This window comes from Panthera tigris, chromosome B1, assembly GCF_018350195.1.
Source record: "Panthera tigris isolate Pti1 chromosome B1, P.tigris_Pti1_mat1.1, whole genome shotgun sequence".
NCBI lineage: Eukaryota > Metazoa > Chordata > Mammalia > Carnivora > Felidae > Panthera > Panthera tigris.
The window spans coordinates 89,939,567-90,011,655 of NC_056663.1; the positions used below are offsets into that span (position 1 = coordinate 89,939,567).

The 72,089-nt window shown below is 34.3% G+C and overlaps 1 long non-coding RNA gene across 1 annotated transcript; it reads right to left on the bottom strand.

Moving 5' to 3' along the window:
• Positions 1 to 12,728: 12,728 nt before the first annotated feature.
• LOC122237671 lies at positions 12,729 to 36,563 on the bottom strand. The gene is made up of 2 exons (XR_006216269.1): positions 36,315 to 36,563; positions 12,729 to 12,905 (listed from the first exon to the last, which is right to left on the bottom strand). It is a non-coding gene; the product is annotated as an uncharacterized LOC122237671 (long non-coding RNA).
• Between the last annotated feature and the right edge of the window lie 35,526 nt (positions 36,564 to 72,089).

Here is a 72,089-nt window from a genome sequence, read left to right on the forward strand (position 1 = left end):
AATTACAAACACAACTATTCTAGTGGGCTGTAAAAAAATCTCTAGAAAAACTTTATTTTGTTTCTTCCTTGTGTGTAGTTGATGTATTTCTAATCATTTTTTGTTTACCTTCTTGGAACCAAAGAATACTACTTTATACTAAAAATATGTATGTAAGATAGTCAGAGAGAGGAGGGAAGGAGGATTGTTCTCAGTTCTCCAACAGATCACTGAGACTATTTTGTACCAAAGTTTTCTCTATTGATTTTTGTTTGTTTGTTCAGTGGAGTGGTAAATATAAGCGATTTTGTTTTTTTTTAAATGTTTATTAAATTTAAATACATATAATTTTATCAGTAATTCCCCTTTATAGAATATCAACACTAAATGATATGAATGTTCATCAATAGCAGAATACTTAAGCAAATTATATTTTTTAACCATGGAATGTCCAGCAGGTATAAAAAATAAAATCATTATTGATGTCATTGATTGCTATTGGTGTTGTTTCTGTATCATTTATTTCTGCTCTAATCTTTATTATTTCCCTTTTTCTGCTGACTTATGCTTTATTTATTGGGTTTTTTTTCTGGCTCCTTTAGGGGACAAGTTAGGTTGTGTATTTAAGACTTTTCTTGCTTCATGAAGTAGGCCTGTATTACTATATACTTTCTTCTTATGATTGTTTTTGCTGAATCCCAAAGGTTTTGGATGGTCATGCATTCATTTTCATTTGTTTCCATGTATATTTTTATATTTTATTTAATTTCCCAGTTGATCCCTTCACTCTTTAGTAGGATATTCTTTAGCTTCCATGTATTTTTGTCTCTCCAAATTGTTTCCTCTGATTGACTTTCAAGTTTCATAGCATTGTGATTGGAAAATATGCATGGTATGATCTCAATCTTTTTGTATTTATTAAAGGCTGACGTGTGATTTAGTACGTGATCTATTCTGGAGAACGTCTCATGTGCACTCAAAAGTAATGTGTATTCTGCTGTTCTAGGATAAAATGTTCTGAATGTATCTGTTAAATCTACCTAGTCATGTGTATCATTCAAAAGCACTGTATCCTTTGTTGGTTTTCTGCTCAGTTGATTTGTCCATTGATGTAAATTGGTTGTTTAAGTCACCTACTATTATTGTAGGACCCAGCAATTGTAGACCTTATGTCTACATAGGTAGGACCCATTGTAGACCTTATGTCCCCCACATCAATTGGTTTCAGAAACTATTCCACCTTCTTTGCTGCACCTCCTCCTTAATATCCAGACCTAGCTCACCTATTTGTTTTTTATTTATTTTGAGAGAGAGAGAGAGAGAGAGAGAATGAATGAGGAAGAAGCACAGAGAGAGGGAGAAAGACAATCTTAAGCAGGTTCCACACCATTACTGCAGACACCAATGTGGGACTCAAATTCATGAACCATGAGATCATGACCTGACCCAAGGTCAGATGCCCAATCGATTGAGCCACCCAGGTGCCCCAAGACCTGGCTCACCTTTATTATCAATAATCTCCTTTAAGTTTGCTATTGTTTTATATATTTGGGTGCCTCCAAGATGAAAACATAAATATTTGCAATTGTTAGACGTTCCTGTTGCATCAACCCATTTATTGTGATGTAGTGCCCTTCTTTGTCTCTTATTTCAGTCTTTAGCTTAAAATCTAGTTTTTTTGATATAAGTATTGCTATTCAGGCTTTCTTTGGACATCCATTTGTATGGTAAATGTTTCTCTATCCCCTCACTTTCAACCTTCTGGTTTCTTTAGATCTAAAAGTAGTCTTTTGTAGCCAGCATACAGATGGGTCTGTTATTGTTTATGTTTTTTTTTGTTTTTGTTTTTGTTTTCTGTCTATTTTGACGCCTTATGTCCTTTAATTGGAGTCTTTAGTCCATTTACATTCAAAGTAATTATTGGTAGATATCAATTTAGTGTCATTTTGTTACTTATTTTTTCATCCTTTCTGTAGATGTTCTCTGTTCTTTCTAGTCTTAGTCACTATTGGTCTTTCCTTCTCACTCAAAGAGTCCCCTTAAAATTTCTTGCAGGGCTGGTTTAGTGGTCATAAACTCCTTTAGTTTTTGTTTGTTTGGGTAATTCTTTATCTCCCCTTCTATTGTGAATTATAATCTTTCTGGGCAGGGTATATTCGACTGCAGATTTTTCCTGTTTGGCATGTTGAATATATCATGCCACTCCTTTCTTGCCTGCCAAGTTTCTGCGGAGAGATCTGCTGCTAATATTATTCATCTTCCCTTGTATGTTAGGGACTTTTTTTTTTTTTGACTTGCTACTTTTAGGATTTTTTCTTTATCTCTATATTTCCAAATTTAACTACAATATGTCTTGGTGTTGGTCTGCTTCTGTTGATTTTGATGGGAGTTCTCTGTGACTCCTGGATTTAGATGTCTGTTTCCTTCCCCCAGATTAGGGAAATTTTCAGCTGTAATTTCCTTGAGTAAACCTTCTGCCCTCTTTTCCCTCTCTTCTTCTGGGACTCCTATGATATGAATGTTGTAATGCTTTATAGAGTCCCCGAGTTCCCTAAGTCTACTTTCATGATGCAGGATTTTTCTTCACTTTTGTGCATCTTCATTATTTTTCATAATTTTGTTTTCTATATCACTTATTTGTTCCTCTGATTCTTCCATCCTTGTGATCATTACAGGCAGTTGGTTTCAAATCTCGGTTACTGCATTTTGCATTTAGCCTGATTAGTTTTTAGCTCTTTTATCTCTGTGGTAAGGGACTCCCTGGTGTCTTCTATGATTTTTTTAAGACCAGCTAGTATTCTTATGATTGTTGCTTTAAATTCTGGATCAGGCATATAACTTATATCTGTTTTGGATAGATCTCTGGCCATGACCTTTTCTTATTCTTTCTTTTGGGATGAATTCCTTTGTCTTAGCATTTTGTCCAGGTCTCTATCTCCTTTTGTGTGTCAGAAAAGCTTGTTATGTTTCCTGTTCCTGAGAATAATAGCTTTATGAAGAAGAGGTCATATATTGTTCCGAGCCTAGTTCTTCAGGAAGTGTCTCTGGTGTATGCTGTATGAACTCTGCTGCTGTGTTTTGGCTGCTCTATCCTTCAGGTCAGTCCTCTGCAGAGTTTCTCTTTGCCTGCAGGGGGGAGTGTGTGGACCTTGGCCAGAGTGTGATGAGTTTTAACTAGGTGTGCTTTGGTCAACTTGTTAAAAGAAACCTGATGCCACTTCCCCTAGAGCTGACTTTCCAGAGCTCCATGGTCAGTAGATGCAGTACATGCAGGGGGTTTGTGCTGGTCTTCTGGGAGAGGAGTCTGCTGTGCTGAATTTCAGGCATACTTGCCTAAGAAAAGCAGGACCTGCAGGGTGCAGAAGGATGGGGCTTGGTGTAAGCAAGTTTAGGCCACCAGTGTTGGCATTGTGCTGTCACTGAAGTTAGTTTATGCTGAGGGTTGGGAGAGACGAATGGCACCAGCCAGCTCCTTCATCTCCCAAGAGAGGAGTCACACTTGCTGCCATCTGAGACCCCTCCATAAGAGCAAACAATTTTCCCTCTGTGTCATAGGTGTCTTTGAGATTGCTGTCTTCACACTGTGTCCAGGTTGCTTGCCTGCCTGGAGAAGTGTCCTGCACTTTGGCCTCTATCCCAGCCAGACCAGCCAGGCCAGATGAGTTTAGGGACCTGGTGTGGAAGGGACCCACATTGGTCTTCTGGGGGCTGGTCTCACCATGCTGGAACTGATGCAGGTTTGACCCAGAAGAACTGTCACACCAAACCATTGGAGCATGAGATTTGGAGCAAAGCACAGTAAACAACCAGCTTCTGGGTTAGCCACCCTCAGTAGGGTCTCTTCACTTATGCTGAGGGACAGGGGAGGAAAATGGTGCCCACCACCTCCTTTGTCACAGGAGAGGTAATGCTACCTCTTTCAGATGCACTCTAAGAAGGGGGAACCATCTCTCCTAGTGCATCCCAGGGCATCCTCAGTTTGTGCCTTCTACCCCTGGGCTCTGCCTGCCTTCTCTATAGGAGTACTGTAGCTCCCTCAGAGCTCTCTATACCATCCACACCTTGAAACTCTAAACCTCCAGTGTTTGAGCCCCACTGTTTGCAAAACTTCATGAAAATCAGCCCCTCTTGTTTTCTTAGTCAATTGCTTTCAGGAAGTGTTTTCCTTGGCCAAGCCCTCTCTCTTCTCTCTCTCTCCCCCCCACCCTTCCTCTCTCCCTGTTCCTCTTTCTCTGTTGCCTCTTTCTGTAATCAGGGCTCCTATCCTTCTGCAGCACCCTCAATCCTTTTTCCCCCCAAACCAGATCTCTGCACTTCCCACATTCCACAGTGCGGTCTCTTCTCTCCCTCTAGCTGTGCCATTTGTTCTGTCAGTACTCAGATCGATTCCTTGGGTATTCAGGAGATTTGACAATTATCTAGCTGTGTTTGAGAGATGAGGGAAAGCCTAGGGTCCTCCTACTACTCCACCATCTTAGCTTCTCCCCTCCAATATTTGTTATAATTTTTAAGTATCTTTATGAGTCATTGAAAGACGAGTAGTTTACAACACTAATAGCATTTGTGGAATACAAAACTAAAGCAAAAAGATGTATAGAAAATTATTAAAATGTGGGATTTAATCCTATATAGAGCAAAGTGAATTTTATTCTTTCATAAAAAATGATTCATGGGAAAAAGACAATACATAGTAAACTGTATGAAACTGTATGAATACAGAGTAAACTGTAGAAATTTTATGTTTTATATTTGAATCCTAAATCTCCCTATTTTTATATTTTTGTCTGTGCTGCAAATGGATATCATCCACCAGCCATCTTCTTTTAATAAAATAATTGCTTTTAATTTTAGGACTTTTATCCTAAAACTATAGTTATTTAAATTTTTCCCCTTTAAAGGAGAACTTTGTGGTAAAACATTCCATGTATTCAAATATGCAACTGATGTCTTAGGACATAGTTTAAACTATCATTGCAGTAAATATTTTTTATTATAATTTTCTGTCAAAAAGGTGCTAAGACATTCTTTCTATGCCGGATTTAATTTGATTAATTTGCTTATCAGTCAATCAAACAATACATACAAAAATATATTCTTTTAAATCTTTGCCATATTCATTTACTTATTAATTATCATAAATTGAGTTATAGGTTAGAATATGGGGTCAAATAAAAAGGAAACTGCCAGTTGATCTTTCACATGCTTCTCCATCTTAACTTTTTTACTTTTCTTTTCCAGGAATGGGTAGGCAATGAACTAAAATTAAACATACAGAAGAAGCTTTGAAGAAAAAGAATGGAGAACTTGAACTGGGAACTGAAGAAAGGGTGTCCCATAGAATCCTGCAAGCCCTTCTCTAGACCATCACGTTGGTCTATTGCACCTTTGGCTATTCTGCTCATTTTTAAGCTTGAAGAACTGCCCTCAAATGAGGGAACCTATTTAAACCAAGTAAAAAATGATTTTCTTATTAGTGGCTAAAGGCAACTGGTATACTTTACAACCCACTCAACTGTAGGTGCAGTGGTTTTGAAATTCTTTGACGTTTTGTAAGTCTTCTGCATTATGCATTAGTACTTGTGCAACAGAAGACAATTTAAAGATCTCTTGGAGCACAGAATTTAAAGTTCAACCATTCTAAAACACTGCAGGGAGTCTAGAGAAGTGGGGGAAATGGCAAGTGAGAAATGTGCAAATTTAGACAGATATAAATTTTAAAAATAAGCAGAATTTACATTTTATATTTTTAAGTCTCTAAAAGCACTTTCTTAGTTTGTGGTACAACTTTGTGAAGTAAGTAAATGCCTGAATCATAATACTCATTTAGTATTTATATTTGAAAATTGATTATTCACACTAGGAAAATAAGTAACACTGATTCAAATACTTATATCTATTTCAAAGAGCAAACTTGTATTTTCCACTCAGACCTTTATAAAGACCTAATTACAGAAGTTTTTTACAGGGTCTCTCTTTTTTTTTTTTTTTGAAGAGGAGATAATATTTTAATACAGTGACATATTCAGATCAAACAAATTCAATAATGATGGCAACAACACAGCTTATGAGATGAAATTATCTTGTTTAAACTTGGTACAGGGTCTCTCTTTATAGAAAGTTGAAAAAAAAAACTTTGCATAGTGCTTTTCAATTATATAAACTTTGATCTCAGCAAATTAGATAAAGTTAAAAATGCGATTAATGACATGATGTCTTAATGTTTTTCACGTGTTGGAAAACTACCCAAATAAGCATATTTCGTCTATTTACAGAAAATGTATTGTAAATCATCCTATAGGAGAAGATTGTCTACTAACTTTAAAATATAATAGTTTGATTCTAACATATGGAAGTTATGGGTAGGTAGAGAATATTAGCTGATAGTATACAAGCTTGGTATGATTACTGTTTCTCATCAATAACAACTACTGCTTAACTGAGTTTAACCCAGCTCTTCTTAATTTACAGAGAGAATGGGAAATTCTCAGGTTAGCTAATTACTAAAAACAGAATGAGATAGTCATGGGATTGTGGACCTTCAAGGTAGAGATAGTCTCATAAAACCAGTAGTTTCAGGATTACATTACAGATAATTATAAATTAATCATTTTTAGAGTTACTTATAAAATCATTCCTTCTCACAGCTAATGTTTACTTTCAGATCTGCCAATATTTTTCAAAAGAAAAAAATCTATGGGGTTATGGAATAGTCATCATTTTGGTGGTGTAAATTCAACAATCAATTTTATTCAGTTTAAGTAATCCATTGTGTCTAGCTCAGAACTATTTTAATAAACCTCAAAAATTCATTGTAGCAAGAATAAAATTAACAAATAAAATGAAATATAAAACAAATTAATTACTAACTTACTAAACTTTTCACACATTATAGCCAACGATTTTTCTGCTAATTCATTACAGAGATATGTAAAAATCCTCAAGAATTCATTTATACCGGAAAGGATAAGGACTCAAATTATTCTCATCTTACTTTAAAATATTTAAGTAAGCAAGCATCTTGATTACTTTTAAATCCTCAAATTTGTAAAATAAATATAAGAAAACCTGATTCTCTAGTCAACTGTATTCGATCCTAATATTTTTTATTTAATATCATCTAGAAAATATAAAACAACATAAAACTATACTTTAAAATTGACATGAACTGAAATTGCCTTCTTATATAATAACCACTAGGAAGGTACCTTTTTCTTTTTCTTTTTTAAAATGTTTATTTATTTATTTTGAGAGAGGAAGAGAGAGAGAGAGAGAACAAGCAGGGGAGGGACAGAAAGAGAGGGAGAGAGAGAATCCTAAGCATCCTCCATGCTGAGAGCCCCTCTATATTTTTTAATAGGAATGAAGAGTGAATGTGTATTATAGAATATGAATGGATTATTTGACGGGCGCCTGAGGAGCTCAGTTGGCTAAGCATCCATCTCCTGATGGCTCAGGTCAGGGTCTGACAGTTGTGGATTGAGCCCTGTGTTGGGCTCTGCATTGAGCATGGAGCCTACTTGGGATTTTCTCTCCCTCTCTCTCTCTGTGCCTCCCCCACTTGCACTTGCACTCTTTCTCTCTCTCAAAATAAATAAACTTTACAAAAAAAAAAAGAATGTGTTATTGGACAAAGTTATTTATATTAAAATAGAACAATCAAATATATATTTTAATATGACTAACATCAATATATTATAGTCTTAGAATATACATAGAAAATGATGGCAGGTATTTCATAATAATTTTTGAAAACATAATTTTTTCTTCATACTTGTAGGCATGTAACGAAAAAAATAAATGAACAATCACATACAGTTTTAGAGACTTGTTTTTCCTCCTAAATTATTTGTTGAATGAAATCTCAATATGGCTAGCTTGATAGCTCTAAATCAATAACCTAATAATTATCCACTGTTACCATAAATATTTCCTGAAGTCAAATAATTTTAAAGGAATTTTAAAGATAAAAAGGAAAAAAAATTTGTAGGCGTGTATAATTGCATCCATAAAAGATAAATAAATCATTAAGTTCATAAATTTCAATGACCATTTATTTCTACAGGTCACTGCCTGACTTCATCACTATTCTATCTCTAGGATCACACCTTTCTCATCATCCATTTCCTTCTCTTATTCAATTCAGAGAACTAAGATTAGAAGATGAAACTAGATATAACAGTTATGAACCACTAGAATAGTTTAAAAGTAGAATATATATATATATATATATATATATATATGTGTGTGTGTGTGTGTGTGTGTGTATAGCGTTTTGTAAATCCACCTTTGTAGCACCTAGCATTAATCCCTATAAACTAAGTTAGAAAGTTCTTTCTCTGTCTGCAAACAATAATGATAGCTTTCCTAAAATATTTTATTCAGCTAGTGTTGCTCTTAAGAATAAATGGGAAGGAAAAATAGGATTAAAACAGAGAGGAAGGCAAACCAAAAGAGACTCTTAAATACAGAGAACAGACTGAGGGCTGCTGGAGGGGAGGTGAATGGGAGGATGGGCATAAAGGAAGGCACTTTTCAGGATGCCCACTGGGTGTCATATGTAAGAGATGAATCACTGGGTTCTACTCTTGAAGCCAAACTACACTGTATGTTAACTAACTTGAATTTAAATTTAAAAATGAATAAAAATTAAAAGAAAAGAATCGTTAATGCCAATTTAGCCTATTATCACATGGAATGCACCATTGCTTTTGCTTTGGTATGTTGCTCATGATCATGCACTCCCATGTGACGTTTTGAACTTCCAAAGAACTATATTACATTTATTACTAGAGACTATGCAACAGAATCATTCTATACATCAGAGTTTCAATTTGTGTTGCATTCAACAGAGCAAGTCCTGGAATTGGTGGTACATGAAGGAGCACACAACATCATGCACATCCTACATGGAATATCTAGCTCTACTTGGTATATGGTAGACATTAGCTCTTATTTTGCCAACATGTTAAACTACAAATATCATTCCAGATTTGTGGGCCCCAACAGTGTACTTGACATTTTTTTTCTTCTAGGTTTTATAAGGTTGCCTTATTAGCATTAGATATTGAAAGAAATTCCTTGCCTGCTTAAGTGGAATGACAGAAACTAAAAAACAATTAACCTAATGTTTTGAATGATCATTTGTAAAGCAGACATCAAGCACAATGGGTATCAATCACCCTCTGTAAATCATCTCTGAGGTTCAATTCTAAACATATACTTATTCTAGATATGTTCAATGAGAAAAAGCTATATAAAGACATTTCAATTTAGTTCCAAGCATGTTGAGCAAGTGTGTAATAAACGATCCAACTGTAAAAAGAATGAGATCAACAAAGAACTGATAATTTAATGGTAAAAAGTTAAATATCAGTGTGTAATAGTGGAAATTAAGAGTAAAAATTTCCCAGTTTGTCTAAATACATGAATAAATAAGAAAAAATCAAAATGTAGCTAAATATTTTTATATTTTTTCATAAGTTATAAATTATCAGAAGTCAGATTTTTTCCCTAATAAAAATATTTCATTTAAATATATAGATTCTAATTTCCTTTTCTCACCATCTGTTCCATGGCAAGCTACTTGGATAACACAGAATTCTTATCTTTCATGGAACAGAAATCATGCCATGACCCGACCACTTTTTACAGATTGAGAAACAGTAAGTTGTATCACTGCTTTAATGAAAAGTGTATTCTTAGAAAGTCTTGCATTCTTAATGATTCTATTTAGTAATCTGATCTTTTTTTTTAATTTTTTTTAACGTTTATTTATTTTTGAGATAGAGAGAGACAGAGCATGAACAGGGGAGGAGCAGAGAGAGAGGGAGACACAGAATCTGAAACAGGCTCCAGGCTCTGAGCTGTCAGCACAGAGCCCGACGCGGGGCTCGAACTCATGGACTGTGAGATCATGACCTGAGCCGAAGTCGGACGCCCAACCGACCAAGCCACCCAGGCGCCCCTATCTGATCCTCTTTAACAATGATATGGATTTTTAGAATCACTATTGTCACGGTCACATATGTTGTAAAATCAGATATGAGAAGGTCCTTTTTTTTTTTTTTTTTTTTTTTTTGTCCAGCCCAACAATATAGTACATAGGTTTGGCATACATAACTAATTAAAACAAGGTTTTCTCATTACATCAGCAAAATTATGTTGACGATAACTGTAAAACAATGTTTTAGTGTTTGAAATAATTTCCTACAATGAACACTAAAGAAAAACATACTTTTGAATAGCCTATAAAATAAGGTGTCTGTTTGTTTTATAATCTCTAAACCTCTTTACAATATGGAGGCCAAAACAGAACTGCTGTTTCTCATACTGGATTTGTCATTGTATAGATGTCTACAGATGGTATAGATGTTTTTACAAACATTATTTTTTTAAAAGTGTACCAAAACATAGAACATAACCACAAAAGAGTTTTGTGAGTAAAGAACTAGATTGTTTCTGGGTTGAAAAAGTTATATATTATCCTCTTCTGTCTATTCACCATGTTGACTGTTTTACAACAACATTTGTGCAATTTATTTGACCATAGATGTCTTTTTGAATTATAATGCATTGATAGAAAACCCACAGGAGCTCACATGATATAATGCTTCTTTCCAGTAAAGTAGGTAGCCTAATGTCATCTCACAGATGGATTATAATTACTGCAAGAAATTATCACAGTTGGAATTTATCAGTTAAATATTGTGGACCACATATATCCTAGATCTATACTCCACCTGCTCCCTGCAGCTCTCATCCTTGGGAGCCTGAATTTTATGAACTATGACGATGGGCTGTCTTGCTCTCTTTGATTCTTCTGACTTCTTTCCTTTAAGAGGCCAAGTTTGAACTAACATGAGCAAAACTTTTAACTACAAAATACTATGTAAATATTGTATTAAGTAATCACATTGAATTGCAATGCTGTTTAGCTGTTTCATAAATGCCTGTCTCCTGCTCCCCTTCTGCCACTAATTTACAATTTACTCAAGGAATTAGTTTTTGTATGCCTTTAATATTCATGATATTTGATCTTTGAGGATGGCATTTATAAATCCAGAAATATTGTCTTTATTGGTAGGCTTAACTGAAGAAAGAAAAGAGAAATGGACGGCATTTTCCACTAAAGACATCAGTACTCTAGTGAACGTAGCAACTAGTTGATGTGGCCTTCTCCATGAAACAACTGGCATAAAGCATTTCTTCAAAACCTTTCTCTTCCATATAATTTTATTCTATAGTAGTTTTTTAATGGATAACAAAGTTATTTAACTAGATTAATTTTCTTTTAGAGACTGTGTTGTAATGCAGAGAGCTCTTACAAATGGTAGGAGTCCAAGTCCAGACTCTGCCACTTGCTAACTCTAAACTTACCATCTAGTTCTTCTGAGACTCTGTTTCCTATCTTGACAAATTAAGACAGGCTAGATCTTGATTCATCAATTAAAATTTTGAATTTGGATAAATAAACATTATATATCTTCCTTAGAAGAGATCATGTGTTCCCTTGTTACTTAGTCAGATGAAAAGTAATACCTAAAAGCTCTCAAAATCTGAGCATGTTAGATGTTTAGCACCAGCTAAATAGGAGCCCAGAGTCCTTACTGAAGGTCATAGGAAATTTATTTAGATTTCATGTAAAATATTTCATTATAAATATATTAAGATTCAAAACTATATTCCCCTATATATATGAAATTATATAAAATGCTTACATAGATACAGATAAGAAAATATGGAGTGGAAATAGTTAAGGCATTAAGGTTATGCATGTTCTATTTTAAGGTTACTTTACTATATGCAATTTTTTATAATTTTTACTTTAAAAGTTGTATCATCCAATTCTAAACCTATAACTTACTAAACAATGAAATTAGTTTAATTAGAAGAAAAATATAATTCAGGTTAAATAATTTTAGATAGTGTCTTTTATATGTAATGTTTATTAACTGTGATTGAATTACAATAAAAAGTAAATCCTTCACAATATCCACAGTGTTGAAATAATTTTACACGCAAATATACTAAATTAAAAACACATAAACCATGTATCCTCAGTGCCAGAAAGTTATTTTAATAACAGAAGTTGATGTTTTGGTTTAGCAGTTAGCATTTCCACATTATTCCTCTATGATAATTCTAAATTCTTTATCCTTCTCCTGGCTGCATTCCAAGCTGGATAATCCTGTTCACCTAAATTTTTAATGTGGTTTCAATTGGATGTTGCATGCTTCTTTACTTTCTGTCATGTACAGTTGTGTAGTGGTGAGCATTTCTATTTCTGAGTGTGTTGCAGTAATCCCTTTGTTTGGTTTGTCTTTTAGAACATGCTTAAAAAATGTTACCAAGCTTGTTAGAATCTTCAAGATGAGAGGTTATGAAACCATGAATGTCAATGTCAAAAGCTATTATTGAGCAACTTAAGAGGATTATGTTTATTGTTGATAGGTTTAGTTTTTATTGAACCATACAGCCATTACTGCTTATATAAATATCCATACTTCATCATCAGTTTGTCAATAAGCAAACATACCTTTTATTGTGTATCAGAACATACTGAATTTTCATTTTGGTTATTTTTTCATTGTCAGGCTAATAATGATTTTCTCCCTACCTGGATTTAATGTTTAGGGATAAATGATAAGGATGTTTGAGTCAGCAAATCCTATTCAGATGATTCAGAGAATGCTGACTACAGCCTCCATGAAGTTGGAGGCTGTAGTCTTATGCAGAAGAGGAAACCATTCTCAAAGGAGGGCCATCAGAGTTTATTTGGCAGAAGGTACAGGTGGGACTTCTTTTGGCTAAGATACATTTCCCCACATTTTTTGTTGTTATTGTTTTGTTTTGTTTCCTGCACAAGGCTCTTCTATCAGAGGAACAAAATAAAATCTCAATCTTAGGAATCTGTACTGAAGAATCACCTGCAACACATGAAATAACATATTTTCAAGTTATTTATGTTGTCATCACTGGAAATGACAAGCAACTGGAAATCTCTTAACCATCTATCAATGGTTTGAATAAACATAACTACAAGCTGTATGTAAACAAATATAAATAAGGGCACATTTAAAAGGAGGTAAATGAAGGCATAAAAATTGAAGGTCTTTGTGAACTAATGTGCTTTGATTTACAGAATATACTTATATTTTGTACATTACTAAGTATAAAAGCATATATATATATATATATATACACACATTTGATATGTGTGTGTGAAAGAAAAAAAGTGATACACACACACACACACACACACACACACACACCCCTAAACCAAGTCCAAATCCTAGCTCTAGCACATAGTTTTAATATGTCTGGTAAGTTTATGGTATTCTCTTCCATAAATTGAAGTACATAATACTTCAAAAATGGCTGAAATACAAAATACTCGAAAATTATTCATGCTTTAAAATTCTGTCCTTTAATTAGATTACAAAGAGTTTCCTGGTTAATATAACCGGGATCTAAGAAAAAGTAGAGGTAAGATTTTCTTAGGATTCCTAGGAGATCACAAAGATTATAGGAGAAACTAAGTTCATTTTAATGCTATGCAAAACAAAGTATTCCAATGCCACTCTTTATTTGTGTCAAAAAGTAAATGTAAGTGATTGATTTTTTATTGTGGAATATCAGAAATCATCATAAGACCTATGGTTTTATTTTATTTTCCTCCCAAAACATCATTTTTAGAATGATCATAAGTCTGAAAGTTTAAGTAAAGCGTCACATGCGTAGTACATCTTTAAAATCTCTTTTCTTCCTTTATAAGATAATGCAAAGCCTATGAAATTTAGGGGCAAAAAAATCACACTCCTTAGAAAGAATTCTTCGGTGATTAGAAATGTTACCCAAACTTCACTCCAGTTTAAAAGAAGCTTAAGATCTATCAGGAATAAGACAAATCTACAACTTCAAAGGATGGCTTGCAAGCCTGAATACCAAGTAGAATGCACAACTGGAAGGAATGACCTTGGGAGAGTAAAGGAGTAGCTGATTTACCTGTCAGTGTGGGTCAAGCCAATACCTGTAACAACACTCTCCTTTCAAAGTCCCAGAATAGTTCCTTCTTCAAATAATTTATATCATGCAACAAAATATGTATTGTTATAATTACTGCAAAATAATATGTCTAAATAAAAAAGGAACACGTGAGTCTTAATTTTAGCAATTTTTGTATATAATCATTACCTTATTCAAATATTATAACAAGTTAGTTAGATAGGAGATATTATTATCCTTATTTTCCAGATGAGAAAATCACGTTTCAGGGATTTAAGTCATTTTCAAAGGTCAATCAAGTAGTGAAGAGCACAGCCAAGATTCAAACAGAGTTCTTCATTACTACAAAATCCAAGTTCTTCAATAAGATTCAATAAGAACGCTTGTATACCATAACACATCATGGTGTTCCACAATGCAATAGCCATTTTGTAAAGAGAAAAAGAAAAGGATTCGGGTTTCCTTTTCAAAAAGGAAAATTTTTATTTTTAATGGTCAAATATAGCTCGGTCCCCCTAGTTGTCTGGGAAGGAAATGTGTCTTGCATAAAGCAATGTGTCAACTCATTTTCTAAAATAAACAAAACAGGTTATTGGGAATAACTAATTAAAAGAATCTTAACAAAATCACCTAGATGCAAATTATGCATTAACCCACAGCTTCTACATACAAAGACTTAAAATAATGTAACAGATTTATTAAACTTTTTTTGTATAAACCTCTAGTTTTTCCCATTAAGGGTCAGATAATAATGGCCAGTGTATTTTCTGTATAAATTCCTCTTCGCTTGGCTCTTTTTAAATTCGGTTCCATTTTCTATGTGCTATCTGGCATCCTCTGTAAATAGTTACATTTTTCCCTCAGATGCCAATGTCTTTTAGAGTCTTGTTATATAGATGTGAATAGCTCGTAATCTTTGCATTTGTAAACGGCAAGCATGGACTTTTGCTCCCTTGAAACACGGTCTTTACAAAGCTGGTGGCGTATTATTCTCATTAACACTTGGAGAAAATTGTGTTTGTCCAGCTGTTCTCTGTGACCTAAATGTTTGTTACATCTATACTTTCTTTGCTGTGATCTGCATTTTCTATCATCCTTCATCAAAGAGAATGATATTCTGTTTCATAGAAAGGAAAGGCCATTTGTGTTTTGGGGCATAGGCTGAAATCAAAATTCATTATGTCATGATACCCTGAGAAAACTTACACATCTTCTTAAATTCTACATACCTTCAGAGCAGCACTGCATGATGCATGATGGCTACCATGCCTCATTATCTTAGAACTAATATAGCATATGCTTTCTAAAGTGACAACCCCCACTAGAGTCTGAGTTCCATTAGGTGTGGTATTGTAAGAAAAGGATGCTGAAATAACTCTGACATTTATGAGTAACCTATTTATTAGAAATCATTTAAAGAATTAATATTCAATTAAATCCATAGACTATTTAGAGTTCAAGGAAGTACAGCCCAATAAAGCTTTCTGTGATGATGAACTGTCTTACAAACTATTCTGTTCGTTGATGGATATTAACAACATGTGGCTTTATACATGGCTAGAGTGACTAAGGAAATAATTTTTTAAATATTTTTAATACATTTTAATTTAAATAACCACATGTAGCTATTGGCTATGTTGCTGGACAGTGCAACACTAAGGGATTTTAGAAACTACTTCAACTGGCTCTCAATTTACACAAGGTTATGCATTTATCCACCTTAAGTACTCTAAAGAATTCTTAATTGTTGATTTACGTATACATATATACATATAAATGGTAGTATTAAAAATCTTTATGAAATATATCATTTATTTTTGCAATTGTCACAGAAGTAGACATTGAATTTTCCAACAGTACATGAAATGACAGATAATTTTTTCAGATTATATTTTATCAAATGTATGCCCCATGAGATATTAACATCAATTTTGAAGAATTAAATGTCAGTGAAATTTCTCCTCTAAATTGCATGATAATCTGTAGATTACAAAAGCAATAAAAAACATTTTGTGTTTTTATTAAAGGCATATAAAAGCAGAAAATAAGGGCGCCTGGGTGGTTCAGTCAGTTAAGCGTCCGACTTTGACTCAGGTCATAATCTCACAGTTAGTGAGTTAGAGTCCCATGTTCGGCTCTGTGCTGACAGCTTAGGGCCTGGAGCCTGCTTCAGAGTCTGTTTCTCCCTCTCTCTGCCCCTCCCCCGCTCTTTTTCTGTGTCTCAAAAATAATAAATATTTTTTTAAAAATTAAAAAATAAATAAAAGCAGAAAATAGGTCATAAAATAAAGCAATTAAAATTACTACTGATATATGCATTAATGCATTTTTCTATTAACCATGCTATAGTTGCAAATAATTGTTATTACTGAAATATAATGTCTCTTGTCTTATAAACTCAGAATTTATAATAGTCCAAATTATTGTACATAGATCACATATGGCATGCAGACTAATTTTTCACGAATTGATGAATAAAAGAAGGGGAGCTGCAAATGAATGAGACAAATGTTTGGATCTTGAACTGCATTTTCAAAGGAAATATCAGAATGAATTAAACTATAGGGTCTGACCAAGAGCAATGTTTTTCTCTGCAGAAATGTGATTCTAATTAATAGATACATGCCAGGCATAGGAAAGCCAAATACAACTGCTGTTTTTATAAAATTATTTTAAAACAATGGCTTAGGAGGGGCTAATGGGCCTGTTACTATTCTCTACCTGTTATTCTCTCTCTGAGCAGGCTTGGAAGCTGCCATCTGCTGGAAGTTGGAACATGCAGTTTCTTTCTCCTAGCCCAAGGGTAAGAAGGAATCAAATAAATAAAGAAATAAATAAAATCACAAGATGTGTGGCTTTTAAGTGGAAGAGATCCAATGACAGACATGGGTCCAAGTCTATTGCTCACCAAGCTGGTATCTCATTCCTCCTTTATGGGGAAAAATTATTGAGTTGTGGACCCAAGGTGAGGAGCACTTATACTAGAGACATTCTTGTACGTGGAAATAAGAGGATGTTATGCATTGAACTGGTTTCCAACCAAGAGCTCTGACGGAGATGTACAACAAGATTAATGCTGTTTTCATGCCTGCTAACACAACATCCATTCTGCAGCCCATGGATCAAGAGGTAATTTCAACTTTCAAGACTTCTCATTAAAGAAATACATTTTGTAAGGCTGCCATAGACAGTGATTCCTCTGATGGATCTGGTCAAAGTACATTAAAAATATCCTGGAAAGGATTCACCAATCTAGATGACAAGAAAAACATTCATGATTCATGGAAAGAGGTCAAGATATCAACATTAACAGGAGTTTGTGAGAAGCTGACTCCAACCCTCTTCCCGATTTAGATATGGTGGAAATAGCAAGAGAAGTAGAATTAGAAGTAGGGCCTGAAAATGTAACTGAATTGCTACAACTTCATGATAAAACCTTAATGGAAAAAGAGGTTGCCTCTCATGGAAATGATTAAAGAATGTAGTTTCTTGAGATGGAATCTACTACCAGTGAAGATGCTGTGAAGATTATTGAAATGACAGTAAAGGATTTAGAATAAACATAAACTTACCTAATAAAGCAGCGGCAGGGTTTGAGAGGATTGACTCCCAAATTTGAAAGAAGTTGTACTGTGGGTAAGATACTATCCAACACTGTCGTATGGTAAGAGAAATTACTTGTGAAAGCAAGAAGTAATCAACATGGCAAACTTCATTGTTGTCTTCTTTTAAGAAATTGCCACCGCCACCCTAACCTTTAGTAACCACAACCCTGATCACAACCATCAACATCGAGGCAAGACCATTCACCAGCTAAAAGATTATGATTTCCTGATAGCTCAGGTAGTACTTTTTAGCAATAAAATATTTTCAATTAAGGTATGCACACTGTTTTTTAGACACAGTGCTATTGTACATTTAATCAACTACATTATAGTATAAACATAACTTTTATATGCATTGGGAAGCCAAAAACATCATTTGATTCACTTTATTGTGATACTTGCTTCATATCCAAAACCTGCCTGTATTTTAATGAGAAGTGTAAAAAAAAGGAACTTCCTTCATTATATTCTGTTGATGGTGGTACAGGTGGGACTCATGGGGTTCAGGGAAAAACTACACTTTTAATTTTGCTAATGAAAGGCTAGGAAGGAAGTAGAATGGGTCTCAGAGCAAACTGGAAAATGATCAGCACATTGCTTAATAGGAAACAGAACAGAAGCCCTTTCTGTCTGCAGATTGTCTCTGACTAATGGAATTCAGATTTCGGTTGTTTTCCTGATCAACACATACTCGAACTCACGTCTAGCTTTATGAACATACATATTCCACATTATGAGGGGCCCAGACAGCATCTGCCTCCATTCTTTTCCCTCTAAAGCACTCTCTCCTTTCACCAGCTGGAATAGTTTTTCTGGCTTTCTCTAAGATGGTAGATACTCCTTTACAACATCATATTCTATCTTATAAATGATATAAATGATATATAGATGATATAGATATAGGCATACTTCTGGGAATAAGTATAGGTATAGATGTAGTAAGAAAACTTCTCAATTTCTCTTTAACAAAACTTGACCTATAATACTGGCTCAGAAATGTTTCACTTCAAATTCCTATTTTTGAAATTAAAAGTTTATATTCATTGTTTTTCAATTGTAAGGCAGAGGGTGTTTCTGATTGAATATGGATACAACATAAAACTATGCACAATATATATTAATATATTTAAAATATTTATCGTTTTAGTAAATATGCTTGTCATTTAAATATAAATTTCAAAGTTGAAGAAGTTGCATTTTCATCTTTGAGTATTTTTTATTTTAAAATAAAATAGTTTTTAAAAATGTGTTCTATTGAAAGGTAAATAAAAAAATAAATCAGTTATTAATTTTTTTTGTTAGACCATATTTTGGCTAGTTCCAGAAATCCATTTCTCGTTGTCATTTATACATCCCGAACGTATACCATCTACACATTTGTTTTTAACGAGGTATTGTGGTCAAACATTTTTTCCATATGTTGTCCTATGTTAGGACTAGGGATACAATAAATAAGTCTCTAATATATTTTCTAGCCACTATACCTTTATTCTTCCCATTTCTTACGTGCAGAATGACCTATCAAGCAACACTAGTTTTAAATGACACTTAATCTAATAACCATTCATGGATCCTCCTGGCTAGAAGTACAGTCTTCCTTCCTTGAATTCCTTACTGTGTTTTACATTATTCATATGCTTCTTCATCTGTATGTCTTTGCAATACATTTAAAGTCTACCCCCATCATTTAAGTAATAACATCTGAATGGGACTATCAGCCTTGTATTTTCCACAGTGATGGGCCAAGAGCATGTATTAAATATGTTATATTTAATAAATTATATGCTTATTAAGAAACATATTTAAAAGTCATAATGTTTTTCCATTAAATATTAAGAAAGTTTGAATTATTTCCAATATCTTAAATTCATATTTAACTGCAAATTATTATTTCTAAACTTGCAGTTGCAAAATCAAGTCAGGTATAATAGTGAAAATTTTAGGGTTTTTAAATTACTAAAAAAGACCCCACGTGAAAGAATTTATTGGCATAATTGAGTTTCCAATATATAATTGAATGCCAACTACAGACATTTATTTACTATTTAGCAATTGTTTCTTTCAAAAGTATTTACTAACCTAGACTATAACTTACATGTTAAAATTAAAATTATTAGCAAAAACCTGGGTTGCTCTACCCCAAAGCATCTTCAAATGCATTGTACACTTTATCTCCTGAAATGGCAGTAGCCAAATATGAAAATGTGTTACATGCTTTCTGGTTGCTGGAAACAGTATGTATTAAATAGAACAAAAATCTAAAAATCTATACTGAATTAACACCTGTGTTGAAAACCTTATCTAAGAGAAACTTAGCAGAAGGGATAAAATGGTAGGTTAAATTCATAAACAAAAGGCACTTCCAGACCCAGAAGTTCTCGTTCCTTTTAAGATCAGTAAAGCAAGAACTTAACCTTGCCACTATTGCAGTTTAAGTTCTATAATTACATTCTTCAGAGTTGACATTTTCACCTTGGTAGGCATAATAAGGCAATGCAGATGCAGGCTAAAACCAGTAATTTCAGCATTCTGCTTCCTTTCACACGGATGATAATAAGATACGGCAGTGAAGCATGCATGAGCCTCCATTTAATTGTCAGTACAGTCTTTCATTTAAACAGCAAAATAGTTAACAGTAAGCTTATAAATGTGGAAAGCATGCAAAATAGAAACCGTAAGTCTGTTACCTTTAAAAACACCTCACACAGAAAAGGCCAAGTATTTAAAATGTGTTTCTCCCACCCTTTAAAGAAGTCAAAACTAATAGAAAATACATGACTGGAAAAGATAATTGGACCTTTCTTCATAGAGAATCAAAACAGTTTGCTAAAACATCTCTAAACATATAATCTTTAAATGCTAAATATATAGTTTAGAAAAACGTGAGAAATCATTTAAACTTGAAATCAATTTGCACTACTTTATGTAGATGATCTCTTAAAATCATAATGTGTTTTGAGCAGAATTGGGTTTTATTTCTAATATAAAACTACCAGGAAAACATGCCTTGGAAGATCAGCTATTGTTAACATTAAGAATGTAAACATGGCTCTAAATTTTTTGTTTTATTTTTGAATGGATTTGTCTTTTTCAAAATTCAAGAAGAATATAAAAAGGTATTTACTGCAGCATTCCCTACTTCCCTCTACTTTCTCCAAAATCTACAGGCAACATTTTTAGAATTACTTTTTTATTTAAACTTCAGGAAAATACTAGAACAGACTTATTGTTTAAATATTAAATATTTTTATATCTTAAAACACTATGAAATCATATGGAAAGCAGCACATCAACACACATAATATGGCTAGCATATCGTTTCAAAATTGATCAAAGCAGTAGGAATAGGAAGTAATCTGGAATTACTAGTTTCACTTATTTTGAGCTCTTCTCAGTTTCTTTTTCTCACTTCTATTCATCTCCTCAGTGTCTAAATAACGGAAAGCCCAGGGTTCAGTCTGGGTACCATTTCTCTTTCTATCTTACTCTCTATCTGATCTCATTTAAATACTGATAACTCACTTATTTATATTGTCTGACAAATTCTTCCCTATAAAAACTTTATATCAGAATACCTAACGGCATACTTGAAACTTCCACATTTCAAACAGCCTTCGCTACACTAAGCTGATACTCTCCTCCAAACCAACAGCAACCACCTGTAGCCTTACTCACTTCAGTTTACCAACACAGTTCTTGTTACCGCAGCCCTGGTTGCTATCTTTGATGTTTTCTTCCTCCCTGCACCATACTTTGTCCTCCTTAACCTGGCCTTTGTTATTTCTCTGACCTCATCCCCTAAGCTTCCAACATTCAGTCATTCACTCTGTTCCTGCCATTTTGCTTTACTGCTGTTCCTGTACTCCGAGGTGTGTCCCCATTCAAGGCCCTGACAGGTGAAATCCTCTCTGTTTAGAACACTCTTTCCCCAGATATCTATATAGCAGGCTATTTCACGTTTCTCATGTCTTAATTTAAATCCTGCAGGCTTATCCTTGTACATATATCCAGAATTTGACCATCTGTCACTATCCTGGAGAATGCCACATTCTCATCACACTTCTGTGTTATGTAATAGTCTCCTCATTGTTACAGTGGTTCTACCCCTGAATGCCTTTCATGCATTTTTGACATAGCAATTCAAGTGACTTTGTTAAGGTTTAACTCAAATTAGAATATCAGGATAGATGTCAAATTCTATGAATTACATGGTTCCATATAATCTGGTCCCTATTATTTCTGTCACTCTGTAACTGTATCAGTCTCCTTGTTGTTTCTGGAACACTCCAGGTGTGTTTCTCTTCACCTCAGAGCATTTGTGATTGCTGCCCACTCCATCTGAAATTTCTTTTCTTTTCTTTAAACCTTTGGGCCTTTATGTATTTTAAATTACATATACATATTTATAAATTTTCTTTCTCAATACTGGAATGGATTCTTATTACAGCATGGACTTTGTCTCCCCCACCCCCACCTCAATACAGTATTTCCAGTGCAAAGAACAGTGTTTTACTTGACAGATATTCAATAAAAATTTATTGAATCAAGGATTTTACATAGAAATATGTGTTTACACATATGTGAAACATATACTTTATGATTAGCTCATCTGTAAAATTAATAAAACACTTTCTTTTTATAAACTTCCTTAAAAATTATTCAGCCACATTTCACTAAACCAGTAAGTGAAAGTGCAAAATTCTGTTCTGAAAAAATCTAGTCTTCACATCAAAAATAAAAGGCAGATTTTTTTTAACATGCAAACCCAGCAAAGGTTTATGTTATCCTAGTAGCTGGTCCAAAGGACTTGAAAACTGAGTGATTGTTATGCCACATATTTAATTAGCTTTTATACTTAATACAAAATTTCCAAGAAAGTTGTACTGAAAAAATATAATTTGCAAAAGATTGCAAAAATGCAGAACTAAGATAGCTCTCTTTTCCCTAATCGTTTATGAAAAACAGCCTAAAACAATGACCTTTTGTTGTTTACATTTTATGTCTGCAGAAATGCTTTATAAAACACTTACAAAAAAAAATTGTGAAAAGGTCAGTGACATATAGCAACACTGTTGCTGCATAATTAACAGAACTTTCTTTTTATATCTTGATGGGATATTTTGGCTGCTTGTTGGCAATAGGAGCACATTGAGATTAGGAAGACACGAGACACTATCGATCATTTTGATCTGGCAACTGTAACTGAGTTCATTAGATTTTGACAATTACTTGATGCTACTTAAATCTCAGCAGCTATTGAAGTAGTAGTTATACTAGCATTAATTGAATAACCAATGTGGGGATAACAGTTTGCACATTTCTGGAACTATGTTGCACAAATAGTTATCATTTAGCAGCAGAGCATCTCTTTTCAATTGCATTCTTTAAACTAAACGACATCAATTTAAGAAAACCATGGCAAGAGAAATACATACAAACATGGACCCTTGAACAGCCGAGTTACAATCTAAAGCCTCTCAGACTAAATGCACTGAATAAAATGGTCTTAGAATAGATAATGTTCAATAAGTTAACATTTAAAAGTTAAGCCATGTAACATAAAACTCTAGCTTTCTGCACTCTATAGAGAAAAAAAAAAAAAGGTTCGGAAGGTGATCCTTACTCTCTTATGGTTACGGTGACCAGAGCAACCGTCCTCACTACTTGCCACTAATCTTGCTTACACTGGAGATTATTGTTATTTTCACATTTGCTGTCGCTGCTTTACTATATTCCTTGAAGCAGACGAAAAAAAAAACCTGAATATATTTTATTTCTATATTTATTAAAAGATAAGTAGATAAATGAGAGATAAAGAAAAATAAAGAGAAATCAATTAAACCAGTGTTTAAAAATATTAAAAAAAAAAGTTGAGAACTTTTGTGTGCTTATGTCCAAATGAGAAATATAACAACTTTTCAAAATATGCAAGCAAACTCATGCTGTATCAAATAATATAATTTACTTATACACAGAACAAATAGTTTCTGTGACAAATATGACCAATATTTAAAAAATAAGTGTGCTTAAAATTTACTTCACTAAAAGAGGGATAGAAATTTCAGAACTTTATGGACACATTAACTTGAAATTTAACTTTGTAGTTACTGGTGACATGTTCAGAGTATTTACTGCCCTCTTTACCTGGCTTTCATTGCCTGCAGGGTTACTCTCTGGTACCTTTCCGCAGGTAACAGTATACATCTCACTCTAATGTAAGTCTAGGTTTGTGGGATTGAACATTATACAATTTAATGGCATTATTTTAAGTAAAATAATACAATATCATGGTTATAAAATAGAAGCAAAGTAAATATTTAATTAGCATGGGAAAATAACTCATACCAAATTTTAAGTTTTAAAAAGTTTGCTAATTCTGCAAACATCAGAAAATAACATAATACTTGTATTATCTACCTAACATATCTCCATAATACTTTCTTCCTCTTTCTTTCTTTCTTTCTTTCTTTCTTTCCTTTTTTTTTTTCACTCTGTTCAAGTGTCTTCACTTTTTTTTCTGAGTAATTTAAAAGTCAGTAGTCTGTTTTCTAAATTCTAATTCTAAATTTTGTTTTCTAAATTTCTAGATTGATACATTCTTCATTCCTAAATTCTAGAGAGTTTTCTTTCAAAAACTAGAAAACAATGGAACTGATTTTGTAATTAAATGATGTGAGCCTTAAAATAGCCCATTCTCTCTATCTCAGGATTGTAGCACATGAGAAGAAATCTAGACAGTCTGTGCCAGGGTCTGAGTTGAGAAGACAAGGGGTCTAATTTAGAAAGGGGAAAGCTGGCATTTGCAGGGCAGAGTTTCATTTGTGGAGGAAACTATATGAAGAAGAGCTCCAGAAGGAAACTGCTAAACATTAAACTATCTATGCAGAAGGTAAAACTCTAACCGACTGAGAAAATAAATGTCAGGAAGTAATAAGCTTAATCATTTCCAGAGTTTACACAGGGCTAGAAGACATTCATGTTTTCTCTGCACAGACCAGAGACATCTCACTGAATAATGAAAACATTCAGTAAGACTCCATTAAATACTAGGAAACAAAGATTGATACGTTCAAATTCTTCTTGTTGGAATGAATGCAAGACACAGACAAGAAAAATCATCTGTAAGGTGCTAGGTAAGGCCACATGGGGCAATTCTATAATTTAGAATTATGGAACCAGCAAAAATATTTTGCATAAAATGAGGAAAATTAAATACTATTTCCAGCAAAGCATTTAGACAATTTGTCGCCAGCTAACGTACAATATATAAATACTAAATAAAGTTTTTCAAGATGAATTAAATCATAGTAAGTAGAAACTCAGAACTTCACACTGAAAAGAAGACTAACCAAATTAGTAAACATGTGAATAAACAGAACTTTTTCAAAAGATTTCTTCAAAAGATAATTCTTTAAAGTAGAAATAATGGCGATGTATTGTATCATTTAAAATACATGCAGAACTAAAATTATTAAACAACATTACAAGGATGAGAAGTAAGAGCCAAAGAATACTTATATAAGGAAGATATGTTAAGTTAAATATAAATATTTTAAGCCTTAGAGTGACCCATAAAAAACAATGAAACATAGCTAGTAAGCCAAGAATGAAAGAGACGTGATATTTAAAAAATCTAAAATGGACATGGAGATAGGCGAGAAAAGAAAAAAAAAAAGCAGTCGGGCAAACAGAAAGCAAGTAGCAAAATAGCAAAAATAATAGCAAAAAAAAAAAAAAAGACTAAAAGCCAACCAAATCAATAACTGAATTAAACATAAAAGATTTAAGCACAGTTAAATGGAAGATTTCCATGCTGAGGGAAACTAAAAAAAAAAAAAAAAAAAAAGAACAGATCAAAGAAACAAGTAGATAAGGAAGTAGTTCTTTGAAAAATCAGTAAAATTGATACTCTACACATACTCATCTAGAAGAAAAAGAGAAAGGACTCAAATAAATCACAAATGAGAGACAAAATAACAATCAACAGAATTACAATTATAAGAGAATATTGTGAAAAACTATGTACCAACAAATTGAACAACCTAGAAGAAATAGATAAATTCCTAGAAACATTTAAATTACCAAAACTGAAACAGGAAGAAATAGAAAAATTGAACCAATGAACTACCTGCAAAGAAACTGAATCACTAATCAAAACTCACAACAAACAAAAGTCCAGGACCAGTGGATCCACAGGTGAATTCTACCAAATATTTAAAGAAGAGTTAATGCCCATTCTTCTCAAACTATTCCAAAAAATAGAAAAGGAAGGAAAACTTCCAAATTCATTCTATGAGGCCCTCACTATCATAATACCAAAAACAGATAAAGACACCATAAAAAAAGAAAACTACAGGCCAATATCTCTGATGAACTTAGATGCAAAAGTCCTCAACAAAATACTAGCAAACTGAACCCAACAATAAACGAAAAAAATCATTCACCATGATCAAGTGGGATTTCTTCCTGGGATGCAAGGGTAGTGCAATATTCACAAACAACATTATACAACATAATAATAACAGAAAGGATAAGAGCCACACAATAATTTCATTATTTTTAATTATTTTAATGTTTGTTTTTGAGAGAAAGAGAGAGACAGAGCATGAGTGGGGGAGGGGCAGAGAGAGAGGGAGACACTGAATCTGAAGCAGGCTTCAGGCTCTGAGCTTGTCAGCACAGAGCCTGATGGGGGACTGGAAATCATTCATTGTGAGATCATAACCTGAGCTGAAGTTGGACACTTAACTGACTGAGCCACCCAGGCAGCCCTGTATGATCATTTCAATATACACAGAAAAAGCATTAGAAAAAAATACAACACCCAATCACGATAAAAACCCTCAACAAATAAGGTTTGAAGGGAACATACCTCATGTAATAAAGGCCATATATGAAAAACCTACAGCTCACATGATCCTTAATGGGGAAAAACTGAGAGCTTTTCCTCTACAAACAGCAACCAGACAAGGATGTCCACTCTCAACACTTTTATTCAACACAGTACTGGAAGGCCTAGCCACAGCAATCAGACAGCAAAAAGAAGAAAAGTCATCTCAATCAGCAAGAAAAAAGTAAAAGTTCCACTATTTGAATATGACATGATACTCTATATAGAAAACCTGAAAGACCCCACCAAAAAATTGCTAGACCTGATACACAGATTCAGCAGACTTGTAGGATGCAAAATCAACATACAGAAATCTGTTGCATTTCTATACCCCAATGATGAAGTGTCAGAAAGATAAATTAAGGAATTAATCCCATTTACAAGTGCACTCAAAACAGTAAGCGACCTAGGACTAAACCTAGCCAAAGAGGTGAAAGATCTATATTCTGAAAACTATAAAAACAAAACAAAACAAAACAAAAACAAACAAAAAAACTAAGGAAAGAAATTAAAAGGGACACAAAGACATGGAAATACACTCCTTGCTCATGAATTAGAAGAACAAATGTTATTAAAATCTCTATACTACCCAAAGCAATCTGTCAAAATACCACCCAGATTTTTCACAGAGCTAGAACAAACAATCTTAAAATTTGCATGGAACCACAAAAGACCCTGAATAACCAAAACAGGGTTTCTTGAAAAAGAAAAGTAAATCTGCAGGCATCACAATTCCAGACTTCAGGTTATATTACAAAGCTGTACTAATCAAAACAGTGTGATACTGGGACAAAAACAGACACATAAGGTCAAAGGAAGAAAATAAGAAAATCCAGAAATGAACCCACTATATTGTACATTATTTTCAACAAAGTAGGAAATAATATCCAATGGGAAAAAGACAGTCTCTTCAACAAATGGTGTGGGGAATACTGGACAGCGAGATGCAAAAGAATGAAACTGGACCACGTTCTCACACCATACTCAATACGGAGATGTACTGAGATATTTTACTTCCCAGGAGGAAGCAGACATTAAGAATCTATTGTATAGAGTAGCATCACAGTGTTTAAAATTACCAACAGTAGTGGTATGGAATAAAGTATAAATGGAAGAAAAAACCTTTGGTAGTTAAGGACCTGTGACACTTAATTGTTATGTGGGAAACAGATTATACAGGTTATATTATCAGATGACTTCTTTTCATTGTAACAATTAATGTATCTGAGAAAAAGATAAATTACACGCTGTAAATTTCTTACTCTAAAACACAAAAGAAAAACGAGAAACTTTCAATGACATATTTTCATGAGTCCCTTGCCTCTCATAGTCAAAGGCTCAAATCTAGGGCTTTATTTAAATGCTGTGCAGTAAAAGTGTTAAAACAACTCTAAGCATTTCACTCTAAGATGAATACCCTAGTAATAAAGGAAAATTGGTACAGGGATATTTGGATTTACATATATTAGGATAAGAACTTTGAACCATTTTTAATCTGCCTTATCCATGTGGTAACCCATCATACCTCTTCTGAACAATTTAGCTTTCTGCTTTGTGAAGTTTTTTTTTTTTTTTTCCCTTTCCCAAGGGAAGTTCCCTCAAGGGATTCAGATACTCATAACAATCCAAATCTACCATTGGCATTGTTCCTATCCTTGTAACAAAGTCTCAAAGATAGCAGAAGATCACAACATAAAACAGAGATTCAAGGCCAATGCTGGAAGTAAATAGCCTCTACATAGAAATACTTATGTAATTTATTAATATGTATCAACAGGAGTCTGTGGGAGCCTGTATTGAAATGATTTCTAAGAGTATTAGACAAAGAAGGACAAAATATAATCTTATGTTGGGATACATATACTGACATGTGTTTCTGGATTTAACATATTGGCTCACACAGAAGGAAATGTTAATCTGCTAGTTTGGCTAATTATTATCTGGACTCAAAAGTGGCCAAGAATCAATGAGATATCCTGGCTTATGCTATATTAAAGTCCAAGGTTCAGGAATGCAGGAAATGTTTCAGTCACTCCTAATCCAACCCTTTGGGGGGGGGAGATCGAAAACACACCCTTTGCCGAGTCATTAGTAAATTAATTACTGAGTGAATCATAAGTTTCTGCATTTTGACAACTACGAAGGGAGTTAAAATTTATGAAAGGTATTACTGTGCGGGATACTCCACATGTCAGTTCCATGACATCAGTGAGAATATTGCAAGCCCAAACTGGCAGAGGACAGGGGCAGTTGTTAATAATCATAGAGAAAATGGATGTAATAACATCTGTAAAATGGAATTACAAGCAGTGTTTTCACTAGCAGGTATCTGTGGTGAGATTCGAAAAAAGAACGTCTTCCATTTAGCAGACAGTTAAGCTAACTGTAACAGTTAAGCTAACAGTTACACTCTCTACAGAACAGAAAACAAATTTTGAGAATATCAATAATGTCAGACAATATCACTCCATTATCTTGTTAAAGCAAGACAAAAACAAGACAATACCTTGATCATGTCCGAATATGGACAGCTGCACCCACATCATGCAGCCACAAAATAACCAAACATCTCCCTCTTTCTTCTAACATGATTGACTACTGTATCTTTTCCAATGAAAACACTTATTCTACTTTAGCTCTTCCTAGTTGGGAAACAAAATTTATTAAGATAAGCAGTCAATTGTTCTGCCCCCAATCCATTCTTACCAAGATGTTCCACATTTCCTCTGGTGTGTTCTTTATTGCAGTCAGGTAATCATTCAAATTTATGTAATTACAGACATGTTTCAAAGACCTCATGGTCTTTGGTCCCAGGTCTTTATCAGGTAGTGTTTCCAACAGGTTTCAACTGACATACTTAACATGGCCAAAAAGGCCCCTCAACCTAAAACAGCCAACAACTGACAATACTTGAAGATAATTAAGTAAATTTTAGTTAATTAGTATATCTCAGAGCATATCTGATAGAAGAACTTTAAGGAACTATACTGCATGACTTTCCTGTTAGAATAGATTGGATATTAATCCAGTCTTGCAAATGGCAAAAGGGCAAACCTGTAGAATTAATGATAATCTTGAGAGAGTCTTTAGGGAGGCCTGTGATGTGGATGTTTTCAGAGCTCTTTCTACTCTTTTGTCAGTGGCTTAATAACAGAAATTGCAGTTCTCGTATGTAAACAAATGATAGGCTGGCAGATTGCTTCACTACGTGAATTTCAACATTTGGCTAAACAGTATTAAGAGACTTTAGATTAAAAATAATGCTTTTTAAATACAGCTCAAAATAAAATAATGGCCTTAAAAATTAAGCAGCTTAATAAATCTGCTCTTCCCTTAATGGGCAACAACAGTAACAAAAACAACTAAGTATTTTTCACAGGAAAACTTGCTGACATTATTAATAAATTGCCAGTGAAAATTTATTTTATGTGTCTTCACTGGGTAGAAAAAGTAATAGAAGCTCCTAAACCTGAGGGAATATGAATTCATTCTAAGCAGGACTGTGGTACCTAATGTCCATTGATTCTCCTGAAACAATGATTTTCCTACCATTGTTTGTACCACTTTTTTGAGTCACAAGAATACTTCAGGTGGTAGAGATTTAAAATGCCCCTATGGCTAATCCCTTAAAAAGCCTGTAACTATAACTCCTGGCCCTCTCTCTAGCCAACATATGCTCCTTCTCTGTGACACCACTCCAGAAAACTTAATAGAAAGAAAACTTTTATGGAAATAGGGCAGTGAATTCAAAGCTCTTCACAGGTTCTTTCAGGAAATAGTCGAGGATACTTCCATACATTAATCATTTGTACATCAACTGGATCCAAACACAAAGGACTGGACCTATTGTGGAAGATTTCATAAAAAAAGCAACATAATTTTTTCATTAGATCTTGAATACTCCTACGTGGCCTGTCAAAAAGCTTCTCAGATTTCTGAGCTATAAACAAACTTAAGAGCTTACACTTCCTGGTGACCTAAGACAAAAATTCTGTTCTTGTAGCCATTCATTTTTGGTGGACCGGTAGACTTTTGTTTTTCCTTGTTTTTCACTTAAATACACACAATCAGTATTTGTTTGCTTTCTCATAGGATAATCAACAATATTCTTGGACTGAAATGTCTGTAGCATTTCCCCATTTTATTCTATCAAATCCTTGATCAAGATATATGACCTTAACATTCTCTTAGACTCTTGTTTAATACAATGTATAAACAGCCTATTGGTATTCTTAAAAAAAACAAGTTCTGCAACTGATTCTTTTGTTAATAGCTTTACCTCAGAAGGGAAAGGAAGGCTCAGAAGAGAAACTGAAATTCTGCTGGAAAAAAATTCATTATTTGAAACATAGTGTAACCCAAGATGAAATATAATAATATAGAATCCTAAGAGATTACAAGCTATTCAAAATGTTCCTAGTTCAATGACCAAAAATTAATTTTGTAGATGTCTAAGACTAGCTGAGCATTGCTGGTTCTAAGTGCTAAATTTTTCTGAGGTCACAATCATCCTCTTTATATAATCTAGGCAAATTTCCTGTTTATGAACCTCAACTCTGGGAAAATAAACAAGAGCAAGGCTTTTATTACCTACAAAATGCCCTACAACCAGAGGCATATGTAATATATTTGAAGTCTAAATGGTTGCAAAAAAAGAAACCAAACCTCTATGATATGTTCTTTTTTTTTTTTTTTTTAGATGATTATTTATTTATTTTTAACAGAGAGAGACAGCATGAGTGGAGTAGGGACAGAGAGAGAGGGAGACAGAATATCCCAAGCAGACTCCACACTGTCAGCACAGAGCCCAACGCAGGGCTCAAACTCACACACCCTGAGATCATGACCTCAGTGGAAACCAAGAGTTAAATGTTTAACCAACTGAGCCACCCAGGTGCCCCACAACCCTAACCTCTAAAGCAAAATTATCTTTAGCAATAATTATAAAATTACAATTATGACGATGTACAGAAAAGAAATGTAGGTACTGATAATCTTCTTATGCATAAGTTTGTATACATAATAATGCCAGTAGAGATTATGAAAACATAAATATGGACAAAAATAAAATTATAGTTATAGGAAAGGAGGTAATAATCACACTATTCTTTTTCAGAAAGGGTGGAAAACATACCTTTACAATGGTCTGTTGCAGTAATGCATAGCAACATTACAGTTTCTTTTTTCTTTTTTTTTTTAATTTTTTTAATGTTTTTATTTATTTTTGGGACAGAGAGAGACAGAGCATGAATGGGGGAGGGTCAGAGAGAGGGAGACATAGAATCTGAAACGGGCTCCAGGCTCTGAGCCGTCAGCACAGAGCCTGACGCGGGGCTCGAACTCATGGACCGCAAGATCATGACCTGAGCTGAAGTCGGCTGCTCAACCGACTGAGCCACCCAGGCGCCCCTTTTTTTAAAATTTTTTTTAAATGTTTTTATTTATTTTTGGGTCTTTTTTTCTTTTTATAACTTAACCCGTGCAAATTTGTCAGTGGAATTCTCAAAATTAGTTTTATTTGCACATGCATGTTCAGTAGACAGTAGAGTCAGAGTAATCAATGTATCTTCTCTCATAATTGATTGACAAACAGGTTTCATAAATTTTATTTCTCAAAGATTTCTCCCAAATAAAGCAGCAGGTACAAAAATAATCAGGGAAAGTCTCAAACATGAGAATAAGTTTGTGTTTGTAAAAGTTTCATTTGATAATAAATTTCTAAAATTGTAATACTCCCCATGTTTATTTTTCTTTGGGACTATTTCTAACAGTTTTCAAATATCTTCTAAATTGAAAATTTTCTACTAATATAGCTTCACCAGAAAATTTATCATAAATTTATATTTATTAAGTTAAAGACTTCCAAAGATTTTTTAATCTACAAAATAAATATTAAAGATAAAGATTAGAGTGAACTTTGACATTCATGTGATTAATTGCTTTAATAAAAGCATCCAGTGCATAATGTAAATAATTGAAGCTTTCAAACACTGACAGTTGATTTTTTCCTTCCTAAAAATATAAGTCCATGAATTCTGTTTTTTTATGTATGTAAATTGTCCTTTCCTTACATGCTATTGTTACATAGCTAACTCTGGGCAATTTGTGCACATCAATATTCAATAAACTATTTAAAATTTGCATTTCACTGGGCATTACTGAAGATTAAATCTGGCTATTGACAAATATTTGTGTCTGATTCACTTCATCTAAAATTCCATGTCAGAAAAAATTTCTCAGAAGCGAAAAACTGCATATAGCAGAGACCACAATTGGTTCTAATATTCTCATGTCTGCATTTTAAAATGCATCAGATGAGGGGCACCTGGGTGGCTTGTTTGGTTAAGCGTCTGACTCCTGATCTTTGCTCTGGTCATGATCTCGTGGTTCATGAGACCGAGCCCCATTTTGGGCTCTGCACTGATGGCACAGAACCTATTTGGGATTCTCTATCTCCCTCTCTCTCTCTTTGCCCCTCTTTCTCTCTATATATGTCAAAAATAAAGTTTATTTAAACTTAAAAAAATAAAAAAATATTTCAGATGATACTTCTAATGTTGAGTTGTCCGAAACATATCTTTATCATGAACATAGCTGAATACTAAGTACTACATCTGGTCTAGGAAAATACTTTCACAAGTATTCCTACATTTTGCAGAATTTTTTAATGATGAGGTGACTGAAAAGAATAATTTTCCCTTCCAAAGGTAAAAAAAAGTTACAAAAGAAGAAAATTTCAAAACAGTGTATTTCACAAAATAATGAATGTGCCATTATTACTCATTTTGGCTCTACTATGTAAAACAGAAATATGAAGTACCACATGGGTTGGAATTCTTTGAATTAACTTCCATGTAGAATACAATCTGATTAATGGAAGTAGTGAGATTAACTAATTTGAGCTTTTCATATTATATATATATATATATATATATATATATAAAATATATGTATGTATATATATATACTTAAATATACACGTATGTGTATATATATATATATATTTAGATATACACATATAAATACACATATTTGTGTGTATACCCATATATTTATGTCTAAACATATATTTACATATATAAGTTATATCATAAATAATAGCAATTATTTAGAATTTAGAGAAAAAGATAACTTTCTTTTTTCCCAGGATGTACATTACTGACATTGTTAGAATTAGTGGTTTGCTCCCTCTGGAACCCAAAATATTATTGTGCAAGTGTCATACTAGCATTTGCTATCATCCATAATGTATATAATAGATTCACGTATAGATTCAATGCAATCTCCATGAAAATTCCAAGATTAGTTTGCAGAGAAATGGGAAAAAAATCCTAAAATTCATATGGAACCACTGAAGGCCACAAATAGCCAGCGCAATCTTACAAAAGAACAAAGCTGGAGACATCACAATTCCTAATTGCAAACTTTACTACAAAGACATAGTAATCAAAATGGTATGATATCAGTATAAAAAAAACTGACACAAAGACCAATGAAATGGAGAGCCCAGAAATTAGCCCATGCATATATGATCAAGTAATATTTGACAAGGGGTCTAAGAATACTCCGTGGGGAAACAGTAGTCTCTTCCTCAAATGTGTTCACAAAACTGGATATTCAGAGGCAAAATTGATCCGATCTTCTACCAGTCATAAAAAATTATCTTGAAATGGATTAGACACTAATAGGTCATACGCAAAACTGTTAAAATCCTAAGGAAAAACAAAAAGCCAAAACAAAACAAAGGGAAAAAGCTCCTTGACATCGGTCTTGACCATGAGTTTTTAGATATGACACTGAAATCACAATCAAGTAATAATAATAATAAACTTCATAACTAAAAAGCTTCTGTGCAGTTGGGGTGCTTGGGTGGCTTAGTCAGTTAAGTGTAGGGCTCTTGATGTAAACTCAGGTCATGATCTCTTGGTTCATGAGATCAAGCCCCACATTGTACTTTGTGTTGGCAGTGTGGAGCCTGCTTGGGATTCTTTTTGTCCCTCTCTCTCTCTGCCCTTGCCCTACTCACAAGCCCACCTGCTTTCTGTCTCTCTCTCTCTCTCTCTCTCTCTCTCAAAGTAAACAAACTTAAGAAAAAAAATGCTTCTGTGTAGCAAAAGAATCCATCAGCGAAATTAAAATGGAACCTACAGAATGTGAGAACATATTTGCAAATTATATATTTGATGAGGTAAATATCCAAAATATATTAAAAACTTATGCAAATCAATACCAACTGAAACATACAATCTGATTTAAAAATAGGCAAAGTACCTGAATAGATATTTTCCAAAAGAAACAACAAGAATATGAAAAGCTTCTCAATATCATTAAGCATCAGAGAAATGTAAACCATAATGAGACATCACCTGACATCTGATAGAGTGGTTATTATTGTAAATTTAAGAGATGACAAATGCTGGTGAGGATGTGGAGAAAGGGAATCCTTATACTATTGATGTCTTTGCATTATAGGACACTTATGGAGGTTTCTCAAAAAATTAAAATAAGACTACCATTCGATCCAGCAAACACACTTCTGGCATTTATCTGAAAGCAATGAAATCACTATCTCATTAAAATATCTGCACACCCATGTTCATTACAGAATTATTCACAATATGAAACACATGGAAGCAACATAAATGTCCATCAACAGATGAATGGACAAGGAAAATGTGACACACACACAATGGAATATTATTTATCCATTAAAAATATCCAGCCATTTGCCACAGCAAGATTAGATCTTGAGACATTTATGTCAAGTAAAGTCAAAGCGAGAAGGACAAATACTGTATGATTTCATTTATACATGGATTCTAAAAAGCTGAACTATATAGAAACAGAGAGATTGGTTGTTACTGGGGGGGAGGGGGTTGGTCAATGGAGAGAGGTTGGTCAAAGGGTACAAATTTAAAGAAGGAATAAATTCTAGGTGAACATAGTTAACAATACTATATTGCATATATGAAAGTTTCTAAGGAAGTAAATCTTAAATGGTGTCTTCATATAAACAACAAATGGTAATTATGCAAGGTGGAGGTATTAAATAACCTATTGTAAACATTTCACAATACACACGTATCAAATCATCACATTATTCCTCTTAGACTTACACAATGTTATGTCAATAACAGCTCAATAATGCTGGAAAAAAAAAAGATTCTTGGATGAAGCAGATGTAGGACAAAACAGCTTCCACGCAAAATGATAAAACACAATTTTTAAATCAACTTGCTTTTTCCTTTTATTTACTACTTATTCCAGTTACTACTGTATTTTGGTACCTCTTTGTGGCCATTTGGCCTCTGATGGGTGTTTTTACATATCTCCACCATATTATTCTTCATTTCATTCTGCCTTACTTACTTCACCTAAGAAAAAACAAAACTCTGGTCTTTTTCTCAGATTATCATTTCTGCTCTAAATCTAACTGATGCCCAAATTTGTTATTTTTCATGTGATGCTGATGACGCAAATTCAATAACTATTCCTTTCACCACTCTGAAAGCATATTTTCTTCAACAGGTTTCTTGTGATACATAAATTGTCCTATCATTATCAACCTCAAACTTCAGTCTTACAAGTATTGGTTTTTACCTCCACTCCAGGTAAAAAAAAAAAAAAAAAAAAAAAAAAAAAAAGATGCTTTCACCTTAATAATATTAGAATTGTCAAATTGAAAAGCTCACCAGGGGAAACCAACGTTGCATCGATCCTTGCTACTGGAACCAGTTTGCTCTCTTCAGAGACTGCCTAGCCTGATTTGTAGATGCTATTTATACACCCTCAGAAATTAACCTTGCGTTCAGGGTCTCCTGGAAGGCTATATATACCTGTGCACATTTGGTAGGCGCTGCCATTCACTCCCTCGTTGTGAGTCTCAAGAGGTCTTGTTCCGGCATGGCCTTTGGGACAGAGGTTTTGCACACCACGGCTGATGCCCCTGGGTACAGGCACTGGAGACGTTTTGACTTAGTGCTGCGTGGGGGTAGAGAGGGATTGGGGTTGGCTTGATAGGTGGTGTGAACCAGACTCCTCATGGAGAAGTTTCGGGAGAGGGCTCTCAAGGGCTTCGCACCCAGGAGTCCCTATTGGCGCTCACAGAACTCCCAAGATCCCGCGAGATCTGACTTCGCGGTATAGCTTCTTGGGAAGAGCGTGGTGGCAGCCTGATCGCGTCATTGTCTGAGCTGCCCCTGACATTCAGGTCTTCCAGCCGGCACTCTCCTGCCTCTCATTCAGGACCTGCACTCACTACTCCCATATACCCGAAGCCAAGTAGCGCACCCTGTGGCCTTCAACGGTACCCCTGTTTCCTTCCTGGAGAACTCCACACTGCACCCGCCCTGGCCAGCAGGGCGGCCTTAAACCTTTCTTTTTTTAAAGGAAAAAAAAAAAAAAAAGAGGAAACAGCAAAATTGTGTACTCCTCCCCATTAGTTCACATCCTATAATCCCTTCCTCTTCCTGCAGAGTGTTGTGATTCCTCCAATGTGCTTTTCCCTCCTAAGGCAAAATAATAAGCATAATAACTGTGATTGACTATAATTGTGTTCTTATTCATCTTTGGCCCTGAGCTTCATTAATGTCAATCACTAACTGAAGATGAGGTCCCTGAAAATATAACAGATGACTTCTCTGGTAAAGCGGTGCTAAACATTTATGAGGGAATATCCAAGTGTGGTTAGCAGAAATCGAACTCACCTCATATTCACTTCCTAGAACCAAGCTGGTTTACAGACAAGGATATACTCCAATGGAGCTGGTTCACTTTGAAGTAGAGGCCTAGCATGTGACCACTGGTGCCTGCATTACATCTTCTTGGACCAGTCTTTGCCTATTTACCTGGGTATCTGTTCATTTGTCAATAGGGAAAAGAAATAGCTGATACTACATATATATATACATATACATACATATACATATATATATACACATATGTGTATATATATATATGTATATGTATGTATATGTATATATATGTATATGTATGTATATGTATATGTATGTATATGTATATGTATGTATATACATATACGTATATATTTACACATATTTTATATATAATAATGTATAATTATATATATGATATAGTGTATGATTATATATATGACCATATATATATATATATATATATGATGTGGGAATATATATATATTTACATATATATGTATATATATGTAAAGAAGAGCACTTTCTGTCACAGATAAGGCAATGATCCTCCCCACCTCTACCTCAACCCACCTTAGGGAAAAGATATCTCATGCAAAAATATTTCAAGCCCTATTCACATGGCTTTTGCCAGAAGGTCTTATCCATTGTCATAATTTCCTGTAAAACATTGTCTCCACTGAAGGGACAGATTGTCTGACAAAGAGAGCACAGACAAAGAGTCCCACCCACAGAATATTTTTACCATGTGCTCAGTAATCCAAAAGCAGCTGGTTTGACAGAATTATGTTATAACCCACAGAATGCTCAGTTTCAATGCCAGCTGGCAGACAACTCCCTTCAGGATTGAAGTGCTTTTCTAAATAATTCAGTTTATAACATTATCAGTAGCCATATTTGGTGCTGTCTCTTCCATAGCCATAAACATAGATCCATAAAGGGTTGCAGGGTGGGAACAGCCCTTCTTAACTACTAGATCAAATAACCCACTAGACTCCATGGGTTTGAACATTCTACCCATGTAGAATGTAAAGGAGAAATGCTTCAGTTTCTTTAATACCATGGACTATGGCAATGATCTCATCTGGAAGCTGAGACAATTCTCTGGCCATTAGAGGTTTCTTATGCTATTGAGCCAATGAATATAGAAGACGATCATTAAATTGGGTGTTGGCTTGTTGGTTCTGATTCCAAAGTAGGAAATGAGTTACTCCACTCTATGCTTGTACCATGCCAATTATGGATGGAGCCCAGAGGCTTCAGTAAGTCACTTACTACCTGGTAGTCTTTGCCAATGAAAATGTACTGAGACTATATAAAGACAACACTAACGAGGACTCAAATCTTCAAGTGGTTTAAATCATTTAGCCAGATAAAAAGCCAGGTCCGTCCTAGGTGCTTGTAGAGGGTAAAGGAAACAGAATGTGTGGTAGAAAAGACGTGAATATAAATTGAAACCTTATAATCAGTTATAGTAGCTATGTTTTATGTTTATTTATTTATCCTCTTTTTCATTTACTAACTTGATATGAAGAACATCAATGGTGAGTAATTTTTGGTTTCGCTTGAGAATGCAACGAATTGCCAACACCCCACAAGATATGGTATCTAATAGGATATTTTGTATCCTCTGTGTTGGTATACAAATTTTTTAACCAAAGAATGTTTTGAGTCAGACAAAAACAAAACAAAACAAAACAGGACTGAAAAGGACATTTTCTGTTTGTCATTATAAAGTCATTCTCTACCATTCAATGCACTATTCTATATTCTATATTCTCTATCCTCTGCTGTTCTATTGCAACTTGTTCTAAAATTGAGAGGTTGGCTGTTATTGGCCACATGGATAGATTACCTTACTTCTCAGTTTATGACTCAGTTTCAACAACAAAATCAACAAAAAAGATACTGGCAGGGGATCTACAAAATGGAAAAAGTTAGATGCATTTGGTTCTCTATCTTCTATTATGTCAGATCCCTTAGCGTTGACTGTCTCAATCTTATAAAAAAGAGAGTTTTTGTGTGGTAGCTCTTTCCATCTCTCTCTCTCTCTCTCTCTCTCTCTCTCTCTCTCTCTCTCCCTCCTTCTCTTCCCCACCTCCTAATCTTCTCTTTCTCTCCCTCTCCCTCTGTTGTTTTTTTTTTCCTCCTAGCACATTAAGTATTACAGGTGGAAATAAATCCTTATTGTTACTATACTATGCATTGGTACTGCATTATCCCTTGCTTCTTTTTTAAAACTCTTCCCCAAACCTTTGTAGATACTTTGACTGCCCTCAAATTATTTTCTTTCCCACCATTCAAAAATTTCTGAGATTTTCAAACATTGTTTAAATTTCTTTGTTCTGGTGTTTTATTTTGTTTTGTATTAGAGAATATCAACTCTGTTTTACATTTGTATATTCAACAAATATTTACTGAGAATCTGTTCTGTGTGAGAAATTGCCGTAGGCATTACAAGTACAACAGTAAACAAAACATACAAAGAATCTACTCCTAAGGGGCTTATATTCTGGTAGGAAGAGACATACAGCAAACACATAATCGAATAAATACAACATTCACTTAATCTTACTAATATTTTTATCTGATTTTGTTTGACTCCACATATAACAGTGTATTTATCTGTCAGTATACATTTATCAAAACCTATTGAATATTCAACATAAAAAGTGACCCTTATAAATTATGAACTTCAGTTAATCATGTATCCATATTGATTCATCCATTTTAAAAAATATACAATAATGCTAGGGTAAACTGAAGGTGGGGAAGAAAAGTAGGGGGAATATGGAGATTCTCTACTTTTCTTCAATTTTTTAAAACCCGTGACTGCTCTAAAAATTGTAGGCTATTAGTTAAAAAAACCTGTATTGGAACGATTGCTTTCCATCTGCTTTGTCTTCTTTTATCTTAGATTTGGATTTTAATAATTAATTATTTCATATGCAATTAAGAACTTTGTCCGACAATGAATAACAAAATAGCACTGTCTTAAGAAAAACAATGATTTATCTTTTAGAGAAAAAAAAATATTCTGAAGTGAGTAGTCTTGTGTGACAAAATGGACTTCATGATCCATAAGCACCCAATCTTCTTACCTTAGCATCCTAGCATGTGGTCTCCCTTATACCATCCATATCCAAGATGACTTCAATGTTTAATCACGTACACATTTCATTCAATGAAATGAAGGATAGGATAAAAACAGCAACAGCCTTTTTTCCCACGTCTTCTGAATGAAATATTAGTTTTTATTAATAGAAAGATTACTCTTATTAGTTTCATTGTTTAAAAGACTCCAACATACTAAAGACCAAGGTTCTTTCCTATGTTTTTAATATTATGAAACAATTTGGCCATATATACTATAAGGAACAATATAGTACATACTCAGATACCCACTGCTCATCTTAATAATTAAAATTTCAAAAGCATGTTTGAAGCCTTTTTTAGCATACCTCAATTTTATTCTCAAAAGCTCAGCTGAACAAAAAATATAATGAATTATAGCTAATCATGTGCATGCATAATACATATATGTAAGCTAATTATGTATATGTAGCTAATAATGCATGTGAATTATTATCTACATGTATTTCCAACAAAAGGCAATATATGTACATATACATAATGCCTCTGGATATTTATATACATTTACATAAGTAGTATCATGTTGTGTATATTCTTCTTTTAACCAATATAATTTTGTGTAATTCATAAATGAAGATGCATAAGCTATATAAGCTACCCATCTGATGGCCAATGGTGTGCTGATAAATATTTAACAACCAGCTCTTCACATACATATAGGTGATATATAGATAGAGAAATTTTAGGTAGATGATAGAATTCAAATATTATTGATATTAAAGATGTGTAGCATATAATTTATAAATGATTATAAAATATAGAAACACATTAAAAATTCCAAATAGTAAACCAATTCTTACAGATTACTGTTGCTGATTTTGGCCAAGCTCTCATATTTATTAACAAACTAAGATTGAACAAGCATAATTTTGACATAAAAGTTGATGCTTCTTTTACATTAACAAGTAAGATGTAAGTGAAATAAAGCATATGTTGGAACTTCAATTCTTCATTGACCATGTGTGTGATTTCTTTGCTGAAAAAGATTATAGTTTTCAAGTATTGGAAAGATATCTCCTCAAAAATTTGTGGACCACTTACAAAGTAATTATTAAACATGACAACGTTATAAGTTTAATCTACATTATTAACATATTATCCAGACCTGATTTGTAGCATTTCCCAATTTCAGGTTGTCAAGCTGATATCAGTAGCAACGAAGCCATGAAAGCCACACAAAGCCCAGACTTATGTGCTCTCTAATGTTGGCACAGATGTGGCCACGGAGGGAACGATGCAAGAAGAACTTCCTGGAAAATGGCACTAGTTACAGCCAGACGGCTGAACCAAGGTGTATACTTTTCTTCTTGACACGAAAGTCTGCTATTCCATAAGAATTGGAATGTAACATTGATCAGTAACCGTGAGATGTATTATTCTTCCCATTTCTAAATGAAATTTTACTGTGGTAACTAATACACAGTTGTATATGTGATACGTTGTGAGAAGATAACCTGAGGAAGTTCACACATGACCCTAAAATCCTGAACTTTGAGCCAGATGTAGTAAATAAAAGAGGTCTGTATTGTTTTATACAGGGGATGGGAGATTTTTATATTCTTTAAAAAGATGAGATGATTGTGTAAAAATACTTGGGAAGGGAACAGTTTGGACTATGGAAAAAGCTTTTAGTCGAACCCAATAAACGTGTTCCATTTTTCTTTAGTAATTAAGCCCGCTAATGTTTTATAGGACATATGTCTTCCTAGGAAAAAACGTATGTGCTATATTTCCCAGCTTCTCTTGTAAGCATGTATTGTCATATGCAGTGTGAGTGAATTCTGTCCTGTGGGATGTGAAGTAACTTCTGAGAAGTGCAACATCTATAATGTGGTCTCAAGGGATAAGATGAATCCTTTTCCTCTCTCTCTCCCTTTCTGCTATTTGGAACAGGCATAAGGATAGAAGTATCATGGACCATGTGGATGAGGGCAATATCCTAGGGTTGGTTTAACCTTTAAACACATGGGGAGAAGCAGCAATGGGGGGGAGGCATTCTCCACAGTGTGCCTTCCAAGAGTCTGGAGCAGTGACAGTGAATGCCTAAGGGCAGCTGGTCATTAAATGTTGTCTTCAACTTGTCATCCAAGCACAGATTTTGTGCTACACTAATATTACCTGGAGGAAACCAGCAAATGCTTGTCACAGGGAATGCAAAGAGAGGTTAAAAAAAATTAAGTTTTCCTCCAATTTATTTAGTTATATCTACCTCTGAAATTTCTCTTATCTGCATTATAGCAACTCAATTTTCAAAAATATATTAATTCAAAACACTGTCTAATATCCCCAGAGACTTTTCAAGTTTTTATAATTCCAGAGTTCCTGGAATTCATGTTTATTTTCCCTTTTGCTTCTAGATCCTTTTCATTATTGATTTTGAGGGAAGGAGCCAGCAGCCTATGGTAGGTTGGCACTGTCTTCATAGGAACCAAAGTATACAAGTGTGTATATTTCTCTCTCTTACACAAACAAACAAGAAAAGCAAAACAAAAGAAGAGATAGGAACTTGCTTAAGAATTTGAAGAAACAGGAGAGCCTGCTATGTTTATACTTCAACTTGACTTACTTTGATGCAAGCTTTTACGAGATATTTCAAATATCAAAATGAAATAAAGTTTGAAGAGTTGCTTAATTGTCAGTTTGGTCAACTAATCCTAATTGCAATTAATTTATTTAGGCCTGCAAATAATATATATCTGCATAAAAACAGGACTTTAGACAATATGTTGGTTATAAAAGCCCACAAAGGAGTAAGAAAATTTAACAAGGCGCTTTCATATAGTTTCAAATGAGTTTTGTTATAGTTAATTGGAAAAATATTAGTAGCATAAGCACTACAGTTTTCCTAGTTAGTGCTGTGTGGATTGTAAAGGACTAGCTCCCTTTCAAAGTCATCTCAAATATTTATGTTTGCTGGAGGGAATTTAGAGTTTATGGAAACTGGAATAATTAATTTGAGTTCTTCAATAAAAATGAAAGTTTATGTCTAATATTCAAATGTAATTTAAAATTAGTTCTCAGTTATATAAGATTGTCCAAATTTTATACTGTACTATTTTTCCATATAAATTAAAAAAGTAATTTATTACTTTCAATTTGTTATTGTGTCATATAGGTCTGGGAAGCAAGTCTTCCTCCTACGTTAAAAATGATCTTTAATTAAATGTCTTTAAGTGCTCCTGATGCTTTTAGAATTTACTGTATTTGTTCTATGACCAAGTATACAGAATAAATATTTCCCCCAATACATGTGAAAGTTAATAGAGTTTTTCTATCATAAGTCTATGAGAGAAATAAGAGACTCAATCACCTTGTGAATAATTTTTTATAAACTTGTTTTTAAATTAAAAAAAAACTCCAGATATAAGAAAAATTATATAGCATTTGTCTTTCTTTGTCTGACTTATTTCACTTAACATGATTCCCTTGAGGTCCATTCATGTTGTTGCAAGTGGCAATTTCATTATTTTCTGTGGCTAAAAAACATTCTATTCTGTATAGGCACTTAAGTTGTTTCCATAGCTTGGCCATTATAAACAATGCTGCAATCAATGTGGGGGTGCAGACATCTTTTTGAGTTAAGAGTTAATTTTCTTCAGGTAAATACCCCTAAGTGGAATTGCTGGATCCCATAGTAGTTCTATTTTCAATTTTTTTGAGTAAATTCCATGTTGTTTTCCATAGTGGCTGCACCAGTTGACATTCCTACCTATGTTTATTTACTTTTGAGAGACAGAGATAGAGCACCAGCGGGTGAGAGGTGGAGTGAGAGGGAGACACAGAATCCAAAACAGATTCCAGGCAGTGAGCTGTCAGCACAGAATCTGATGCGCGGCTTGAACTCACAAACCATGAGATCATGACTTGAGCCAAAGTCGGATGCTTACCACTGAGCCACCCAGGTGCCCCCTCTTTCGATTTCTTATTTGACCCTCTAGTTGATCAGTAGCATGTTGTTTAGTCTCCAAATTTTAGTAAATTTTCCAGTGTTGCTCATGAAATTAATTTCTAGTGCCATACCACTGTGATTAGAAAAGATGCCTGATATGATTTCACTTCTTTTAAATTTACTAAAACTTGTTTTGTGGCCTAATGCGTGATCATTCTCAGAAAACATTGCATGTACACTTGAGAAACATGTGCATTCTGTTCCTTTTGGATAGAATGATCTGTAAATGTTAATTTCACCTCATCTAACGCGTTGTTTAAGGCTGATGTTTCCTTATTGAATTTTGTCTGAATGATATAACCATTGTTGTGGTGTATTTAGAATTCCTATTATTGCATGGCTCTCTATTTCTCCCCTTTGGGTATTAATGTTCGTTTTATAAATTCAGGTGCTTTTATATGGGTGTATAAACATTTACAAATGTTATATCTTCTTGTTGTATTGACCCCTTTATTGTTATATAACAATCTTTTTCTCTTGTTATAGTCTTTATCTTAAAGTCTACTTTGTTTGATATAAGTATAGTTATGCAAGCTTTCTTTCGGTTTCCATTAGCATGCAACATTTTTTTTTCCATCTCTTCACTTTCAGTCTGTGTGTATTCTTACATATAATTCATTTCTTGCAGTCAGGGTACAGATACATTTTGATTTTTTAAAATCCATTCAGCCACTTTGTGTGTGTGTGTGTGTGTGTGTGTGTGTGTGTGTTTTAATTGGGTGTAACACCCAATTGGGTGTTACACACAATGTAACATTAGTCTCATGTATACAACAATAGTGATGCCACAAGTCTGTGTGTTGTTATTGGGTCACTTTTAGTTCCTCTGATTTGGAACTCTCCAGACTTTTTGGATCTGGATGCCTGTTTCTTTCCCCCCAGATAGGGAGGTTTTCAGCCATTATATTTCAAATAAAGTTCCTTCCCTTTTGTCATCTTTTCTTCTCCTGGGAGCCCTATGATGCAAATTTTAGGTAATTTGATGTTGTTCCATAAACCCCTTAAGCTATCTTCACCTTGTGAATGAATTTGAAGTTTGGCAGACTTTCCACTCAGTTGAGATCAGCAGGTTTTGTAACTTTATTGGGTCAAGATATTTTATTAGAAGTCCCTGCACTTATGTACATGTTTAAAACAATTTATAATTACCCTTTCCATTTGAAGAAGTTTTACTGACTGAGAGTTAACTTACTGTACAGAAAATGATTTGGGAAGGCCTGAACATTTTGCTCAAGAGTTAGTTAACATTACAGTTTTATTCACATTTATTTTTAGCTCCACATGCATGCTTAATTTTATTGAAATGAATAATTAATTAAGTAAACTATTTGGCCACTTGAATTACAAAAGAAAAAATAGTATAATGCCTGTTTGTATATTTAATTGCTCTAGCAGTTGAGTATTATACAAGCATTAGGGAAAAAAAAAAGGGTCCTGAATAAATAAAAGTGCATGAATAAATGAGTGGGTTTCAATATGTTTATAGACTAGAGAAAATAGCCTTTCAAGTTCAGGATACTGAAAATAATGATGAGGAAGTGGAACAAAGAGTTCAATTTTTTTAGCTTCATTGCAACTTTTTATTATTATTACTTCTACTGTTTTTCTTTCTTTCCTCACCATCAATAGTGAATGCTAACAGTTGCTAAGTCTACATATGTGACAGGCTCAATTTTAAGAGAAACTCTAAAATCATCAACTTAATATATCACAAAATTTTATTTTAATAAAGGCATCTTAATTATCTTTTCATAAAGAAACCAGGTAGTTTAACTCCACTGAGTTCTCTTACTTTCTTATACCACCTCTGAGCTCAGTTTTTCACTTTTTAAACAGTTATGACAGATGACCAAATGCAAGAAAGAAGCTGGAAAAGTGCTGGGGAATTAAAGGTAAGGAATGATCATTGTCTTTGAGGCTTTTCCAAAGGCCCTCAAATCCAGTTGAAAAGACTCTTGGAACATCATATGTCAACCTCTACTTCTCCTAAAGGTTTTTGGTGCATTTTCATTTTGTGTAATACTTTTCTTATTTATCTCATGTTTAATGTATTATTTTCTGGCGATTTCCAAATCTATACAAAATTGTACTTTACTTTTATAAGTTGGTAGGCTATTTCTTTCAATTCTCCTAACAGTATTATTCTCTCTCTCTCTACGCGTCTCACCCACTGCCATAACTTATGAGTATTCTTTTCTTCTTCTTCTTCTTCTTCTTCTTCTTCTTCTTCTTTCTCTTTTTCTTTTTTTTTTTTTTTTTGGTTCCAAATACACTTATTAATCTATACACAAGCTAAGTGCAAAAGAAAACTAACGGATAGGAAGCTGGCCACAATTTGTTCTAATTTTTTGGCTACTACTAGGCTTATAGTTCAGTTCACAAGATTCATTCTTAGGACACTGAACGACAGTAAGAGACAATGTGCCACCTTTAAGCCCAGACACAAATCTGAATTCCTAGAGGCAATAATTATTAGTCTGAACACTACTATTTTTTTCATGGCTTCACGAAGGATGCATCAATTTTCCCCAAATGTATTCCATTATCTGTGTTACTTTCAGTGTTCAGAAAAAATAAACTTACTGAAGGTCTCTAATTTTGCTTATTTTACATATGCAAAACCTATTTTAATTGACTCTTGACAAACAAATTGTGCTGAAATCCCCATTTTAACAGCGAAGTAACAGACACACAGAGAAGTAAATTAGACCAATTTCTCTATCCAGCACAAAAACCAAACAGAGGATCAGAACACTTTTGGTGGTAGAGTGATTGAATGGGAGCTACTATTGCTTACATTGCCTTCCAGGCATCAAGAAAATGTGATAGCTGATTTGGCACACAGTGCAGTCAATTGGAAATTCTAGTGAGATTGAGTTCAATCAAAACCCTGGTAAACACGTTAAATTTGTTCACAAATAGAAAATCTATGTCAAGAAAATGATACAGTAATATTTGCATGCAGCAAAGTGTAATCTTTAAAAATAAAAATGTTCTTGGGACGCCTGGGTGGCTCAGTCGGTTGAGCGTCCGACTTCAGCTCAGGTCATGATCTCACGGTCCGTGAGTTCGAGCCCCGGGTCGGGCTCTGTGCTGACAGCTCAGAGCCTGGAGCCCGTTTCAGATTCTGTGTCTCCCTCTCTCTCTGCCCCTCCCCTGTTCATGATCTGTCTCTCTCTGTCTCAAAAATAAATAAACATTAAAAAAAATTAAAAAAAAATAAAAATATTCAAGTCAGGTTGCCTGAATTCTAACCTTGCCTCTGCTTCTAATTAATTGTGTGATTTCCACTTAATTTATAAAAATTAATGTATCTATCTTTAATAAGTATTTAATGCTGTATCTATATCATGTTTGTTTAAAGATCTAAATGAAAACATATAACATAGGATTTATTGCATGGTAAACACTCAATAAATATTAGCTATTGTTTTTCCCTTGTGAACTATACTAAAACTTTTCAGAAAAACATAGTGACTCTCATATACTGGAAGAACTTTTACAAAGACCTTCAGTAAGCTTGGAGCCAAAACTTGTCTGTAAGCCTCTTTCTCTGATAAGAAATATATCCATATTTGCATAATGGGTAAGTAACAGAGGGAATTTGAAATACCAAACACAGAATATGTAGGAAGATGATACTGAGATAAGGAATGTACAATGTTTAAAAGTAATGCATGGTAACTTTATTAACAGAACCATTTCTCCAATTTGAAAACAGCATATTTATCAAACTTCAAAAAATTCTATGTATATATTTTAACATATACGTTTATTTAATTTGTTAATGTTTTTGCTTCCTCTGTATGGATAACTGGCGTGTAAATCACTAACACATATTTTAATTAAATTATATTAACTGACTGAGAAAATTTTATATATTATTTGTGATTCTTAATACTTTGTTGATAAGCATGTGAAATCGCATAACCTTTTCTGAACAATTTTTAAGCTAATTAATGGGCAATTCTGGCATTTTTTTTGTTTGTTTTTCCTTTTTTTATCCTTAACCATAGAATAACTTCACGTTTAGTTTTATACTTTCTGCCTTCTCTCCACGTTTTAGCTTGAAAGTGATTTCAGGGGTGCCTGGGTGGCTCAGTCATGTGAGCGCCCGTCTTCAGCTCAGGTCACGATCACACGGTTCATGAGTTTGAGCTGTCAGCACAGAGCCTGGAGCCTGCTTTGGATTCTGTGTCTCCCTCTCTCTCTGCCCCTCCCCCACTCACAGTCTGTCTCACTCTTCCTCTCTCTCTCTCTCAAAAATAAATAAAAACATTTAAAAAATTGAAAAAAAAGGAAGTGCTTTTAATTATATCACCAAATTCCTTCCAGATCCATCCTTCTAGGCTATGGGAGAAGTGTCCAATCCCTGCCAAATCTCCCGACCAAATTCACATCTTCAGCACCATCCGCTGAGCCAACACTTCATTTTTAATACACTCTTTTCACTTTCAAAGTCATACTATTCAATGGGAACATGAGATAAAAACACCAGCTGTATCCCCCTATAAATAAATTCAATTTACTAGATAAAACTGCAGGTTTATTTTAGCTCTATCATTTGTTCTTGCACCAGTCAGAAGGGGGTAGGGGTTGGCAGGTTTGACAAATCTTGGCATGCTCTCTGTCATTTCTTAGTAAAACATTTCTGAAGAGCAAGACATTTCCAGATTAGCTTCATGTGGTTTTGTCTCTTAAAATGTTGACTTTATTTCTCGGAAACTGTCATCTGATTTCCCAATGAGTCAGGATATTATGCCATGATTTACAATAAATTAGTGGTTTTATTCTTGTTGTTGCCGCTGTTAAGCTTTGTCTCTGGATGTCCTAGGGAGCAGAAACATAAGGAGCGTCTTAACCATTAGATAGGCTATTAATTTCTGCTCCTTTAAGCCAGTGGCATCAATTTCTTGTCAAAGATAAAAAAAGGGTTTTTTTTAAGTTTTTTTTTAAGTTTATTTGAAAAAAAAATAATGTTTACTTATTTTTGAGAGACTGGGAGAGACAGAGTGTGAGCGGGGGAAGGACAGAGAGAGAGGGAGACACAGAATCTGAAGAGGCTCCAGGCTCTGTCAGCACAGAGCCCAACGCAGGGCTCGAACTCACAACTCACAAGCCTTGAGATCATGACCTGAGCTGAAGTCGGAAGCTTAACCAACTGAGCCACCCAGGCACCCTTTAAATGTTTACTTATTTTTGAGAGAGAGAGAGAGAGTAGGGGAGGGGCAGAAAGAGAGGGAGACAGAATCTGAAGCAGGCTCCAGGCTCTGAGCTGTCAGCACAGAGCCTGACACGGGTCTTGAACCCACAAACCATGAGATCATGACCTGAGCGGAATTCTGACGGTTAACCGACTGAGCCACCCAGGCGCCCCAATAATCAAAGTTTTTAATAGTCCTTTTTTAACATTACTATTTATTAATCATTTAGAGATTTTTTTCATTCCATTATACCTATATGTGGCTTCGATGTAACACTCTAAAAGCATTGTCTCCTCACTATGACAGACATCACATGTGTGTGAGGCTCTGAAATCCTCCTCTGTTCCTAGTCCTTTCACCTAGAGATACCGGCCTAAGGAAATTCAACAAAATCTGTGAATCCCAGTTTGTTTATACGTAAAATAGGTATGTTTACAAAGGTTTTATTGAGAATTAAAATACAGTATGTAAATAAATTATGTGAAAAACTTTATAATATAGATTCATTTTTCTTTAACAAATCATAGGAAAAGGAATTAGAGCACAATGTTTCTTGATAACTTATATTGTCACGATTTTGGACTAAAATCTGTCCCCAAAGGGGACAACTCTGTAAAACAGAGTCTTCTCTAGCAATTTTCAGTATTTAAGAATAAATAATATTATGGAATAATATGCAAGAATATAAAAGAGATTCATTTAGGACAAGTAGAGCTTTGCGCAGTGGCAATATCATAGCCAATGAGGTTTATCAAGACGTGATTAGTGCTATGTATGACAAGGAGATATATGAGTGTCCTGATATTCTCACAGAAGCAATGTGAGTCACTGAAATTGTTGAATCACAAATAAAATGGCCACCAGATGATAATTACATAATAGGTAAAAAAATTTGCACACTGTTCTCACAATAGGGAATCTGGAAATCTTCCTCTAGGAAAAATTACGTATGAGAAGGCATACTTTTTTCAGACATTGACATGCACAATGATAAATCATTCAATTAATGACAAGATGGGCAGAAATTAATAATTTTTGATTAAGAAGACTTAACTATAAGACAACAAAAAGAAGACAGTTTTCTGACCCTTCCCTTGACTGCATATCCACTTGAAAAGATCCAGTTCATTATTAGGAGGAAAACCATCCATAAGCCGAAAACATGAAAGACTCTGCTTTACATATTTAACAGCAAAGACTGATCTACCTGAGGTGCAGATAGACAACTTATCGACTCTCCATTCTGTCAAGTAACATCAGTTACTTCGAAAGAAATAGAATCCCTGGAGAATTGCTCTAATATAGTTTGTACTGGGAGAAGTGAGTAAAAGAAGGGATGGGAGGGTTAGTTTCCTTTGTCTTGGCCTCCTGTCCAGTTTAATTTTTTTCCCCGATATTTTATTTTTAATAAGATATTTTTATTAGTAGTTACAATAAAAATAAGCTGGTATGAGTTCAGTAGACTTCTAATTGTTGCAACATTCTAAGTAGGAATATCTGAGGGGTATTTGTAATGAACCGATTTCTCACTTTAATAAGGAATTAATTCTAAAGAAAAAAAAAACTGGTGATAATTCTTTGCTTTCTGGCGTTGATATAACTAATAATATTCCATCCAAGATGCTCACTGATAAACATGATAATACGAGGGAGAGTTGGTGGTAGAACTAATGTTATTGGCCCTGCCAGTTCTTTGATGCAGCAGCCAGTTTTTCTGTGATGTTCAAAGCCTCTGGTAATCTGGTAGAGGAATCAATGAAAGTGTTAGAAATAATAGTTTATGGTGAATGTGAAATATGTGCAGGAAACAGAAGTAAAAAAAAGGTAAGAAAGTCTAGACTTCATGGGACCGTGCCTTTTGTTTGTTTTTAACCACTCGTTCTATGGATAAATCAAGATTTTTAAATTTATTTTATTGTTTGGCAACGCTATCTTATTCTGCAATAAACTCTTGGATCAGCAGTTAGTTTAAAAGTAGGGAAGTGCATAATTAATTACTAAACTTCTATTTCTTGCAAAAGCTGATTTTAACATGAACCTTTTACTTTTTACTATTACTACGGACTCCTTGTAAAGCTTTTGAAAGTTCATTCTTCAAATTTGTACGTAACTATTTTTTTTTCAAACGTTTTAATTTAAACTCTAGTTAGTTAACATGTAGTGCAATATTGGTTTCAGGAGGAGAATTTAGTGTTTCATCACTTACGTCCAACACTCACAGAACTTTTTGTTGATATTGGGGATCTGCCATAGGGGTCTCAGTAATATCGTTGATTATGTAAATGTTTGAAGATGCATCATTATCTACCTCAAAAGTCCCTCCTATTTTAATAGAGGGCACCTGGGTGGCTCAGGTGTTTAGGTGCCTGGCTCTTGATTTTGGGCTCAGGTCATGATCTTACAGTTCATGAGTTCAAGCCAGATATTGGGGTCTGTGCTGATAGCATGGAGCCTGCTTAGGATTCTCTCTCTCTCTCTCTCTCTCTCTCTCTCAAAAATAAATAAACAGATAAACATTGAAAATTATATTGAGAGAAGACTGTGTAAAGTGTAGAAACTGCTGGAAATGCACCGGCCTGTGACTCCAGAAAACATACTTTTCCCCCCCTATTAAAATAAGGTTGTTTCTGTAAAGTGTCTGAATCCTTCCACAGAAGTGTAATTGGTTTATTTGGAGAGTGGAGATGTACTGTCTATGTGGTAAAAAGAATGGTACTGGCACCCAAAATGACGATGTACTACTAATTGTAATCCTGAGAAAAGGTTGAGTAAGGTTGAGAAAAAGAGTGCAGGCAGCCTGAAACAGATAGAAGAGGCAAAGTAATGGATTTTCTGCTAGAACCTCCAGAAAGAATGCAATCTTACCAACACCTTGATTTGAGCCTAACGAAACCCGTTTTGTACTTCTGATGTCCAGAATTGTAAGACAATAAACCGGTGTTGTACTAAACCATGAAGGCTGTGGTGCTTAGTTACAGAAGCAGAGGGAACCGTGAAGAAAGAAGAATGTGGTAGACGAAAGCCTTCAGACTGCATTGCAAATACTGTCTGATACCATGAAAAAAGAGCAAATTATTTTGCCAGGGCTATCACGACAAAATACCCCAGATATGGAGACCTAAATTTTTGGTGACACTACTTTTTTTTTTTCTCACAGTTCTGGAAGCTGTTAAGTTTAAGATCAAGATGCTGGTTGGGCTGGTTTCCTCTGAGGTCTCTGTTCTTGGCTTGCAGATAGCATCCCCTTATGGCCTCTGTGCATGATCATCCCTCAAGGCAAGAGCACCTGATTTTCTCTCTTCTTAGAAGGACACTACTTGTCTTGGGTTAGGGCCCCACGGTAATAGCCTCATTTTAACTAAACGACTTTTTCTTTTCTTTTTTTTTTTTTTTAACGTTTATTTTTGAGAGAGAGAGAGAGAGGGACAGAGCATGAGTGGGGTAGGAGCAGAGACAGAGTGGGAGACACCGAATCTGAAACAGGCTCCAGACTCTGAGCTGTCAACACAGAGCCTGGCACAGGGCTCGAATTCGCAAATGGAGAGATCATGACCTGAACCAAAGTCAGAGGCTTAACCAAATGAGCCACCCAGGGCCCCGTTACTGACTTCCTTAAAAGCCCTATCTCCAAATACAGTCACATTCTGAGTTATGGAGGTATAGGACTTCAACGTAAGTGTTTGGGGAACACATTGGTAAGTCCATAACAGAGAAGGACGAGAATTGGCAAAGAGTAACACAGAGTGCAATGTACATCTGACAAAGTGTCAGTAAAACCAATTGAACAGAATAAAGGCTGCCCAATAGACAAGTCTCAAGTTGCGCACAAATCTCCAGGTCCTTGTATTGTCATTGTGCTCAATCATTGCCTGTGGCTCTTCTGAAAGAGCAGGGCCTCGCCTCGGCTCAAATGCTGGAGATCTCAAATAGTGCAGCTGGAGACTTTTATCTAACTACATTCCTCTCAGAAAAAAAGGTACATTTTTTTTTTCTTGAAGGCAGATCAAACGGCGTATCTCCATGACTCCCACAAATAATTTTGCTCTTTTTGTATTCCAGTTTTTCTCGTGCACATATGAAATATAAAATAATAGCTTTTAACATCTTGGCATCATTAGCAGAACCGCTAAATGTTGCCAGTTTTATAACATATTATATAACAGATGCTTCAAATGCAAAATCAGTTAATTTAATAATGGTTTGAAATTACCATGGAATCCTTATAAAGCCTTTGAAAGATCATTCTTCAAAGATGAAGCATTTGTTATTATTGTAAATACTATTGCAAGCAAAGTTCATAGGTTTAACATCGAAGGCAAAAGTACTTCTCTTTGAGAAGATCATCAGAAAACAAATATAGGTAGAGCACAGCATTATAGGAAAAAACCCTCTTGTTACTAAAATAAGAAACCTATGGAACAGAAAGACACTTGAAATTCTTTGTCATACACACAAAAATGTTCATCTCAATAAGATACAGCATTCTAGCAATCAATATTGAAGCTGCACTTATCAAAATATACACATAATTTATAAGCAGACATAATAACTACATTATAAATTTTGGGGACAAAGCTGAAGTTTAATATAAAAAAGTCATTTTTCTTTTTGCTGCCATTAATTGGACTTTAGAAATGTTTGCGCCTTTGAATAAACTATTTGTTCAACACACTTTAGTATGTTCTACAATGATACTCATTTTCTGTCTTCCAAGTTTAGAATTTCTGTTTAAAATGAGTTGGAAAATTTTAGCAAAATAGTTAATGAATGCAGCACCCAAATTTTTTTAGCTTGTCAGCTTTAGAGAATTATGTTTGTTGAAACAAAGTTTGCAAACGAGAACACATTAATGTTTATTTATGCAAAGCAAAATGAGAAAATCAGCAACCATATACAAGATTTTCTGCTTAAATTACGTATTTTTTATTAATATCTTAACTTGTGGGATAAATGTTTGGATACAGCACCCATTTTCATTGGATGCATTTATAGTCTATGCCAGAATGGAATTAAGTTGAGAACTCCTGTGATTTTTATGGCTTTTAAGTTTGGCAAAAATTCAAAATATCTTAAATATAGACAGAAGTTGTAATGTTTCTTTCATTATAAAAATTTGTTTTTGAAGTTTTGTGGAATGAAAAAAAGCAATAACTGTAAGAATGTTGGGGCTAAAATATTTTTATATTTCAATAATAAAATTAAAAAAAATAATATCCATCAATAAAATTTAGCAGAATTTGCTCTGAACTTACCTCAATACCTATAAATAAATTGTTTCTTCAATTAAAGTATTATGGTCATGGAGCACCTGGGTGGCTCAGTCGGTTAAGTGTCTGACTTCAGCTTACGTCATGATCTCGCAGTTTGTGGTTTTGAGACCCGCGTTGGGCTCTGTGTTGACAGCTCAGAGCCTGGAGCCTGCTTCAGAATCTGTGCTTCCCTCTCTCTCTGCCCCTACCCCTCTCGTGCTCTGTCTCTCTGTCTCTCTCTCTCTCTCTGAAAAATAAACATTAGAAAAATTTTAAAAGAAAGTATTACGGTTGGGCAAAGAAGAGTCAACTGAAGATTCCACAATTTCAAACTAACCTAAAATGCAATTTTGAAGACTATTCAGACAAAATGTTTTAAAAAGAGAAACTTTGTATAAAAACATGGTCTTTAGAAAAATACCAGTGAAAATGTATTATAGACAAATATAAGTAAGAGACTAATTAAGCCATAAGACTGTATGTGAAGACAATAATTTTCCTTATGTCATGTCTTAATATTTGGAAAATTGTTATAAACTAGGTTTTTAAATTTGAGTTTTGTTTTAATGTATAATATACCTGTGTGGGTATATATAATATATACACCTTATATATCATATATATAGGACAATTCTAATTTTGAAAATAGGTTTTGTATAAAAATATATTTTATTTAAAAGAATACAAGTCAATATATTTATAGATCAATAAATTTATATTTCAAATATTATGTTTTATTTCTCCTTATATTGCTCATAATCTGAAAAGTAGCTCACATACATGGTAATTTACATGGTCTTGCCACATATAAGGGTTTTGAAAGATGAGTTTGTGATTGTCAAGCTTGTGAAATAAATAAAGGGACCAGTAGCCAATTTTATGTAAAATTAATAGGCAATAATAAGGAAATAGACGTTTTTCTTTATACTGCATAGTATCAATGACTGCATGTGCTTACTTATTCTCAATGACTTAAGCAAGAAAAAGTAGTTAATACAATAAAAAACAGGTATCGTTTCTAACAAGCAAACCTTAAAGAAAAAAAACTAAGGGAATATGCTCCCACTTCTTATTAATAAAATACGAGATCATGTATTGGTAATCCAGAGGCCACTTCTGGTGCTCTTAAAACTTTTAGGATAATACACATAGTGACTAACTTACACAAAGTTTGGAGAGGCCTGCTGCGTCCAAATTTGAAAATGGACTCAGCTCATGGACTCCCTACTTTAAAAAATTGACTGAAGGATCAGTCTTAGCAGCAGCCAAGCTCAGATCTGAGAGGCATCATTTAGGTTGTATGCATCACCAGCTGTATCCACCACGGCAAAAACATCAAGGAAGTAAGCTCATTCTTCACTGGCACCAAGTTTAGGTGGATGAATATTTGGTGACTTTACCTCCTTTTTAATTTCTGCATTCCTATACATAGTCCTGTTTTCTTTTTAAAAACCCATATCAAGAATATTAAATTTAATTGTCCTATGCTGGTGGGTTAGCTAAAATTTAAATAAGCACAATTTATTATTTCTAAACTTTAATTCTCACTAATTCAGGCTGCAGGAATTCTTCTTTGAATAAACAAGAGAAAGACAGAAGACTGGAAGTAATAGCGAACAATGTGTAGACCTCGTTGAAACTGGCTCCCTGGCGGGACATAATGCAGGCAAGGAGATGAGAACGTGTGGGGCCTGATGCTGCCTACAGGCGTCATCCTCATAGCCATCACCAAGAAGAAACAGTTATGCAGAGGAGTACAGTTCTCTGCTTTGGTTTTCTACACATCTAGTCACTTTATTATGCCTAAGCTACTGGTCCCTGGACAGATCATGTAATTTTACTGCTCACATAAAATAGGTCTTGTTACTTTGTTCATATTCCAATGCTGTGTGCTGTAGCGGGGGAGGGGGACGCAGGGCAGAGGAACTCAATTCTCAGTTAAAGAACACATTTTATTGCATTCTTGTCTTATTCAAGGTAGGGAAAATTGTGACCCTAAACATCAACAAATACTAAATGACAAAAATCATTGAGGCTATGTTTTCTGACTGCATGGAGGATAAAGCTAGAATTCAATAAAAAAAAAAAAAACCTGAAAATGTGTAAACACTCGAAAATTAAACATTGCCTATTTTATTAATGGATGAATGTATAACAGAAAAGGAAATATTTTGAACCAAATGATAATAAAAGCATAGCATACCGAAACTCGTGGGATGTGGTTCAAGTCTATCTCAAAGTGAAATATTTAGCCTTAATTGCATATGATAGAAAAAAGATACAAACGAATAACGAAGTATTCAACTACAGAAATTGGAAAATACTATCAACCATACCCAAGAAGAATAAAGATAAAAGCAAAAATAAGTGATAGACAAAAATAATGAATTTTAAGAAGCAAATTTGGCATTTAAAACATCTAGCAAAATTTTTAAACACCTGGAAATACTGAGAAAAAAAAAAAAAACAAAGAAGAAGGCAGAGTAGTCCATATAAGAAAGAATAAGGATAGTCACTCGCTAACCTATAGGCATCAAAAAGACAATAAATGGTTTAGAAAAAGCTTATGACAATAAAATTTAAAATTCATATTAAAAACAAATCTCTAGATAAACACAGCTTACCAAACTGACAAAAGAAGAACTGGAAAATCTGATTTATTCCTATGTGCATTAAAGATATTCAATGTATACTTATACATGATCCACAAGAAAATACCAGATGGTTTCACCGATAGCTTCCAAAAATTTCAAAAGAGCAACACCACAAAATCAGTCAACCTAATTCAGAGAATGTAACAATAAATGCTTCCAAACTTTTTATAAAAACCTTGGTATCAAAACCTGGCAAAGATTTTATAAATGGAATTGGGAATGGGTTTTTTTTCAAGAATAGATACTCAAAGGATATTAGCAAACACAATGAAGCCGTGTATATAATAATTTTGCATTTACTCTAGGAAAGCGAAGATTAAATGGCATTTGAAAGTGAAACATTTATCATTGCTTGAAAAAATTAAAACCATCCAGTAACTATACAAAGTTATAACAGGTAATGGTAAATAATATTGATTAAAATGAAATAGGGTGATGTGATCGGATGTGAGGATGTGAGTGGGGCTTCTGTGAGAGAGGACCGCGTACCAAGTTTGAAATTTAGGAGAAGCCCCTCTAAAAGGGTAATGTGTTTTTGTTTTTTTTTTTTTAGTTTATTTATTTATTTATTTTGAGAGAGAGAGCGAGCACAAGTGGAGGGGCAGAGAGGAGAGACAGAATCCCAAATGGGCTCCACGCCAACAGTGCAGAGCCATGTGTGGGCTCAAGTTCATGAACTGTGAGATCATGACCTGAGTCAATAGCAAGGGTCAGACACTTAACCGACTGCACCACCCAGGTGCTCCTAAAAGGGTAATGTTTCAGCTAGTATCTAAATGCAGAACGGCCCTGCCACTGCCACAGGGATATCCAGTAGAAGAACATTTTGGGTAGAAGACACAATTCTTGTGAACACCCTTTGAAAAAGAAAGAGAGAGAGAAACAAGCAAACAAACAAAAACATGAGTGAGTTTCTTGCATCAGTATTTAAACAGATATAAGTCACCAAAACTTACTTTGTGTCATGCACACTATAGTTATTAGCCAGCTTTTCTCCAGACTATCACAAACTTCCTAAAGGATTTTAGGCATCTCTTCTGTATCTTCTACTTTCTTGAACCCTATGCACTGTGGTTTCCTTGCACAGAATTCCATAAAAACTGATTTTGCCGAGACATCTTAAATATTGATATTACTCAGTGTTCATTACTATAAGCTTATTTATCAGCCACCTCTCCCACCTTCTCAGGTGATCCTGTTCACACACATGATGACATCAGTAAAGTGAAGACTCCCATAATCTGATAATCCAGCAGCCCAGAATTCTCTCCTTAGTGCCAGATTTATCCTTAAGGCTTCCTATAGACAGTTCCACCTCAATGATTTGTATGCAACTAAGTTCAGAATGTCCCTTACTGAAAGTCACTCTTCATCACCAACCTATTTCTTTGCACTGTTATCTATGTTGCTATAAGTCACCCAGTTTCCCAATTCGTAAAGGTAGGAATTTCCCAATCCATTCTCCGTAACCACGTCGTTGTTCAGTAGTCAAGTCCTGTCAAGTATTTATCTATGCGCAACAATTATTCTCACTCTTTCTGACTCCTTCTGCTCTGGTTGAGACTGTATACATGTGTTACCTGAATAAGAGTCAAGCCACCTGTTTCAAATCTAACTTCCCATATTAATTATTCACACATTACTCTTTCAAAAAATAAAATCTAATAATATAACTTCACCCTTTACAAGCTCCACAGTGGATTCTTATGACTCCCGTAAGACCCTTCAAGATCTCTAAAACTGCCAATCTGTTCTGATCTTATTATATTGCTCTGTTCAAATTCAGGTATGCTTTAGTTGTGCTAGACTACCGTCACTACCTCAAAGTGCTAGACTTACTCATTTTACGATCCTCCTGTGTCTGGAACAATTATCTTTGTTTCCTATCAAACAACTAAACTCTCAACAATTCTTTTTTCCCCCTAAATCTTACCTGTTCTTTAAGTTGCAGCTTAAAATTCTCTTCTCCTGGAAGATACACCTGTCTGCATTCTCACTGAACTTACTATTTCCCATATAACTATCATCACACTTCACTCTAGTTTTGCAATCACCTATCCGCTTTCTCCATTAGATAGAGAGCTTTATGCAGAAAGGGACCCACTTTCTTTTTATGTATTGGTCTATGAAGCAGCACTCAGTACAGCGCCTGGCTCCAGAGGAGGGATTCATTGAATGAAACAATGAGTAAATGAATGATTAAAGCTAATTACTCTATATAGTTGATGCATTTAGCAAAGCAGAAACTAGTATGTTGCAAATGTGCATTGAAGTTGCACTTTTCATTTAAATATCTCATTTTGAAAACTTTCAAAATATTTTAAACTTAAAGATAAGTGTAGAAAATAACATGACAGACACTCTTTCACTATCCAGATTTAACAAATGATAACATGTTACTTAGAATTTAAAAAACAATAATGTTATAATTTTTTTAAACTTTTTTTAATGTTTATTTATTTCTGAGACAGAGACAGGCAGAGCATGAGTAGGGGAGGGGCAGAAAGAGAGGGAGACACAGAATCCGAAGCAGGCTCCAGGCTCTGAGCTGTCAGCACAGAGCCCGACGCGGGGGCGAACTCACCGCGAGATCATGACCCGGGCTGAAGTCGGACGCTTAACCGACTGAGCCACCCAGGCGCCCCAATGTTATAATTTTTAAATCCTATTGCATCCCATTCCCCTTTCTTCCTCTCCACAGCAATACATTCAAGTTGATAAGTTCTTATCTTCTCCATGCTTTTATGAGTATATGACATATAAGTCTATATCTATAACTATGAATAATAAAATCCCTTATATATTCAGCTTTAATGTTACGGGTGTAATAAAAATAAATGTACATTTTAAAAACTTATTTTAACCCCTGTTATATTTTTGAGATTCTGATTATTTTGAGAATCAGATCTTAAAATGTAGAACTAATTTATTCATTTTAAATTCTGTATGATCTCCATTGTATCAATACACTGTGACTTATTCTCATTCCTTATTTAAGGATAGTATTTTTGTAGTTTTAAATAACGATTCAGTAAACAACTTACTTGTGTTTTCACTAACACATGCTCAAGGCTTTCCTTAGTTATGTGAGTTAAAATGAAATTGTCAAATTATACCTACACAAATTTCTTTATATATATATATAAAGAAAAAAATATATATATAAAGAAAAATATATATATTTACGGTTTATTCATTTAAAAGAGAGAGAGAGAGTGAGAGAGAGAACAAGCAAGGGAGGGGCAGAGAGAAAGGGAGACACAGAATCTGAAGCAGGCTCCAGGCTCTGGTCTGTCAGCACAGAGCTCAATGTAGGACTCACACACATGAACCGCGAGTTCATGACCTGAGCTGAAGTCAGAGGCTTAACTGACTGAGCCACCCAGGTGCCCCTACACAAGTTTCAAATGCTCATAAATTGCCATTATGTCCATTTTCTTAACTGTGTAGCTCATATATTCTTTGCATTAAAGTGTATGTTTTTCTGTCAGTTTCTGCAACAAGACTATTAGAAAGTTGTACCAAGATTACACATTTATGGATTTGGCTTTGTAATTTTGTTGATGGTTTTTTTTATGGATTCCGAGACCATATTTCTAATTACAGAGAGATTCAAAATTATATTTTCTTCGGAACTTTTCTTTTTAATTAAGTAATAATCTTTTTTAAAACATACTATTTTCTGTCTAAAAATCTGTTTTGTCTGACAGAAATATTTTTGTGCCAGTTTTCCTTTGGTCGATTTTGTCTTAGAAATAATTTTCCAAATTTGGTTCTCAAATTTACAATGTCTTTATGCTTTAGTTGTGTCTGTGTGACCGTTTCCTTCTTTACATGTTTTAAAAATTAAACTAGAACCAAATGGTTAGTTTTTTTTTATTGTTTGTTTGTTTTTAATCTGTGAGAGCTCCATATGCATATGTATGTGGAAGCTCCCCCATAGAACAAATTTCACATTTACTTGAGTTTCAGGGATATCTGAGATTTTTGTTAATTTTCGAGCTACAGGTTCCTACACAATTTGAGTGGTGTGAATTCAGATCCCTCACTGCAGAAGGCATGATCCTGTGGTTTCAAATTATTCTGAGTGACTCTTTTCCTATCCCATAGCCCAAGGACGGCGGCGGGGAGGGGGGTCAGTCTGCTCCAGTTCTGAGTCCCTCAGACCTTCAGGACTGATGGCTTTTTGTGCGGAGTTCATTTTCACCTTCACACTAGCATGGTGTGGGTGTAAGAATCTCAGTCTTTAGGAATGACTCTAATACCTGTCTGCACTGTTTGAATTTAATAACTGTTAAATACTCTGTGTCTGAGTTTCTTCTTCATTTCTGGTCCCTGGAGATTTTCCTTTTTTACTTGTGCAACTGTATAAATGCTGTAAAATATCTTATATTTTATGTATTTATTTAATTGTGTTTTAAGGGATGACAGTGGTTTGGAAACACATGGAGAGAGGAAGACAAAATAGATTAGTTGTTAGCAATAAAAATTAAAACCAAAAATGGTTTATAGATAAGAGTCATAGAATTTTACCTCATAATTGGTATTCCATACATGTGACTACATTAGAGAAATATGTAAAACGTATAAATATGAATAATTAGCAATGTGCATTTTGACATAAACTCATATTTAATAATATCAGACTTATGAAAAGAAAAGCTTAACAATATTATCACTTTCCTAGAATTATAAAGATCATATTAGGAAGTCATTTCAAAGCTGACTTGTGTTGGTAGATAAAAGTTTAGTGGTATTGGCAATAAAAGGAAATTGATGGTTAGAGTGTTGCTAACACATAAGAAAAGAGTGGTTGATAAAGTAGCAGTAAAAAAAAAAAATCATCACTTATCTTATATGCACCAAGCATTGTGCTAGGTGATTTTTATATATGTTATAACATTTAATATCACTATAAGTTTACACCCCAGCTATTATTCTTACCATTCTACAAATGAAAACTCTGAATATCATAGTTTAAATAACTTAGTTAACATTACCTACATAGCAAGTACCTTGCAGGCTCTGTTATTGTGCTCTAAGTTTTACAAATTCTATATTATATTGATACTGATTTTAAGTCATAAATATAAAATGTGCATATGATAGAATACTTAGAGATTAATAAATAAATTTAAATAACTTATAATCTTTCCACCAAAGTAATAAGTTTATCAAATAGGGTATTATTTTGATATAATCAAGTAATTGAAAATATAGAAGACATAGATATTGATACAAGTATAGATATAGCTGGCATATGCTTTTGTTTTATTTTTTTTAAGTAACCTTAGGATGAGAATAAATATATAAATCACATTCTCCTAGTAATTCAAAATTTACTAAGATTCAGATCAACTTTTCTCAAATTCATGTTTACCTTCATTTCCTTCTGTTTTATCCCTTTTTAATTCATTATGAACGCAATGATCACTCACTTTCCTGATCTCTTGTCCCAGATAAACATAATATAGTTAAAATTTCAAATATTATTAGTGACTAAAGTATCTCAATAATAATTTTTAAATCTTCGATTACACTATTAAATTATTACCGATATTACTATTCATTATAACATATAATACATATATTAAATATTATATACATGTATAATATATAATACACACAACACATAACTATATATACATTTGTATATATATATATATACACATATATATATATATATACAAACTCCTTAATTTTTAGATTCAAAATATTATTTCTAATTAATTATGCTTGCTTCATACTTTTTTTTTAAACGTTTACTTATTTTTGAGACAGAGAGAGACACAGCATGGATGGGGGAGGTTCAGAGAGAGAGGGAGACACAGAATCTGAAATAGGCTCCAGGCTCCGAGCTGTCAGCACAGAGCCGGACGTGGGGCTCGAACTCACGGACTGTGAGATCATGACCTGAGCCGAAGTCGGACGCTTAACCAACTGAGCCACCCAGGCGCCCCTAATACTTTTTAATGATAAATTCAAAAAAGGACAAATTTAACAGCTAAAATAAGAACAGCTGAAGTTCTAATAATTTGTTATTTTGACAAATTGAATCATGATAGTATTTCTTTTCTAATTAATTTAATAAAACACTACTTATTCATTAATCTATTAAGATTGAGTAAAATTAACATTCTCACCTTTTTATATCTATCTGAATGTATGAGAACTCTTATTCATAGAATGCATTTCAGTTACTGCTCCATAGGAATTTATATGGACCTAATTATAAGATTAATTCCATACATAGTAAAACCTAAGATTGCAAGTAACTTGTTCTGTGAGTGTTCTGCAAGGCAAGCAAACATTTCTAATAAATTTTAACTTAATAAATGAGTGATGTCTTGCAATATGAGTGGTACCTGATGCCGAATGTCACATGATCACAAATGCGCCAATGGTTCTTGAAATTCGTTTGATACACAAGTGCTTTGAATTACAAGCATGTTTCCAGAATGAATTATGCTCACAAACCAAGATTTTACTGTATTTCAAAACGTATTGTTTTGGGGTGCCTGGGTGACTTGCTAGGTTGAGCATCAGACTCTTGACATCAGCGGCTCAGGTCATGATCTCATGGTTTGTGGGTTTTGAGCCCCACCTTGGGCTCTGCTGACAGTTCCGAATCGGCTTTGGATTCTGTTTCCTTCTCTGTTTCTGGCCCCCCTCCCCTGCTGGCGCTCATGAGTGTTCTCTCCTCTCCCTCTCTCTCTCTGTAAAAAAATAAATATTTTAAAAAATTAAAAAAAAAAACATTACTTTCCAGATTTTCACTATTTCCAAAAATCTCAATAAGTTTCCTTGCATGTGCTTAACAGCCACTGAAAAGAATTAAAACTGCTTATCCTCACAAATATATCTTGATTTATATTTAGGTTCTCGAGCATATAAAACCTTCCATGAATTTTTTACTGCATATTTAAACAGTGATTGGCTTTCTCCTTAAGAGATTGACAAAAATTACTAAATTGGGAAATTTACCTCTTTAAGTTTTTAATAAGGTAATTTTGCTAATCTAACTGTTCAGTTTTGTTTTCTTGATGGCAAATGCTGCTAATGATTGACTTTTTATCCATTGAAAAGGGGTCTGTCTTTCATCTACTAATTTAATCTAGTGAGTACTTGAACTGAGTTTATATATCACAGTGATCAGATTAGACTGAAACTGCAGGAGTTATTAACAATTCTAATTCCCTGGAGGCCAATTTAATATTAGTGTTTCTGTGCCTGTTTTACAAGACCCTCCATACACATTCAATATTTAAAATGAATTACAACATATCTGATTCAGCTGCTTTTCTTTTGGATTTACCTTAAAGGCTTATCATCAAGGTTTCAAGCTCATTTAAGAAGATGTTTAAACAAATAAAAAACATAAAGCCACCTTGGATAATGCAACTTTAAAAATATCAGCACCGAAACATTTAAATAATTAGGCATATATTTAAAGGAAATAAAACCTCAGATCTCACTTAAATTATTATAGCTAGCAATCATTTGTGAAATCACTTTATTTTCTAATATATTCAAATAGTCGCTTTTTTTTTTTTCTTCTTCTTCTTCTTTCACCTCACTAAAAAGTGCTGCTTGGGGCAGCTGGGTGGCTCAGTCGGTTAAGCGTCTGACTTCAGCTCAGGTCATGATCTCCCACTTTGCACATTCAAGTTCAGTATCTAGGTCTCTGCTGTCAGCACAGAGTCTGCTTCTGATCCTCTGTCCCCCTCTGTCTGTCCCTCCCTCACTTCTGCTCTCATACTCTCTCAAAAATAAACGTTAAAAAATAAAATAAAATACACATAGCTTATCTTATATATTCTTTTCAGAATAAACACTCTTGTTTCTCTTTTGTCATTTGGATAGTTTGCATTTGGGAGGACAATGATGAAAGAATGGTGGGTTCTTTTTTTTTTTAATTTTTAAATGTTTATTTATTTTGAGGGAGAGAGAGACAGAGCGTGAGCAGAGCAGGGGCAGAGAAAGAGGGAGACACAGAATCTGAAGCAGGGTCCAGGCTCTGAGCTGTCAGCACAGAGCCTGATGTGGGGCTCGAACTCACGAACTGCGAGATCATGACCTGAGCCAAAGTCAGATGCTCAACCGACTGAGCCACCCAGGTGTCCCAATGGTGGGTTCTTCTTATGCTTAAAAAAGACAATGTGAGGATTTGAAGATTGCAAGGCACTCATAGAAACAATTCACATAAAGGGAACTGAAACAATATCAAAAGCTGAATCATAAATGAGATCTTTTCACATAAATACCTAGAAACCTCTGGTATGTATTCATTATCTTACACAGAAAATTATATATATATATATATGTGTGTGTGTGTGTGTGTGTGTGTGTGTATATATACATATATATATACGTATATATATACACACACACACACACACACACACACACACACACACACATATATATATATACACATACATATATATATAGTAAGTTTATCAAGTTTATCCTCCCCTCCCCTACTATCCCATTTTCGTGTGGAAAAATGGTTTAGTGTTTGGTATGCGGCTGACAACTCTCAGTTTGTAAGGCTTTATAATAACTAGACATTAAATTAGAATGATAGTAAAGGACAGCCAAGATTTACAGTTTGTGCATTGAATATGTGCCGGGAAGGGTTCTGAATATTTATACTCATTAAATCTTACTGACCCTAAAGTAACCTAGATACGATAATTTTCCCAATATAAATGAGGAAACTGAGGCACAGAGCAGGTTATTTCCATCAAGGTTACACATCAGCTAAGTTGAAGATTTGGAATAAAAATGAGGAAGTTTTCCTCCAGACTCCAAATATTTATCATAAAGCCTTCACAGTGGATGAAATTTCTGTCACTACCAGGTTTTGCGGCCTTTGAAAACTGGCAAAATTTTTCTGTGACTTTCTTTCTATATAAACTGGGAATACTAAAGTTTTACCCACCTATTTGCTCATGCCGGTAGATTTTTAAAAATGTGTCCACGAAATAGAGAAAAATCTAAACAACCCATTTTTTGCCCTGGCCTAGTCTCTGGCAAGGAGCCGTGTATAACTGGAAAAGGATTGATACGTTCTGCTGACCATTAGTTCTCCCATCATTCCTATGATCTGTTATCACTTCGTAAATTACCTTTTGAAAATTGACAAGAAATTCTCTTCTTAACACATTTCCACATTTAGTAGCCATTTTTCTGGCTCCAAATTAGTAATGCTGGATTCTTATAGGACAAAGAAACTGTAGTTAAGTATTTTACTTTCCGATTCAGCTTTCTCAACTACAACAGCAACCGTTGTTTAAAAATGCATGTTTTTGATTACCTTTATATAATTCAACATGTATTATTCAAAAATTTAAAAATTAATCTAGCTTTATATAAGTCATACATGAAATTAGGGTACTTTGGATCTTTTCTTTTCTATAAGGACAGGAGTAAAAATACTGTGTTTGTTTTTCCCTACTTAAAAAAAAAAAAGTAACCCAATTCTTCAGATTTTTTTTAAATGAATAAGGAAGCACTGAGAATGTGTGTTTACGTGACAAGATGATCATAAGATGCAAAATGAACTGTGTTCCAATGTCAGACTCTCAAGAGATCTTTGACACTATGTCACCATTTATTCTTTGCTTTGTTTCTTCTTATTTTTTTTTCAGAAAATGAATTATGGATGAGGATAAACAGCATAGGGATATAAAAAAAACAGCAGGCATAACTTTGATAACAACTTTTTTGGCATATGTCGCTACCATCCAATGTTTTTCTAAGCAGATTTCAGATGGAACGAAAAAAATAACATGTCAGGTAAAGACAAAAAAAGATGAAAAAGAAAAAAAAAAAAAGAAATCCACATAATTATCTCAAGCCAAAACATCTGGGTATATCCTCTGGTCCCCTGCTTAAGTCAGCTACTTAACTTTTTTTTTTTTTAATTAAAGATTTTTTTCCTCTGCTCTCCATATAAAGTCCAGTAGTGGAAATGATAGTGTCAAGGACCAGACATCATCTTTATTCTGAAATTCAGGTATAAACCAATCAGTGTTCAGTCAACATAGAGTAGAGACTGCAAATGTGCTAAAGGGGGAATCTTTTTCACGCCATGATAGAATTAAAAAGCTGTTCATGTATTTCCTAAAATATAATCTAATACAGATATAACAATAATAGAAGTAGAAATTAATGCTAAGCTAAAACATCTACAATGTGTAGTTATATAGGTAATAGGCCCTAAAGATGCTTATCACCTCATTTAAAAAAATTTTTAATGTTTATTTTATTTTTGAGACAGAGGGAGACAGAGCAAGAGTGGGGGAGGGGCAGAGAGAGAGAGAGAGAGAGACACAGAATTTGAAGCAGGCTCCAGGCTCTGAGCTGTCAGCACAGAGCCCGACGCGGGGCTCGAACTCACCAACCACGAGATCATGACGTGAGCCAAAGTCGGGTGCTCAACCGACTGAGCCACCCAGATGCCCCTACGCACCTGATTTTAAAGAAGTTCAGGATGCAAAGCATTATGAAAGAAATGTAAGCAAAATGGAATGACTAAGTTGTGTGTGTGTGTGCATGTGACTGATGGGAAGGGAGTGATTAAAGTCAATTGGAAGTACTAAAGAATTTTTCTTGCCATAGAAAGCATCATGCTGGACCTTTACATGTATGAAGGATTTGTAAATACAGATAGGATAGCTGTCAAAAATGTGTTGGGGGCACAGATCATAGATCATTTGTTATCCTCTCCAGTCATGTTTTTATTTGTCTTTCCCTAGCAGTATAGCTCTAGAAATCATGAGGATTGGGATCTTAAAGACCATATAGGAAATATAAACATTAAGGACAGTTTATGGACAAAGTTGTATCCAAACTATTTTCCCCGTGAAGGAAGCAAGAGACTGATAATATCTAATTGAGGGGAAAATGACATTATCCTACAGCCATTAGCCATCTTATTTGCCATCTGTATTCAATATAAGAATTCTTGCATGCAGAGCTAAGCATACAGAATGATGATAATCATTCAGCTTTTTCTTTAATTGTATTGGCCTTTTCACGTATAAGCTTAATATGCCCTCAGTAATGTAAGGAATAGGACTTTTATTAAATCCAGTGTTAGCATCTATAGTCATCATGTTACACATAAGAACCTCAGATCATTTTTAAGAAGATAACTTCCTTACGAAGCCACCATGAACGTCATTTATAAAGGTAGTATCAGCAACTTTGAGATGTACTATAAATGTCCGTCTTCTGTGGGCAGAGGATACAAGCTGAAGATGCTTCTGTTGATACGAATCCCTTGTTCTACAGTAATTATAGAATTCACATGGTGGCACAGGCAAAAATATGCCACTTTTCATCAATTAACCATAGAGGCAGTTATTATTAAAACCAGGTAGCAGAGAAAAAGATATATAACCAGAATCATCTCATTAAGAGAGATTTTGTCAGTTGCTAGTAGATCATATTTTCTAAAAATGCATTAGCCCATTAGGATTGTATTTGATTTACTTAATCAAAATACTTCTCTATGCCAGATGAAGAGAGACATCAGATGGAACTTTATTGTATCGCATCAAATTCTCATACATTAATTGCTCTTAAAAATAAGGTCCTTTTAATGAAGGGAAAACCGCATACCTGGTTGAAGAAGTCTACAAAGACACTTTAAATATACACAGCATATCTACTTCCCAGTCTTCTCCTAAGAGATTTATTTGGATTTACTGGTGGAACTTGCACTAGTAAAAAAAAAAAAAAAAAAAAAAAAAAAAAGGTATATGTATTCTCTAGAGTAATTCAACACTAAGTCTAAACTAATTCTGTTCTCGTGGATCTAAAATGCAATAGTGTTTCATTGAGGGCTTATGAGGGTCAGATGACAAATAGAATTTACTCTGTTTATGAACTCACACCACGGTTATTTCGCCAGTTCCTGAGTGTGTGGTTAGAATACAAATACTCAGACACTTGTAAAATCCCCACAGTACTTCCTTGTAGAGTGAGGGCTATTGGTTGGGAAGCTAATTGGAGGCTTTTGGAGCTCCCTGTCCTTACCAGAATGGTAAATCAAAAGCAATAATGAATCCCTGGAGGCTTTACAAAATGTAAGATCATTATCAAAGACATCAAAGAGGGAGTAGAAATGGCCTCAGTCACACTGCTATTTATCTTACCTTTTGACCTGTGCAGAAAAGAGAAATGGATCTTAGAAAATACTAAGGGATTATTGCAAACTTAATTAGGTAATGACCATCTATATTTTTTAAACTTTTATTATTTTATTGCGCCAAATTAACATGGCCCTTGGCACCTGTTATGCAGATATTGATCTGTTAAATGTCATGCTTTCTTCTGTATCCCAATAATCAAAAGAACAGAAGAAGCATTATGCTTTCCTTCAACAGGAACAGCAATAAATCTTCTTTGGTCACTTAAGGCTATGCAACAGTGTTCTTCTTGGTCATAATTTAGTCTGCAGAGACCTTAACTATCTTACCGTACCTTACCTGCTGATAGCACCTATTGATTGGGAAGTAGCAGTTGACAGACGCCAGAATATGGGAATGATATTCTACAACAGTACAGGCATCTGATAGTTTCTGGCATCTATAGATCTAGACAAGTTAGGATATATCCTTTAGAATAAAGGACAAATTACTTTCTTATGCACTAGGAAAGAGGAATAATGACCTGTCTAGATTCTGGGGGGAAATGATTGTATATATAGTTATACTGCTCTGACATATTTACTAAGTGGCCCATCAAACCCAGTTTTGAGTTGGAATGAATACAAAAAGTCTCTCCAGCTGTCTCAGACTTGATCTATTCAAGGGCTGTTTCCATCTAGCCCTTATTAGCCTCTGAATGTGATGATACTTTATGTATTATTTTTTAAAATAGATTAAACCCTTTTCTTTTACTAAATATTTATTTATTTATTTTTGAGAGAGAGAGAGAGAGAGAGAGACAAAGAGACAGAGAGACAGAGAGACAGAGAGCACAAGCCAGGGAGGGGCAGAGAGAGAGAGAGAGAGAGAGAGAGAGAGAGGCACAGAATCTGAAGCAGGCTCCAGGCTCTGAACTGTCAGTGCAGAGCCCAATAAGAAGCTGGAACCCATAATTTGTGAGATCATGACCTGAGCTGAAGTCGGACATTCAACTGACTGAGTGACCCAGGAGCTTCTGAATATGATGGTACTTTAAATGACTGCCTGATCAGGATGATTCATGAAGCCTGTCATTGCCTTGGATAGACAAGTCAGAGCAAAGTTGGTTAGGTTTTGGAGAAAAGCCAGGCTCTCTTTGAAGTCACCTGAAATAATTCTTAGCTTGTTACTGTAACATGGTAGACATTGAACACCTAATCATGGAATAAATGACTGTAAGTCTTGAACTTTATCATAAACATGGTGTTATTTGATGCAACAGCGATAAAGCCAGTCTTACCCAGAGCGCTTTCTCACACCTGGATGTGGTATATTTAAGACTCAGCTTGAACAGGTTTTAATTTCCCTGTGTCTTGATTCTTGCCACAACTCTGAACACACAGTTTTAGTCTCATTAGGATTTCCCTATGGCAGTTAAGTGAGGAGAAAAATTTTGACCCAAAAGAAGAATGCTACAGTGGTCTAAGATAGCTGGGAAGAGTGGGAAAAGGAAATCTTAGAAGTAAGAAAAACTTCAAGATCTACATATCGTTTTCTATTTGGCCTAGAAACACAAATACATGGTAATGCATGAGCAGTAGCTAATGATTTGTCCAAATGGTGAGAAAATTTGGAAAGAACAAACATGGAAGATTGATTACAAGGCAGCTTGTAGAAGAGGAATGTGTGTAGACCTAACTAAATGGGGCTAGAAAGTGAGAATATTTATGCCTGACATATTCTGTAGAGGAGGTTCACAATAATTGAATTAAAAAGGTTCCCTACCTTAAGGCTGCCAATCAGCTTCTTCCCACATCCATTCCAGCTTTTGCTTGTTGAGTTTATAAAATGTGGTCATAGGGGCGCCTGGATGGCTCAGTTCAGTTAAGTGTCTGACTCTTGATTTCAGCTCAGGGCATGATCTCATAGGAGTGGGATTGAGCCCATCTGGGATTATCTCTCTCCCTCTTTCTCTATCCCTCTCTCTCTGCCCCTCCCCCACTTGTTCATGTACTCTTTCTCTCTCTCCCTCAAAATAAGTAAATAAACACTTTTAAAAATGTGGCCATAATATCAGGGACAGAGGTTGTGCGTGGCCTCAATAGCATGGACTACCTCACAACAAGGCATATCTAATACTGCCAATGCTAAGCCCCTGATCTGCAAATTGCAGAGAACTGTGAAAATGATATCATATCCTGTGGGGGTCAGCCAACCATCTAGCAGCACAATGATTATATCAGATATATATTTTTCATAGAGAGTTCAGTAATTTTCTTAACTGTAATAAATACTTGTTGGAAAATAATGATGCCTTCTCTTTCCACCAAGCTGTTGTAAACACACCTTTAACTGACTTACTAAGTACTTTACTTACCATCAGGTTTTCACATTTATTTATTATTATATTATTATTATATTATATTATTTCAAATTTATTTCTTATCAAGGAATACACTGTACCACAAAATAAATAAGGCAACTGGCTTTGTTCAGGATTCACTGATACACTAGAAGCTGATGCTCTTGGAGAATGGTAGAAGGAACATACTACTGAAGGCTCAACTAGTCTCAAATAGGTGGGGAAAA